Source organism: Falco peregrinus, chromosome 1, assembly GCF_023634155.1.
Source record: "Falco peregrinus isolate bFalPer1 chromosome 1, bFalPer1.pri, whole genome shotgun sequence".
Lineage (NCBI taxonomy): Eukaryota > Metazoa > Chordata > Aves > Falconiformes > Falconidae > Falco > Falco peregrinus.
Window position 1 is genome coordinate 48,183,492 of NC_073721.1, and position 63,318 is coordinate 48,246,809.

At 50.2% G+C, this 63,318-nt stretch overlaps 1 protein-coding gene across 2 annotated transcripts; it reads right to left on the reverse strand.

The window, feature by feature from the left end:
* Positions 1–24,105: 24,105 nt before the first annotated feature.
* Positions 24,106–59,303, reverse strand: OLFM1 (olfactomedin 1). Of its 2 annotated transcripts, none has more exons than XM_005231233.3 (6): positions 58,744–59,303; positions 44,893–45,042; positions 39,322–39,477; positions 36,608–36,827; positions 29,093–29,199; positions 24,106–25,868 (listed from the first exon to the last, which is right to left on the reverse strand). In XM_005231233.3, the coding sequence occupies exons 1-6, from the start codon at positions 58,807–58,809 to the stop codon at positions 25,194–25,196; spliced, it is 1,374 nt and encodes a 457-aa protein (XP_005231290.1). In that variant the 5' UTR covers positions 58,810–59,303; the 3' UTR covers positions 24,106–25,193. The 2 variants fall into 2 exon arrangements, with proteins under 2 accessions (XP_005231290.1, XP_055645820.1); XM_055789845.1 differs by lacking the exon at positions 58,744–59,303 and adding an exon at positions 47,003–47,495.
* Positions 59,304–63,318: the final 4,015 nt, after the last annotated feature.

The following is a 63,318-nucleotide window of genomic DNA, read 5'->3' on the forward strand; positions in this document are numbered from 1 at the left end:
GGGAGACCTAAAGGGCCAACATCTAGGGAAATAAGGTTTGTGTCAGTCTTGTCCTGCTCAAATGAAACAGCTGCCAGAAGGACTAACCTCACCTCCTGCTTGGAAACTTGAGGGTCATTTTTTTGAGGTGTCTGGGATACCACCCACTGAAATGCACGCAGCTTGCAAGGTGCTAAATCCTTGATGCACATCAGCACCATCCGTACCAGAGTTAATTTTGTGCGTGGGTGTCTTTCTCATTACATTAAATCCATCTTATGGAGGGAACTAGAACGTCCTTTTCCTTTGAAGCCATCACCGCTGTGATGCGGCTCTAAAATCCATGGTGCTGGGAACTTTGTGCCAGGACCAGAGTAGCAGTGCAAGTCTAATTAAGACATAGAAGAAGAAAGGCAGTTATCCCCCTGGTCAATTCAAGTAGACAGCACACCGATGGGTGGGCAGTGAGCTGGGGAGTTGGGCAGCCCAGGGGGATGGAGCATGAGCTCAAGACCTGTTTGTTGAGCGAGTTGATCACCCATCCAGCACCAAGCCAGAGCCAGGCACCCAGCAGACCCGGTTTCCCCCAGCTGCCTCACGCAGCCACCACTTCCCCAATGAGCATCTTACGGATGTTTTCCAGCTACTCAGTGGTAATGCAAAGAAAATGAGCACGCAAACAAAGCCTTTCTAGTTGGAGTAGGGGGGAAGAAAGGGCTGGGAGCCCTTCACCATGCCCACCTGAACCCCTGTACCACCTTCCCTCACCCCACCACTGCTCCACTGTTTGATTCTCAGGGCAGGTGCTCCACAGGGATGCTGGCTTATTTGGGAAAGGAAATATTTTAAGATTCTAAACCAGGTAGAGCTGATGTGGAAGGTGTGGTTTGTCTCTACTCCAAACCCCTCCCTGAGAAGCTCAGATAGAAAATGAAAACAATTAATTATGTAAAAACAACACCCCAACAAAATGTAATTATTTAAAAACTGTAAAAATATCAGAGAATAGAGCAGTGGCTGTAAAAGCTGGTCTCTACAGAACAACAAAAATTTGTCATTAAAAAAACCTGCAGGGTCAAATTTTTCACAAGTCCTAAGCCTTGAAGTACTTCTCCACCTAGCACAACAACATTACAACATGGAGAAAGAACATCCTTCTCCTTTCATTCTGGATGGCCGTGAAGCCCAGAGAAGATAACAATTCGCTTCAAAAGAGAAAGAATCTGCAGAAGAACCCAGAAGTCCCAGCTCAGTTTCTCTTTAGCTTTTCCACAGGTTCAGCTCTGTTTCTAAAGAGCTGCCATTTATGTGCCACCAGCTGCTTCTCCTTCGTGTTTTACTGTCCTTGAAAGTGGAGACTCCTTGCTTTGGTTTAAATTTATTATTGATAATAAAATAAATAAGCAATCATTGCAAAAAGCCCTAAAACACTTTCATGCTTAATTTAAATTCACCAGTACAACATTTGGAATAGTCTCATGAATAGATGCAGGAACTAAGATCACGTAAAATAACATCAACAAATTATCTAGTTTCCAATGCAACTTTCTGATAATAAAAGTCAGCTCAGGACAATTTACCATTGTTTAACCTAATTTATTTATCTGCACATAATCGTAGTACAGCCCTAGGGGAAAAACAGAGGGGGAAATAATTGCAGTTGATTTATTTGTATTTGTGTGCTGTAAATTGGAAGAAAAAATAAAAGTGGGCAATGTTTTACAGAAAATCATTCCAGAAAAATTAAATCTCTTTTGAGGGAGCCAGTTTTCAGCTGCAGGTTGCCCACCTGGCTGGTTCTTCTGCAGGCAGAATGCAAAGTGGACAGCAGCCATCCCAGTAGGCACCGGGAAGCTGTCGTTCCCATTCCCCCCAATGGAAAGATCCATTCTTTTCTTCAATAAATCCATTTTTGCTGCTGAGAATTATAATTTTTATGGAAAGGCTATTTTTCTGTTAAAATGCCAAACCGATGTGGAAATAACAGAGCAGGCCCTGCTAGTGAGGAGTTTGAAAAGGTTAAAGAAAGTGTAAAAGCTATTTGGGAACCACGTGGCCTCTTCTGTGGGAAAGAAAATGCATCATTTCAGAGGTGAAATGAGAACACCTGGACTCCACAGCCTGCCAGACTTGTTTTTGGAGGCAAGCAGAGAAAATGCATCCCTTCACCTGTGGCAGGCTCAACAGGAAAACAAAAGGTTTGGGGAGAAGAACGGGAAAGCTCGTAACATATCAAAGATTTGATGCATCCTAGACACCTGCCTGAAAGGGAGGCAGAGAAAAAGCACCTTTGATGTGGGAGCATTCAGCAAAGCCAGTGCAACACAGAGCTTTCCCAGGGAAGGAGAGGACTGTATGCAGGATTTGGCCTTGGTTTAAAGCTTTGTTGTCCCTCACTACCCCCAGATGTTTGCAGGGTGGAAGGTTCCAGATGCGGCAGCTGCCAGCACCAACTCAGCAAGTCACTCACTACAGAGATTCCTGGATCCTAGGAAGTTGCATTTGAACTTGCATTATGTCCTAGGAAGTTGCATTATGGCATTTGAACTGATTTTCTTGGGGAGAGTGCAAGAAAGGATACCCCAAACTGATCAGTTCAGGCTGTACTTGCTTCTAGACTCATACTAACTTTAGACAGAGAAAGGCTGGGACTGTGCAGGAGTCCCAGCAAAGCAGAAGGCAATGCTCCTAATTGCCCAGCTGAAAATGAGGTGACAAAATCAGAAGAATAAAATATGACTTGCAGTTTTGGATTATAACTTCTGCTGAGCTCCTTTCTGCAGAAACCTGCCATATGAAAATATTTCATTGCACCTGAGCTGGAAGAGATGCTGCCAAGACCATCACCAGAACCAACAGGAGGATCAGTGCAGGAGAGTGGCTGTCACCTCTCTGGGGACAATTGAGCTCTCCCAAGCCCTCATGGCTCCTGAATTTGATTCCACTGCCACAGTAAAAACTGCATGTGCATAACAAAATAGGACTTCAGGAGAAGCACTTTGCTTTCTACATAGAAATAAGCCATCCTATAAAAAAAATAAAATATTCACACTTGAAAACCTGATGATTTTGCTAAAGCCTTGCCTTACTGCTCCTGTGGAGAAGATTTAAACCCAGAAGCAAGTTTCCTTACTTAATTCGCATGTCACTGCCCATCTCTGCCCCCATCCCAGCAGAGTTGGCTGAGAACCAGAGGGGGTTTGCTCCAGGGGTCCCCACTGATTGCCCCATCCCCTCCCACAGCATGCAGCTTCACCGGAGCTTCACCGATGCTGCTCAGCCCTGCATTTAAGACCTCTGAGCTGCAAATGCTTTCAACGGTGTGTTTGTTGTTTTCCTGCCTTTGTTTGCCATTTAACATCTTTATACATCAAAGCAGCCTATTTATAGTTGCCTTCTCCTGGAGGATCTGAGCAGCCACTTTGGCTGTAGCAGGATCTCTTAGCCACAGGCCACATCAAGCAAACACACAAACTGAAAGAGATCTGCCTTTGTGTTGCAAACAGGCCTGCTCTTTGAACTCTGTCTACAGCTAAAGCTGAGCAGGAACAAGAGCCCAGTTCTCCCAGGGATTCTCCACCTCACATGTGTAAACTGAGAGTGCCTTGCATTTTGCTAGCGCTACACTCGGCTTTTAGTTCTTTCTTTGGTGAGAATGGGAGGAAACATCTCACTGCCAGGCTGCCAAAGCTGAGATTGCAATTAATGGCTTAATTTGTGTATGGCTTCTCAGATTGCTTGGGCCTAATTATTCCACTAGATGGACCCAATAGCATTCCGTGTCATGTGCCCTATGCATGGATGGCTGATGGAGCCTCCCCTGGGAAAGGTCTAGCTGAGCAGAAGGCACCAGTTACACAGCACAGCCCTGAGCAGTCCTGGCATGCAGGATTAGAGCATCCCAAAATGTAAAGCCTTGTTACAACATCGTCTTTCGTCCCACGCTAACATCCAATCTACAGGGAAACAGTTTCCTTTGGTTCTTTAATTGAACATGTGCAACATCAAACTATTTAAGTAAAGTTATAGCAAGAGAACAGAGTCCTGCTCCATGGCAGGCCGTGCCAGTATGCTGTCACGGTGGGATATTCCCAGGGCTGCCTCTCACTTGCACAGTATTGAATGTGGTAGTCACAACTACCAGGAAAAAAACGGGATGCAGATCTCTAGCAAACTCTGCCGTCTGTCATCCTGGGCATCAAATGTGTACTTTTCCTGGGAACATCTCCTGTGCTGTAGCGAGGGTGTCCATCCAAGCAGGACAGCAGTCTTTCCTGCTCTTGGCATGTAGGTAAGCTGCCCAGTTGGTATTTCTGTTCTCTGGTCCATCCGGGAGTTACAGATGGCATGCCTCTTCAATATTTTATTAACCTCTGCCACCATCTAAAATCCCCAAGCAGTTTAATTTCTGCTTTCCTAAATCTACTGAAATGGAAAGTTTACTCGGAGTGATTTTCAGCCAAGATGACTCAAGACAGAGTCCTCAACTGAACTCACTTCACTCTCCAATGGTAAAGCCACTCTGAGCTCTTTTTACTTGCAAGTAGAGATGAAACAGAAGGACTGCACTCTCAGACGGTTCAGCTGAGCACATTTGATCTCTACCAGCGGGGTGCCTGGCCCCAGCCACGGAGACTGCTGAAGCTTTGTCAAATATTACTACGTGCAAGCATACATCTGGGACTTGTGACATCCCATGGCCCAGCAGAAGAAACCAGTGGTCCAGGGAGGATGTGCAACCTCACTTGCAAGTAAACTTGAAACTGCTTTTGAGTCTTTTAGAGAATCACTGGAAAAATAACAACCTTCTCCCTGAGACGCTTGGAGAAAACAATCCACTCCAGCTAACACCTAATACTATATCCTGGGCAAGAGTTAAAATATTTATATCTAGCCACATTACAATTAAGAGCAGGTTTAACAGCCATGCTTAGCTGAATGCTGCCAAGGGAAGCTGGGTTGGTTTAACACAGGCTGTCACACGTGGGCTCGAAGTGTGGCACTGCCAGGCACAACCTTGCCTTGCTGCTCACATCGCTGGCACTGCTCAGCACCTGGTGGGTTCCTCCTCTAACCACACCAGCGACCATGGCACACCCAAACCCGAGAGAAACCAGCCCACTTTCTCCACTGAAGAGGTGACATTTACCTCTTCCCTTGTCACATTGTCACCAAAAGCAGATGGAAGGACAGGTGACAGAGGCAGCTTCAAAGAGGTCCAGTTTATTCCCTGCAACATCCTCCACAAGCAAACCCTGAACTCAGGCTCCAGAGAGCAGGCGCTGGCCAGGCTGGGCCCTTCAGCCAAGGGTCTCTCCTGTCTCTGAAGCGGGGGCTGCCCAGCCTCCTGCATGGGTGCTCAGAGCTGCTTCAGGGAAACTGAGGAAGGAAAGCAAAGCCACACAGCCAACGTCAGACAGACAGCAAAGATGCTCTGTACTCACTGGGATACAGGGCTCCTCTGGCTGGCTACCAGACAGCAAACACTGCCCTCAGCTTGGTCCCAGGCACAGCTCTAGCTCTCTGGTCAAGGTCAGGCTGTCACCCCAGGGAGCTGTGCTCCTTCAGCTTCGGGGGACTTCATGGCTGTGGGCAGCTGGAAGCTAATTAGCCTTCTTTCTCATGAAAATGAAAATTTCATTTTCACCTGTTCAGTTTGCTAATCCCTTGGCCATTCAGCCGGTTCAATTAGCACCCTCTCTGCAGTGGGCAAGAGGGGCAACCCTTGCCAGCAGAGACTTAACCCTTCCCAAGCCAGAAAAGATGGTGTGAGACTGCAGCGAGGGCAATGCTCTTCTCTCCCCATGTCCTCTAACAGTGGTTTTGGCACCAGGTGTACCTCCTTGCTCACGGTGATGGCTTCCTCAGCGACAGAGCGGTCTGAGTAGCTGCACTTTCCCAACTGGCATTTGCTGCTCAAGGCAACCTCATTTTCCTACAGATTCACTCCCCTGTTTAGCTGACAAGAACAATTACCTGCTTTGTCAGGTTTGTATTACAGCAAACAGAAGATTTGATCTAGAAGGAGCTGGGGAATTGCTCGATCACTCAGACCTTCCTGAGGTGACTGGGCAAAGAAAGGAATTGTTTTCTTTCATTTATTTTGTCCCAAACAGATGAAGATTCTGCATAGTGGCTGCTGCTAAGTGGTAATTCATTAAGCCCCCGTAACTCCTGCAACCATCTATCCGTATCTTGAGCACTGCTAACAGGATGAAAGGTTGTCTGTGCAACCATGGTGATTCACAGGAATGCTTTAGGGCACCCCGAACCATCTAATCTTTAGAAGTAATTTATATACACAATTATACATATACCTATAGATAGCATCTTTGTCTCTTCAGCTGGATGTTAAATTGGCATAAACAGAGCACCTAGAATGCAAAGCAGCAGAATTCCCTGGTTCCTCTTGACAGCTTTTGGGTATTGCTGTTTATTGGTATATCTGCAGTGACTCCTGTCTTCAAATTTCCACTGGTTCACAAACGGGTAGATCACAAGGCCACTAATTGGGATTCCCTGTGCAGCACAGCACAACACTCTGACAGGGTGTGCTGAGCCCTTGTGCAAGCACAGCACTCTGCATCAGTATTTCAGAGCAGCTCCACTCATCAAATTTTCCCTGGAATAATTATCTAGAATCTAGAACTGATCAATGAGTGGGTGACATGGCCCAAGAAATCTACACAGTTGGAAAAGTACCAGTATGTCTGATTTCTTCAACTCGCATTATAATCCTACATCTTACTTTATAATGACTACCCCTCCGGCTGTGTTTTCACTCCTGAAATATATTAACATCAGCTGCTTTGCCTGGTTCCAGGCATTAAAAGCACTGCTGGATTTGAACAGTAATCCTTGATGCAGAAGTGTAATCCAAGCAGGACTAGTACATGTGAGTATAACTGGCCAAACCACCAGATTAAAGGAGCAGCATCTGCCTCAAAACAAGCCTTTGGAATTCCTGTGCTGTTCAGTGCAAGGAAATGAAATGACTCACAGGTTTAATTTTCATTTCAAACTAACCCAAATCCCCATTTCTCTTCTTCTCCCTGAAGTTTGAAGGGAATTGCAGGGAACCTTTTGGACATGCTCTCTCTCCCCAGCACACAGATACCCCCACACCTGGGCTTGCTCTGCAGCAGTGGGGCAGGCAGGGTCCCACGCACCCCAGGGACACAAGTCCCCTTCCCCAGCCCTGCTCTCGTGGAGGGTGCCATGCAAGGCACCGAAAATGAGGGGCTGTTTGTTTGGCACTTCACCATTCCTCCCAGGTTTTGGGTTGGCAGGAGGAGGGATGCGTGAGAGGCGCCTGGAGTTTGGGGAGGCTGCAGGACCGAGTGGAACAGCTTTCAGTTATCACGAGCCTCAGACACGGTAATGAAAATAGCATCCTGCCGAGCTGCAGCCACTACCAGCAAGGACAGCTTCCTAATGCATGCAGCAGCCTGCGGTTTCTCTCCTCCATGGCTGTGTCCTGCCTACACCCAAGCCACATCGGGCTGCAAAAAAAACAGATCGGAAAGCCGATAAACTCCTTGAAGCAGAGGGAACGAGACTAATTTGCAGCCGTTGAGGGTCTGGCTGCTGGGTGTCGTCATGCTCTTGCTGGATCTGGACATTGGTGGCTGTTGCCTGGCCTTTTAGGACCAGATGCCACCCCACGCTGGAGGCATTCACACACAGCTTGGAAAGCTCGCCTCGGGAAGTGACAGGCGTTGCTGCTTCTGCTCCAGGTTTTACTTCTCCCAGCTTGGAGATGGTAAACAGGAGCTAAGCTGCTTGGATGTCTGAGCACACTGTCCCAAACACTGTTCCCTGCCAGAAGGTAGTGGGAGATGGACCCTTTTGCACATTCTTATCATAATCACTTGTCTTCTTGCCTACACTCCTCCCAGTACCCTCATTTGCAATTTTCTCATGTTTCTGCTCTGTCTCCCTGGACCATAAATCATATACCTGAGAAAGGCAAGCTGGGCTGACAGAAGACATCAGCAATAAACCAGACAAGACAAGAGATACCGTGGCAGCAGAAAACAGGGCAGTGTTTTAATAATAGCATCTATTTTATTTATCATGCCATCTAAAAGTTCTCACTGTCTGTGTCTCAATACTCTGTGCCAGGGGACAGAAGGGACAGCTGGAATGTAATAAGAGCTGACCTGAGTTGCTGTGAAGAGCTTAAACAAAAGCCAACTAGAAAAGAACCCGAACATTAAAAAATAGTCTCAATAATCTAGTTCTTCTGTTATTGCCTTGTATTTCTCAACTCTTTCATGGATGACAAACACTGATCCAACACCACTGCTGGATCTGTCTCCCCTTTTGGGATTAACACCTCGGATGGGGTTATGGGGGAGATGATGACCACCTGAAGTGCCATGTGATGACAACCAGACTCCTCAGGCTTATAAACCTTCCTGGAAGGACACACCTAAACGTACTCATCCGAAGTGTTGTCCTTCCTCAAGCTGCACTGCTGCCTAGCACACAGCAAAGTGGAACAGGACCTTCTAAATATAGAGGTTTTTTAATGGTTGCAAGAGGTGAAAATATCCTGGATCCATTTATCTTTGCAAGGGAGCACCATGGGGATTTCATAATTAAACTGTGCACATCCAGTTGCTATGGAGCTTTTACCAATCCCTGTATCCATCATCCAGAGGAAAATGGGTCAGTTGTAGTTTCTGCAGTCACCGGTTCCCAAATCTGGTTCCCCCTTGCAGACCAGCAGTTGTGCTGGTGGAGGTGGCCATGGTTTGCACCAGCAGCCAGGCTCGCTGCTGAGCAGGGACCTCACAGTGGGGATCAGCAGCATTTTCTGCCTCCTGGCCTCACATCTCCAACACAGCCAAGTCCATAGAATTCTCCACTGTGTCACAGCAACATGGTTGCTCTGAACTCAGGCCTTGCAAGGACCCATTAGAAAATCTGGCTTAAGTTTTCCTATTTTCAGCAGTGTTGGTCCCAACTTTCAAAAAAAAAAAAAGTAGAAGAAAACTCAGCCTTGCTGAAGACCACAGAGCAGGCTGGTTGTTGTTTCTTTCCTTTATTTTCTGGCCATAAAATTCTGATTCCAGTTTTAGAAAGGGATGTTTTTCCTGGAGGTAGCTTTTCTCTACTTATCTTAATTTTCTGTGAAAAGCAGTCAAGAGCCGGGCTGTCCTGTGAGTGATTCTTTGAGAGGGTTGGTATGACAAATAAAACACATCCCGGACACTTCCTTTGAACTGCTTTAGGAAGTGTATATGTGTTTCTTGATCACCTTTAACTAGGTTTACGTAAAAGGTCAGAGCAGCTGTGTCCTCCCTGGATCCAGAAAAGGAAAAGCCAAAATAGACAGCCGAGCAGCTGTCCTCAAGGTGGTTTTGACCTTATCAGATGTAGGCAACGTAGGAAAGCACATTAAAAAAATACTGCTGGTGCAATTAGGCAGATGCCTCTGAGACTGGGACAGTGAAAACTCCTGCACAGCCAGCATGGGCTGGTGACGTGGGCTGGAGCAGCATCACCTCCAAGAAGTGTCACGCAATGGAAAGCAGTGGGGTACACGCATAGATTATGGCTTTAATTACAATCTCCCAGCCCCCTGTTTGGAGCAGTCAGAGGGATATGTTATTATTACACACATTCAATGCAAGAACTTTCAGATCTTCCCTTTTTTAATCAGGCAAACCACTGGAGATAATAAATGCTTTCCGATCCCAAACCCATGGTTCTCGGCAGGGAAAGTCATCCCAGAAGCCAGCTGCACGAGCTTGCTGCCTCTAGCAAGGGACAGTTACCTCCTCCTGGGCACAGCCATGCACATCACAAAGACCAGCTTCTCCAGGGCACCAGGCTGGGAGTAATGTGGTCCCTCTGCAGGAGGGCAGGGGTGGGCAAGGACTCTTTCCATGATTTTACTGCTGGCTGGCATTAGCCTCCGGACACAGGTGGTACTGTAAAAGCCCTAATGAGCACTGTGTGCAGAGAGATGCCAAGGGATTTCTTTTCTCACAAACACCCAAAGCTCCTGCCCAAGGTGGTAATTTATCAACCTCGTTATGCCATCAAAACAAATTGGCTGGATGCTTCAGAGCACTAGAGCTCAACATGCAACAAAAACCTCTTTTGAGATGTTAACAGCAAGAGCTTGAAGAGGAAAAGGACCATAAAAGTAATGATCGATGGTTTTATGGTAAGGAGAGACTTCCACAGGGAAGAGGTGATGCTTGTGCACATCCAGCAACCAAGGAGACTCAACCCACTCTCAGCTGCCTGCTCAGGCTGGAAAAACAAGGTCAATAAACCGTGAGCGGTTTCAAAGCCTGGGAAGGTGCTAGGGAACAGGGCTGAGGGATGTGCATGGGGGAGCCCCCACAGCCCCATCCCAAAACTGGGGCATTTCAGAAAAAAGGCCAAATAATTCCCAACCCCAAATCTGGGCTCCCATTAGCACACTCCTCACTCCTGCTGCAGGACTATGCTGGGATCTGACCACTTTCTGAGCAAAATGTAAAGTCCACTTAATGAGGCTTAATTAAAACAGAGACTGGTGCCATGTCCTGCAGCTGTAGGCACATCAGCTTTACCATTAGTACCAGAGGGTGCTGGCAATTAAAGCAGCACTGGCAATTACTTGTTTACTGGTTTTGTTGGACTTGCTGTTGTTTTTCACTCTCTCTGAAGAGGGATGCAGACCCCACGCACCCTTTGATAGAGCTGGAAACTGGGCTCCGCTCCGACTTAGATTTGGAGGGTTATCAAAGACTTGGTGTATCTGAGACACAGCTGAACTGCAGGCAAAGAGAAAATTACCTAATTTTAATGTAAAAACTAATACTGCAAGAGAAAAGGAAAAAAAAAATCCCATTCTTTGATATTTTCTAAACAAAGGGGTAGTCCCAGAGGTGAGCTCCAGCCCTGCCAGAGAGGAGGAAAAGCATATTGTGCATTTCTGAGATTTTTCCAATGCTGTTCTGTGCTGCTGAGGTTATACCTTGTACATTTATTTATACTCGAGTGACTTAATTAGATGTTCTTTTGTCTCAAGTGGCAGCAAGATGAATCAGCACTCTGTACATGTGCAAGGTCTCTGCTCAGGAGTGGCTCCCCAGCACCTCACATCCCCATCCTTCCAAAATGCCATGGCAGGGGAAGATGGGGCTGCACTCGCCCTGGTCCAGGACCGTGACCCAAAGCCTCCAGTGCTGCATTTTCTTAATATGCCTTTGACAGCACTGCCACAAGCAGTTGAAAGCAAGGGCATCCCCATGCTATCAGTTGCGCCTCAGGCTGAAGAAGCCCAAGCCCCAACGTGTGTCTTTGGGCATGATGGGCTCATTCAGTGGCAGAGGGTGGGGGTACGTGTGGAGCTGGTCCTGCCTCTCCCTCCCCTCTCATCTGAGGGACTCACCATAGATCAGCTGGAGCTTATATTGCTACAACTTGTCAGGCAAAAAAGCTAGAGAAAGCAAATGAAAAGGCTTCTTGTGATTAATTTTTTTTTTTTTTTTTTTTTTTTACTCCTTTCTTTCTCCTGCCTTTGCTGGTTATCCCAGAAGAGTGCAGTCCCCCTGGTCCTTCATGCTACCCCAACTCCTGATCCCTCCAGGACCTAGGAGATTGCTCTCACCCTTCAGCACAAGCAACATGTCTTCTGAGGCAGCTGCAGAGAATTCACTCTTTGCAGAGCTGAAGTAATTTATCCCATACCCTTAACAAACCCAGACAAGCACCTGCAGATGCAGTGGGATGGTGGAGAGTATCAACACCTTGCTCAGCCCAGCCCAACCCAACCCTACCCTAGCCTCTCCTACCCTACCCAACCCAACCCAACCCAACCTGGCAGGTCACAGCCTGCAAAGCCACCCTAAGGACCTAGGTGACATGGGGACAGGGGACATTTGGGCCCTCAGAGGTGCTGAAGTGCTTTAGGAGCATGGGTGGATGCCCCGTCTCCTCCAGCAGGACGCCAAGGGTGGCTCATCACCCTGTGGTGGGTGGGCGGAGCCCCCCAGCATGTGTTGGTGCAGCTGCTGCAAAGGGACCCTGACCTCTACACTGATTTTTGCTAAACGGATTTTTTTCCAGCAGAAGAACTGGTCTCTTGCTGTTTTATAAGGTGAACCCACATGGTCATGTTCAAAGCCATGCAAGTCTGAATTACAAAGTTTTACACATTTCCCCCAGTATCTGGCTTTGTTTTTCATCAATGTTTTCATATAACATTGCCAATATCATATTATAAAGAAAATGCATGACTCTGCCAGCCAGATGTCTGCACTCCAGCATGTTCATTTGCAACCAGCAGTCCCTCCTGGCTCAGGAGAGACGCTGCCCACCCAATTCCTGCGCTGAGGATGCGATGGGTGTGAAACAAGAAGCAGGTACCAATGCCCAGGATACATTGCAGGATGCAGCGATTCTTCCCAGCTCTCTCTTGCTTTCACTTGGGCAGGATTTTTCACTAGCAGATGGGAGTGGGTTGCAGCATTATTTGATTGCTATCTATTTATGGCAGTCTCACAATATTCTGTTCCACCAGGGCAAGAAGCCATTTGCAGGGGGTTGGACATGTGAGTGGGAAGTCGTTATGAGTCGCTTTTCTTCAGCCCAGTGATTATGCAAGAGAAGATGGGAGTGTCCAACCTGCAGCATTTGGCTGGAGCTCTGTCCTGCAGAGACAGGTCTGTTAGAGGGGCAGGGAGAGCTGTGCCATCCCCCAGCAGTGTCTGGTGGGACGTGGGGTCCTGCCCGAGGACGGAGGCGACAAACCACCCTGCTCCCAGCCAGGTGCCTACATTGCTCCGCGCTTCATGGGAGCTGTAGTCCACTCCCGTCTCCTTGTCAAGCTCAGCTTGCTGTCGGATTTAGCTCCTCCAAATGCAAGTTGGGATTAGGGCTTGGAGAAAGCCTTTTTGCATCTGTATTTTCAGTGAGAAATTGTGTTTTAGCAAGTAAAACCATAGAGGAAGAAAAGCCTGGCTAACCTTGCATTGCACGTGCTGCCTGCTGAATTCCCCTTACAAACCAGCCTTCCTCAAGCAAACCACCCCATTACAAAGAGTTAAATCACTCCCCAGGGTAAAACCTCTTAAAATAATAAGAGTTCCCACTCTGGCACAAGAGTGGGAACGGGGCTTCCTGTGGCTTCGCATGGCTCTGGATGTCCCCTGCATGCCCAGCCCAGGGACTGAGCCCCACTGCCCACGAGAGCAGCTGCAGCCCTGCCTGGAGGCAGGTGGAAGGATCTAGCAGGGACTCGCCTGGCTCACAGCCACGACGCCTCGGGAGCGGGTGTCAGAGCAAACGTCTCCTTGTACCTGGGGTTGCTGGCATTATTACTTCCACGGCAGACACAATATGATTTATTGGAGCTTTTTTTATTTCCCAGTGGTTCATCCAGTGCTGTATGTGTAAGGAAGATAAACTGTCTCATTATTGCCCTGATCTCTAATCATGTCACATTTTCAGTGGCTCTGCGGTGATGGTGACATGTTGACGTTTTGGTCTGCTCTGATGCAAAGATAAAAACAAAAAGAAGAGAAAGAGGAAGGGGAACAAATGCAAGTGTGATGCTAACGCCAAAATAACATTGTCCTGGCCTTTCCTTCGAGACCAACACACACATACAGATTCTGCTCAGGTCTGCAGTGTCACTGGAGGCAACGTGATGCAGTGTGTGATGTTATCTGCATACATGTAGGAAATATGGGTGTTTCCAAATGGCACAGGCACCCTCCCAGCTCTGCCTGCCAGGGGCTGTGTGCCCAGAGCCAAGGGAGATTGCTTACACACAACAGAGACCACCTTCTCTCACCCCAGGAGGTCCTGAGCAGGGGCAGTGCAGGCTTGTAAAGGCTCTAGGAATCCCATTTTTCCAGTTTGCAGAGGAAAAATGGGATTTTTTTTTATCCCCCTGCGCAGCAAGGTGACATACAGAAACCAGGGAAACCCCCCTGAAACCAGCTGTCCACCTTGAAGCTAGAAGGGTGCTTGCAGAGAGCTCTTTTATCTGTTCCAGCAATGAATTCCCGCATCTCTCTGTGCACTAACGGCATGCTGCCGTAACACCTCTGTACCTCCCAGCCCCGGCAGGATTCTCCCTTCTGACAGCAGCATCTCCTGCTTGGGCTGGACGCGCTGCGGGGTGCAGCGAGGGGTGCGAGACAGACCACATGCAGCCCCCCACCTCGTGCACAGCCCCAGCGTGCAGGGGCACGGGCGGAGCACCGCTGCAGGCTGCCAGCCTCTGGTTACAGGGCCTCTTCCTTACCTGCCTACAAGATGCCATTCGATATGTAGGGCAAAAGCTCCACAGAAAACGCCTGCATTTTTTTATGTCGTCATTAAGCAAAGGAATAATATGACCAGATGCTCTGAAAGAGACTGCTGGATTCGTCAGTGAACAACAGAGAAGCCGTAATGATTAAACATATTAGATAGTGAAAGACAACAGAGGATTAATTTCAGCACTTAATTAGAGTACCTCTAATCTTCCCCTTCATCGCTGTTTTCCTGCTCTTCCCTTCCCTAGTTTGTCCACATGTGCTTCCAGAGAGCATCCTTCAGGGAAGAGGGAGGTGTGAGATATGCCAATGTTTATTTTAACAGCTCCTTTTTTAGGGCTTTGCTGTGAACATGCTCCTCCTGTTGAATGGGCTTGTTGCTATGGGATAAAGTGATCCAAGTTCCTTGGTTTTGTACTTTTTCTCCCCTCTGCTCACACAGAGCTCTCCTTCCTCACTGAAGGACACCCTTGGGTGCTCCCCAGGCACTGGTGGCCCAGCTGCAGGGGTCCCATGGAGTGTCCCTACCCTGCTGCTCCGTTCCCTTCATTAATGGTTCCAGGGAATTAATTACCTGCCACCAGTTTTACGTCCTCATGGAGTCTGAGCTACAACTGGGCTGAAACCAAAACCAGCCAAACCCACCGGGACGTCTGGGCTTCTGCAGCAGGCAGGCAGAGCCTCGGCAGTTTCTGCGGTGCTTGAGGGCTCCTGCGATGGTTGGGGCAGGTGCTTGACCTGAGTCCTTTCTATGCTGATTTAACCCATGGGAATTACAATATTAATACTGCAAATTTTGCGTTAGAATGCAAAAGGTATTAGAGTATCACCGTGGACCATAGCAGCTCTGGTAGCCTGTTCCCAGAGCAGCAGCAGCTCCTGCAGCACGCTTTCAGCGGAGAGCATTACAACTCCTAACACAGTCCATTAGACAGCATCACCCCTAGGACAAATTTCTTCCTGACCCTTAGCTGACAACCATCGTGTGCCCTGGTGCATGAGGGCTGATTGCCCTTCCGCAGGTTTTATCCCATCTGGTTTAACTGCAGAGGCTATTTTTATGCCAAAGGCTGGAACATTTTACAGCTCTTTATCCCAGCTTTGTGCGCGCCCGGGGCAGCAGGGCTGGGGTTCCTTGCCCTGGCTCCCAGCCGGGGATGGGCAGCACCGTGCTCAGCACTGGCTGCTGTCACGAGCGGGAGGGTGAACATCTGGCAGTCGCAGAGCAGCCTCTATTCACTCGCATTATGATAACACAGTAACGATGGCTGGTAATTAAAAGTCTGACAGTTTTTCCTGTGCAAAACACCGGTTTATTGAGTTTTTGAAAGGAAGTGTTATGGTTAAAATCTGGGCACCGAGCCCTGTTCATTTACAACAGCTTACCCTCCTCTGTCTTTACTGCAGCAAAGGCTGCACTCCAAGCACCTGCACTTGAGCAGCGCATGTGTCAGTAATGTGTTAGGTACTTCGGGATGCTCAGCAGAAATTTGGGATCTCCTTCTGCAGAATGCCCTGTGTTTCCGCAGGCTGGTTTCCTTCCCAGAGATGAGTGAGGTTTTGATCCTAAAATCTGCAAAGGAGAGCCAGTGCCCAGCTCGGAGTTCAGCAAGGAGACAGGCAGGCAGACCTGGCTTGGTATCATCATCATCCTCATCACTGCTGTCACCACAACTGTAGTAGAGGATCACAGCCCTGTTTTGCTCCATTCACTGCAAGTCTTGAATGCCTCTGGCCATGGCTGCATCGCTGATTTGTGCTGATTCTTCCTGCTCTTTTAGGGGAAATGACAAGAAAGAAGAAATGTAGAGGTCTGGATACATTTCTCAGCTCCTGCCTGAGCTCTTCAATGTGCCGTGCAGCCTGTGCATCTGCAGCTGAAGGCTGCCAGCTCTCAAGCAGTGTTTGCGAGAGGAAATCTTGCTTGAGAGCACAGATACTTCTGCTCAACGACAGTGGGCCTAACCTAACGCCTTTTCTTCAGGCAAACTCCTCCTGGATTGCAGGACTTGCCTCATTTCTCAAAGTGCTGTCTGAACTCCAGCTCCCAGAGCCACCCCACGTCCCTCAGATGGTCCCTCTCGATGTGGCATGCCAGAGATGCAAAGCCAGATCTGTCCTCTCATCCTTCCATGACATTTGCACCCAGGTGGTCCCACGTTCATGCTTGCCCATGCTGCCAGTCCTGCAAAGCAAAGCCAAGTGCATCGTGCCACCAGTGTATCCTCCCCGGACCTCGCTCCTGCAGCGGAGCACAACTGGCTGCCTAGTGCTCACAGCCAGGATCACTGGCAAATTTGGACTCAGCTGCTAATTTCAAATCCCAGCACAGCTATTGAGACTCACCCTTGCGGCTTCACATTGCAGAATAGCAGTAAAACTTTAATTGAATGCCTCCTTCAAAAGGGGACCTCCCTGAGTTAATGTCAGCCCCCCTGAGTGACCCTCTGCAGCCACAGCGTGTCTATTCTATTATGGCACACTATGGCCAACTTGATGGGAAAAGGAGACTGCTCAGGCCACAGAGAGGAAACGCTTTAACATTCATTCAAAGTGACAGTGCCCTAGTGCAATATGACTGGTAAATGCTAAATTGCCACAGATGGCAGATTTGTATTTCCTTTCCGCAGGGTCCCTTGCCTGTGTTGCTGGGGGCTCGCTGTGCGTGTCTGAGGAAGGACGCACATTGCTGCTGCAGGTGCTGATCTGCCTGTAGACACCTTTTTTTTCGGGTAGCTGGGTGCTCAGAAAGTGCCAAAATAGGAAAGTATGCACAGAAGGGCATGAAAAATTTATCCTGCAAGTGTTGAGGTCTTTAACAGCCAGATCAAAAAGTCAGAAGGAGGGCGAGAAAGAGCTCAGCCCTTGTCTGTCGAGAGGAAGCCGATTCCCTGTGAAGCAGCCCCAGAGCTTGGAGGATGTGGAGGGCCGGGAGGGAAGCAGCAGCCTATGGACAAGCGCAGTAGCACAGCGGCTGGCGATGGCCCTGAGCCCCTGTCTGGATGCCAGCCAGTGGTCTGGGATGCTGCTCTCTGTTCCAGACCCAAAGCTCTTTCCCAGGGTGATTTCCACCTCCTCTTGGAGGACAGCAAAGCCACGAAGCCAACAGTGCCCGGAGTGGCCATGGCTGCCCGTGCAGCCAATTCCTTATGTAATCCCTCCTTTGCGTTCCTCTTTTCATTCTTTTTTTTGTTTTATTTGACAGATTTGCTGAAAAAACAGCGTGGGAATACAAATGACACGTTCAATACAGATCAGCTCGTGGCTTTACAACACCCCAAAGAACAGAAGTACCATATTATCACAAGTCCACGGCACAGGCTCAGAACAAAAGCCCAGCACACATCGCTTCGGCACGGTGCTGTTTGTCATGGCTTGCACAGGTCCCTCCTCACAGCTCTGCCACACACCAAAGCCGCTTCCCTCAGTCGGCTCCCCTCGGTGATACGTGTCCTCCTACCACGGTCACGCAACAGACTCTTAATGGCCATGAACATATTCAGCCTGGCAGACCTGGGGACTATTTTACAGGAGGAATAAGCTCTTTGAGGTTAGTTAAAGCTCTGTGGGCTGATGCCTGTTCTGCTGCAGACAAGCTGCATCCCTCCTTTATATGCATCAGACGCGATGTGAAGATGGCCATCCCTTCCGAACGGCTTGGGAACCGTTCTGAAGAGGTTTTAAGCAAAACACTTAATCCCTCTTCCAGGTCAGCGGAGCCATTGCTGCTCCCCTTGCTTTGTGTTGGCTCTGCAGATTTCAGGAAGGGCTCAGCCCTGGGCTTGTCAATTGGCCACCCACCTCCTCATTTTTTTGGCCACCACAGTAGATCAGTCCGTAGACTCAGATATCTGAGAAACCCAGGCGAAGCCTGTGCAACTCTGCTTGGTCAGAGAGACCCATTTTTCTTCTGTGTTCGGATCTGGTAGCTGCACTCCTCCAGCTGACAGCTTGTGCAATACAGTGAGTATAATCCATGCTCATCTGGCTTTTATTTATTCATGACGGGCCTGCTCCTGCAATGTGCTGTCGGGAGGAGCTCAGCCTTCCTAACTCCTTTTTCACCTCTGCAGAAATGGAGGGTCTCAGCACCTACTGTCATCTGGTGGGAACATATTCAGGGTAAATGAATATAAAGAGGGATGTGTATATTTGTTTTTACAGTGCTGTAAAACGAGTTATTAGGAAAGCAGCCTATAATTGCCCTCTTAATGACTCTTACACTTCTGCACTCATTCAGAGGGAGTCATGTCTATTGTATCAGGTACAAAAAAGCAGCTTCATTGACATGGTTTATGACTTTATTAGGACCAAGGATTTCATATTAATAACTATCAGCTCCTCAGCTGTATTTCCCCAGTGAAGGAAATGTGTGCATTGGTGTAGGTCCAAGGCAATTTGTAAACACAAAGTATTAAAAGGCTCAACAATTCTAAAAAGTTTTAATTGGAAACTCAACAAATTGCTTTGCAATGTCTTAATGCTTCAATATGGAGCTCTCAGATAATGAGGAGCTAATTAAGGGGCCAGGATTCATTTTTTTATGATAACTGTCTCCATATGGGCTCTGCATTTGGTGCTTGCAGAACTAATGAAGGTCAGAGAAGTAACAGCAAAGGAAGAAAGGAAAATTTTTAGCTCTCTGTTGTGAGGATGCTAAGCAACAGTCAGTTGCTTGGGTTTTAGGCCAGGTGCTGAGCGAGCTTCATTTAGTTCGATGGGACAGCCTGTGTAAGCGCTGTCACAGCTCTAAGCTGCATTTCACGGCCCACTGCTGCTCCCCGTGGGCTCTGCCACTGGTGGGGGAAGGATGAGCTTCAGTTTCCGCATGTCAGCCCCCCAGGCAGGCTCTCCCCTGCACACAAAACCGGTTACTGCCATTGCTAGACGTGGCCTGGAGAATGACAGAGGTATCACGGTGATGAGGTGCAGGGAGCTGCTTTGCCTGTGGTCTGAGCTGGCCAGACACAGAGCCGAGCTGGTGGGAGGCACGTCGCTGCATTCACAGTCACACAGAATCACAGCATGGTCAGGGTTGGAAGGCACCTCTGGAGACCATCTAGTCCAACCCTCTGCTAAAGCAGGTTCTCCTAGAGCAGGTTGCACAGGATCATGCCCAGGCAGGTTTTGAATGTCTCCAGAGGAGACTTCACAACCTCTCCAGGCAGCCGGTTCCCATGCTCTGCCACCCTCAAAGTAAGAAGTTCTTTCTCATATTCAAATGGAACTTCTTGTGCTGCAGTTTGTGACAGTTGTCCTGTCTCTGGGCACCACTGAAAAGAGCCCGGCCCCATCCTCTTGGCACTCGCCTTTAAGATATTTATAGACATTAGTAAGATGCCCTCTCAGTATTTGTGTCCTGCTGTGCCCAAAATCTGGGCAGGCATCCTCTGGGATGGGCATGAGGGCTCCAGGGTAGGGGGTTGTCTCAGAGCAAAGGTTAGAAAAGCACCATGGCTTAGTGAACAGCAAGAATGAGAGCATACCCCCTCAGATATCCCATTCATCCCAAGGCACATATGAACCAGATGGAGAGCGTTGGTTCATCTGCCTCAGAGGATGAAGGACAGCAATGTTGTGACATGCCAAATCACATCTGTCCAGTTACTTGCTCAGCTATGGAGCTGGGACTTGGCATGGCTGATGGAGTTGGGAGCAGAACCCGAGTTCTGCATCAAACTGAAACCCTCACAGGTATCTAGTATAGTGCTTTCAAATTAATCCCTTGTAAAATTTTAACAACACATAAACACACATACAAAAGTATGGTCAGATGTTTCTCTCAAGTAACTCACTGACTCCCGTGACTAAATTTGGACCAGCAAGCCTCGTGCACCAAATAATTAAGTCATAGGCTATAGAAAGCAATCCTCTGGGACATACTTGTCTTTGGCTCATCCACTTGAAAAGTAATACATACCATTAAGTATATGACCATATGGCATCCATTTATAGAATATTGCACTACAGGCAAATAGGACAAAGGTACACCCCTTAAAGCACTCTCCTCATCTCATTAACTTTGGGTACATGTTACAGAAAAGCTTGTCTGTCTTTGTTGCATTCAAGGACATTTTGTGCTGTTGAGTCTTGTCTTAAACAAATTGCACTAGGAAAATGAGAATCTAAATGTAGCTGTGCCCTAAAGCAAACAGCATTATTTTGCCTTTCTGTAATTCAATTTATTTTTGTAGATCAATGTTTTGAAGCAAACACGTTCTTTTGTTCTCAATTCTTGCCTAATGACAAAGCTGACTTTGGGTAACTTGGCAGTGCTTCGGTGTGGCAGTGTGCCTGGCCAGGTTGCTGGCAGATTCGGGTGGCACTCTGGTCTGCCTGAAACTTCTCCCCAGAACTGGACAGATTGGCTGGGAAGATCTCCATGAACACCTACTGGGGTCTTAGGAACTGTCTGGTGCTCAGGGTGGTTAGCACAGCTCTGTGGTGTGCAGGCGGCTAGGCAACAGAATCTGCAAAGCCCGGCTGCTGGGATGATAATCTGCACCGAAAAGCAATTCAGCCTGTAGTACAGCTGACAACAGCCATGATTCCAACTACAGCAAGGCTGGGCGAGAGGGTCACCCCAGCAGTTCCGGCTGGCTGCAAAAGCCCAGCCCCTCTTGTAGGCATCGGCATCTGTCCCATTGATTGCAGCCGTCGCTGGATGCAGCTCTAAAGCTTACAAAACCCAGAGCTCTCCCCTTAAATGAGTTTGCACTGAAGAAATACATTAATTAAATAGAAATGACTGCAGGTTCCTTAAAGCTTTTTGGTGTACAGATTTCTCTTGTGTATTGAAGATCAATACTGCTGTCAATTACACCTCGAGTCTCTAGCCCCCTTTTTTAGCTTCTTGGAGGGAAAACCACTGCTAAATATCAAAGATCTCCACAAACCTGGCAGTCCAGAGCACTGGAAATATGGTGTGTAGCACAGAGACGAGTCCTCAGAGAGCTGTCCCCATTCTGGATACAGCCAACCTTCCGGCAAGAGGAGTAGTGCTGACGCAGGGCAGTATCTCAAACTGGTGTAACTGGCTCAAACAGCCACATGTGGCGGATCGTTCTTCACTTGTGGTTTAATCCAACTCTGGGAAACCACACTACACCATTTTTTCCTTCCCCCCTCCTCCTGCTGAAGAGCCCAGCAGGGACCTTCTGCTAAGGCCATGTCATGGGTTAAACCCAGCCAGCAACTGAGCCATACGCAGCTGCTCGGGAGAGAATTGGAAGCGTCTAAGTGAGAAAGCTCGTGGGTTGAGATGAAGACACTTTAATAGGTAAAGCAAAAGGCAGGCATGCAAGCAAAGCAAAATCAGGAATTCATTCACCACTTAGCATCAGCAGGCAGGCATTCAGTCACCCCCACCTTGGTAGGATGGGAAGGAGAACTGGGAAAAGGTAAAACCTGTAGATTGAGATAAGAACAGTTTAATAATTGAAATAAATTAACATATAATAATAACACTAATGGAACTACTACTATTAATAATAATTGTTATGAAAAGGGAGATAACAAGGAGAGAGAGGAATAAAACCCCAGAAAAAAACCAAGTGATGCACAATACAATTGCTCACCCCCCACTGACCGATGCCCAGCCAGTCCCCCAGCAGGACCGGCCCCTCCCAGCCAGTTCCCCCCAGTTTATATACTGAGCATGACGTTTTATGGTATGGAATAGCCCTTTGGCTAGTTCAGGTCAGCTGTCCTGGCTCTGCTCCCTCCCAGGTTCTTCTCCTCCCTGGCAGAGCACGGGAAACTGAAACATCCCTGACTTAGGGTAGGCACTACTGAGCAACAACTAAACCAGCAGCGTGTTATCAACTTTGTTCTCATACTAACCCCAAACCACAGCACTGTACCAGCTACTGGGAAGAAAATTAACACAATCCCTGCCAAAGTCAGGACAGGCTACGAGGCTGAGAACCTCATCCACCTTCTGCAGCAATCCCCAGTTGCTTACTGCCAGTTTTCTGACCTCAGTGATCCACACTCCTTCCGAGGGCTGTAATGCATGTGTCTGTAGAAGAATTATAGAGGAATGAAGGCTGGTTAATTAACATTGATAATATACAGCTATAGGCTGGCTTCAGAGGTGGTGGGTTGGCTGATGGGGATAATGTGCAGCTGTGGCTGGTTCCTGCTAAGGAGTTAAATAGCTCTAAGGGGTATGAAAGAGGAGCTCTGGGTGAGAGAGACCCAGAAGAAGCAGAGGGAGGAAAGCAAGCACCCTGGATGTAGGAGAGACCCCAGGAGAAGCAGGGGGACCAGGTGATGAGAGGCTGGCTGGAAGAGGAGCTGGGAGAAAGAAGAATCCAGATGCAGCAGAGGCAAGAAGCAAGGTGGGCTGGCCTGAAAAGGCTGAAGAAACAGCATGGACAGTAGATGAACTTTTGAAACCTAGTGGGGGATTGATGGATGTGCTGGGGCAAGGTGTGGGAGCTGCTTATGGAAGTTAACCTGGGATGGTAAAACCCTTGTTGCAGCTGGCTAGTTTGGATAGTGCTGTGACCTCCATCTGTGGAGTTCAAAGGCTGAACCTCATCAGTGAATATAGCTGTTCACGTACTGCTTGGCTGAAAAACTGCGATGCCTGGTGGTACTAAACACAGCCACTTGCTTACTCTGTGTGGAAAAGAAGCAACAATGGGCTGATGACACCGGAGTGAGTGCTCTGCAGCTTGCAGAGGTACCAGGCACCCCAACTGCCCATGAGACCCAGCTCAGTGAGCTCCTTGGTCAGGCAATGAAGGCAGGACAGGTCCTGTGCCTCTGTCTGGAGCTGGCTGTGGTGTGGGGATTGCCAAAGAGTGCTCTCCTTGGGGTGGGGGGAACAGATGGGACCCCAAGTCTCACACCAGACAGTAGCGGCAGAATGAAGCTGCTGGTGGTGCTGGGCTCCCAATTAAATGAGCCTTGCCATGAGGAGAGTATATGGCAGAAGTGTGTAAAGGGAGAGTGGGAAAGCGCAGGATTTATTAAAGGTGGTTGAGAAGAGCATGTTAGCATCCAGTATCTTAAGCCCCAAAATATCAGGAGCTTTAGAAGTGTTCAGCTGGAAAAGTGCCTTGGATCATTTCAAGGTGTGTGCTTCTGTACCACAGTGTTCTGTAACACCGTGGTCCCTGCTTTGGCAAAAGCAAGAGGAATGATTGTGTTGAATGCTCAGGTCCCAACAGTAACAGTGGCTCATTACAATAAGCATTGCAGTGCTAGCTGCATTAAATGCAAGGTGATTTTTGCTGGCCTAAGACCACAGCAAATTCAGGATGAGAAGTACTCTAAGCATCTCAGAAAGAAAATGATCCAATTGCACCTGGCTCTCTGAGGCACCAAGTCTCCAAATCTAATGAATGTGACAGATGACACAATTTCCCCCTGTTGTAGCCCTGATATCAAACACAGTCACCCCCTGACCTGGCGCTGCTGTCAGCTGTGGGATGAGGAGGATGCTGAGCACAGCGCTGCGGGCAGCCAGAGCCCCTGCCCTCATCAACACAGCCTTGCTGCAGCTGCCTTTACTTCTCCTTGCAGTGGAGGGCAGCTGTAGGAGCAGAGGCAGAACTTTATCTCCTCAAAGCAGGATCTGCTCCAAAGACAAACAGGAAGGTAATCCCACTGCATGAGCCCTACAGAGAGCCAAAGCCTCCCTCCCGTCAGCCCCTAGCTCCTTGCTGCCAGCCCCTCTGGCTCACAGAGGCAGCTGTACACCAGGTAAGGATGCATGATTTTCCAGACGTAAGGAAAGTCAGGATGGTTACTCAACAATGACCCCCAAACCCCCCATAATAATTCCTGTTATTCCTCCCCTGCACCTGGCCACTCATACAGAGAAGACCACAAACAAAGTGGGGAAGTCTCCTAATATTTTTATTGTTCCTTAGATAACTGTGGATAGTACAAAGTTTTCCTCTTAAAAAAAAATTAATTACCTTCACACTTCCATAAACAGGGCTTCCCAGGGGAATCTGACGCCACAGAATTTCCACAGAAGCCACTTCCATCCACCATAATGCTATGTAGATAGTATAACAGTAAGAGAATATTCTTGTAATTATCAACATGAAATTGGTTACCTGTGTATAAGGGTGAACACTGATCTTTTTTTTTCTTTTTAGAAACAAAGCCATCATTTATTAATCCAAACTACATCATTGCATTTACAACATTCATTGCATAAACTGGACATACAAAGTTTTGCCACCTCTGGTAAATAACAGACATACATTATACAATATATTTGCTGAATACATAAGTTCAAACAATATGGGTACAACAACTTGTTCATAATACATACTTAAACCATCGTGTTTAATAGTTACTAAGACACAGATCCATGAGCTACTTCGGGTCTCAGCACAGTTAATCTAAGTGACAAGAACACAGTTGAGAGACAGTAGCTGCAATGGAAGGCGAGGAAAACTAACCTGTGATAGGTCTTGTTCAGACAGCGAGAGCTCCTCACGGGTCAGCTTTTTCTGCTTAGAAATACAAATCACACATCCATCACAGCTGACCGTGATGTCGGAAAAATGTCCATGCAACCCACACACAGAAGAGAGCGAGTCTCCCAAGGATAAACTTTCAACAGTCATTGCCTTACTTCTTTAGTATGTACTATAGGTTTGCTATCGGAACAGAAACAAAACAAAACCCCAAACTCAAGTGGTTCTTGAAGTGCAGTTCCAGCTGCAAGCACATGGTTATTCGTGAGTCTATAACACAGGGCCAGACTTCTAGAAATGTAGAGGTAATGCTGATCTGTCAGGTTTATGCTGAATAGTCCTCCATGATGTTGGTCTTAATTTTGGCAGCTGTTAATATATTTACTTATTTAAAGTGTGTTTCCTTGATATTAGTTGGCTGTTTTTTTTAAATTTGTTTCTCCCTTTTTTCCTTTTTTTTTTTTCCCCCCTAAATCAGTTTCTAAACAAGGATGGACTACAACTCATCAGACCTGATGACATGGAAGAGGGTGACATTGTAAAGTATTTGGTGCCCGTTGTTCCAGGCATAGAGGGCCCGATCCTTGGGGTTGTAGTCCAACATGGAAATGTGCGAGTACTTGTTTTGGAAGGGGATGTCGATGTACTCGTAGGTGGAGGCATTGGTCTGGTAGGCGTAGTGCACCTTGGTACCTCCCGAGTAGCCGTTGGTGACATAGAGCGTGCCGCAGATGATGAAGGCTTCCCCGGCACTGCGTTTCGGGTAGCTGGTGTTCCAGGTCTGGAGGCTCTGCAAGGTGTTGGGGTCCAACTTGCTGATGACGATGTTGCCCGCGTTCTGGTTGGTGGCATAGACAGCCCACAGCCCGTTCTCGTCCACCATGAGGTCAATGTCCGAGTGGCCACCCCAGGCGTAGTGGTACATGTTGTTGTAGCCGGCATAATCCAGGCTGCGAGTCTTGAGAATGGTCTCTGTTTTCAAGTCAAACCTGATAATTATGTGGCTTTGGTATTTATTGAAATAGATAGAGCCATTGTAGACCACTTGACCGGTGCCCGACCATGGGTGAGGGAGACGGTGGGAGGTAAAATTGTCGGTATTCATGAAATCTGCCATGGATTTATATTCACGGACAAAGCGATTGTTGTGGTAGCTGTCCATGTACCAGACCTGGGTGAGCAACAGAAACACGAGGGGTTAGAAAACAGCAGAGACCTGGCTGTGAGCCCTTTGCACATCACCCTAGAAATAGGTGTTTTTTAATTCCCAACCTAGAGCTGGGAATAAAATCCAGAGCAAGGAATCTGACCCGCTGGGAAATGATGTGTCCAACACATGCCACCCACACCCACAAATAAACTCAATTTTTGGAACCCGAAGTCAGCCAAGGAATCAGCTGAACAGCAAAGCTTTCCCCGGAGGTAACATGGTATCTCCCCAGAAACACGGGATCTGAAGTGGTTCCCTGGGAGTGCAGCATGACTGGCATTACCCTTCCAGAGGGCAATTAACATCTTTTCTCTGGCATATTAAGTTGATGCCGCTTTTGCTTCCCGTAAGCCCCATCATGGTAGCACTCAGTAAATTATACCAGCTGTTGTGCAAAACTCCATTAATTTGGCACGCGGAAGCGACCCATGCAATCGCTCATTGTCAAGGAAATCCAGGCAAAGCCCGTATTGGTTTAAAAATCACACACTTCTGCATCAAAAGCTTAAACCAAGGCCACTAAAATCTAAGAGACAAAGACATCAAAATCTTGCTGTTGGTAGATGGAGGAGAGATTTTAGACCATCATTTAAGTGCCAGTTCCCTAGGGGCAATGTCTAGACTCCTTTAAAAAACCAAGCTTTTGTCATATGAAACCAATTCGGAGGCAAATGACCAAGCTGTGCAGTTAATATCAAGATGGAATATCCAGCCAGTGAGTGACATTCTGTATGCAGTTGCTGCCTAAAAATAGGATAGCTGCTTTCTGTAAAAACTGTTTAGGAAGGAGGAGAGGTAAATTAAATAGCAAGAGGAAAGCCCTTAAGGATGCGGATTTGGGTAATGCTGTAGCACAAACCTCTTTTGCAACCCCCTTGCAAAATCTGCTAGGGTTTTCTCCGCAATGTGGCTGTCTCTGGGGTCCCTTAGAGGAGCAGCCAAACATTTACACACTGTGTGTGAACGTAAACTGCTTTTGGCTGCTGTGTTTGAAAGGCCAAGTGGGGTCTGCAAAAACTTTGTAGGGAACTTCAGCCCTCCACCGTTACCTCCCTGGAAACACTGCAGAGGTGGGGAATGAACATATGGCAGCTGGCTCTGATCTTCACACCTCCACTGTGGGCTTGAGGAGGGCTGCAAAAGCACCAGAGAAAACCCATGCAAGTCCCTGAGCCCACAGCAGAGAGATGCCTGCAGCCTGGGAGAGCTTCTGCTGTCAGATGTGGTGCTGGAGAACATTCCTCACTTAATGAAATGCCTGCGTTCAACTAAACCAGCTTGGGAAATTAAAAAAAACCCCACAAAACAGAAAACTGATTGTCTCCCTGCTGTTCTCGTTTCATTATTTGGTATTAAAAAAAAATCACACACGCAAATGCATTGTGCTCTGTTTTTAGAGAGGCAAAAAGAAGCCCAGAAGAGCAGAACCCCACGTCATCACGCTGGGGCTGCAAGGCGGCAGGACCCAGCAGCATTTCATGCTTTGGAGAAGCAGGGATTGATGGAGAGCAATATCCCACCGCACCGGCTGGCTTTGAGCAACCTTCTCCTGCCAATACACATCAATCCCGGCACTCAGCATCCACCTGCTGCCTCGCTGCTGGGCTGCTCCTCTGGGACTCGCAATTTTCCCCAGTTGCGTTCAATGATTTCATGACACAAACAGATGACCATACGAGCCACCAAATACCTCCTGGGGCTTGGTGACATAAGATGGATATGATAAACTGCCTATCTCTTCCCAGCCCCGGTTTCCCACTCAGCCAGGCAGCCAATGACGTTCACCTAATTGTGTGTTTCTAATAAAATTCCCAGCAGATTTGTACATTATATACACACACACGCTCCTGAAGCTTGAGCTACAGTTCAGAGAAAACAGCTTGTCTACTCTCACAACAAAAACACGCTGCAAGAAAAGGCACGGGTAAAAAAATATTAAAAAATAGCGGTTTGAGACAAAACTCTCTGAAGACATGGAAAGATTTTTAGCATTTGATCAACCAGCTTCAGCTGCCACAAGCCTGGCTCTCCCTTCACAGATGTATAAATCACGCTAGTGCCGAGGGATGCAGCAAACACAACCCTGAAGGGGACAAGTCTGTCCCCTCTCTTGAGCAAAACAAGATGCGGTGTGGGTAGAGCCTTCCCATCCCACTTCTAATCAGGATCTTATTGGCGCTAAAGCTGAAGTTCTGTTTGATAACTGTAAAATATGGAGGTGTTGTATTAGGGAACCAGTGCCAACCAGTTGGCTGCTGGAGGGAAAGAGCCCGACATCTCAAGTCACTGCTGCTTCATGGCTGCACATCCACAGGCAAATGGAACCGCCCCAGGGGTGGCTTGTCCAGAGCATCCCTCATCCTCTCTTAGCTACAGAAAGTCGATCACAGGGCAGAGCTCTCAAAATAGCTGCCCTGATACAGCCCTTGCCGGTGCCTTCATCCTTTGATGAAGGATGCTGCACGCAGGAGGGAATTACCATGCAGCCAAGCTCTGTGGTTTTTGTTTTGTTTTGCTGCCTGCAAATCCTCAGCAAACACTCGAGATATTTTCCATTCCATCAGTCATGTGAAGCCTGGATTGATTTTCAGCCAGTTATTGGCCTCCTACCTCCCTGGGATCAAAATTGAATGGTCTGAATGGAAAAAAAAAAGACCAAAACAAAGCAAAACAAATCTCCTTCTGGCTGCAGTCAGTTAATTCCTCACAACAATGAAGGTGGAGGATGGAGGACAAATGCAGCCAGACGACATTATCAGAGGCGCTGGCAGCAGATGAACAGCAGCAACCAGAACTACAGGTCCCTCTGCTCGGCCCTAGCTCCCTCCCGGCTGCCAAACCCAGATAAGAAACCCAATATTTGACTTTTCCCTCCCATGGCAGGCACAGACCTCGTGGTGACACTTCTGAGACCATGCACTCTCATCAATGCAGTGAGTTTCACCTGCCCTGGGAAAAGACCACTGCATGGGGCTGCTCAGCCACCTCCTCATCCTCCCTCCCTGTGGGATCCTCAGCCCCCTCCCGCTGCAGAGGCCAGCAGAGCCCTGTGGGATAAATTAGGACCTTGCACAGGTTTCACAGGGGGCAACCTGGGTTTCACTGCTTGGATGTGATGAGTTTTCAATGACCTCAGCCGCATCAGTAGAGGTGGGAACACAGAGGTGAAGCTGTCACAGTCTTACCTTGTTCTCTCCCTCGGGAGCAAGAGGGTCCGTCATCCATGATCCAAACCTGGACCCCGAAGTTTTAATTGTGATTGGGTCACTTATTCCCGTCAGCTTGCCACAAGCTGAAAAAGAGTGCAAGGCTGGTGAGCACCGTGTCAGATCACCACCACGGCTCGTCTGGCTGTGGGTCTTTGCCAGCCAGCCCCAGTGAGGGGCACCAGACCCAGCCACTTCCCCCCCCCCCCCCCCCCCCCCCCCCCCGGACAGGCAGCTCTGTATTTAATTAGAGGTAATTAGGCCGAGAACAACTGTTGGATGCTTTTGTTTGTTTCATGCCTCTTGATGACAATTGTTATCACACTGTCCCATGAAAACAAGCTTTCCTGAACCAGCCATGCTGCTAATGTTGCAGAATAGAAAATAGAGAAGAGTTAGCCTGGGTTGAGCAGCCAGGTGGAGAAATTAGTTGAATAACTCTGCTCATTTCTGCTATAATCAAGTGGGTGCAGCCAAGATAAAAAGACAGACGTGTCTATTACAGCCCTGCTGGAAACATGCGTTTGTTACAAGTTATGCAAAGGAGAAAAAAAAAAAAGGAAATTATAGGCAATACAAATATCTTCCCTGCAAAGACCATTTACCGGCTTCTACCAGCCATTCTTTCTGTTCCTATCATGTCTGCACACTTAGGAGCCACTAAGGAATTCACCAGCCTCCTCCCGTCTCCTCTGCCAGCCTGGGCTTTGCCAGCTCTGGGAGAGGAACCCAGACGAAGCAGGATGGAAGGCAGGAGGTGGGGTCCCTCGGGAGCTGCCCAGGAATCCTGCCCTGACTCAGCATCACCATAACAGGGACATGCACCAGCACAGTGCTACGAACCAGGGTTTGAAGCATTCTCAGGTGCTCCACACCGCTGATATTGTGCCATGGAATTCAGTGGGCACGTCAGCACATTTGTAAGCCCAGCTAAGTGCGTGGCTGTGTTTTTAAGCCCTAAGTACCAGCTGAAGCAGCAGCACCTCTCCTCCAGCTTGCCATGCTGGCTGCCTGGGGCAGGTTGTTTCTCTTCTGTGGCTCTGTCCCCTGACACTGAACCCCGTACCCCTCCAGGGATGCCCATGAATAGATGCCTGCCACACTACAGCCTCAGCATCGAAGGTGCAGCCATATGCTGAGCTCCTGTTTCCAATGATATCCCCAAGTTTCAGCAAAGCTGCCATTCTGGTCTCCTGCAACATCAGCATTTTAGCATAAGTGCACCAAGGAACGCCAGGTGAAGAGAGGAAGATGCTGTCGCAGGGACTGGGGACTGGTCTCTTGCTACAGGAGCACTTATTTAAAACCTGGCTGCATTCAGGGCAGAGCTGGTCCTGCAGCAGCATCTCCTGAGCCAGACAAGCTAAGGTCAGCAGCACCAGGGGGACAGCCACACGCCAAAGTTCAGAAGGCGTTTCCCTGACATCTTTTTGCTGTGGAAGCCTCGGGGCAGGCTGGGGAAGGGGGAGGTGGTGGTGCTGGGATGCAGCGGCTGCTCTGGGTGCTGCGGTCACAGGCTGAGCTGCAGCTGCACTGTAGTACAGGTGGCCCTGTGGCTCAGCACGGGGCACCCAGTGCTGGGGCTGCAGGTGTGAAGTTGTGGAGGTACTGCTGAAACATGGGTAGAGCTCTGCCAGCTCAGGACAAGGTCCTTGTGCTCAAAATTACCAAGCAGAATCATAGAATCACAGAATGGGTTGGGTTAGAAAGGAACCATTAAAGGCCATCTAGTCCAACCTCCCTGCAATGAGCTGGGTCATCTACAACTCGACCAGGTTGCTCAAAGCCCCATCCAACCTGACCTTGAATGTTTCCAGTATGTACACTCTTGGCTGCCTCTCTCCTTAGCCTGTTCTCATCTGCCCCTTTATACTCCTGATCACAGTCACATCCACCTGCCTCAGCTCTGAGCTACAGGCGAAGGGGTCACCTTAGCCCAGGGCATAAAACAGATGAAGATATTTTTGATACACACCAACATAACATGGCCAAAGGGACCATCAGTCTTCCCACAGCCTTCAGACACCAGGCAGATAAAGAGAGATTCCACCAAACAGCAGCGAGCTTTCCTGGACTCACTGAGACATGATATATGGGAATTTTCCCTCCTGTCTAATGCATTCAAAACCTCTCAGCTCAGGAGGAGAGCAAAGTATTGACAAAGGGATGCAATGGGTTAAAATAATAAATGCTTACTGTCTTGCAAATTCCCCTTGCAGAGGACCAGCCTTCCTCTAATCACAGATCTGCTCAACGCTGCTTTCCATTATCACAGCCCTACACTGCTGTCACTTTATCTCTTTCCTTCCATTTCCCTGGAGAGAAAGGTTGTATAAAAGCTCATTGATTTTTTTAAAAAAAAAAGGTACAAAAAAAAGAAGAAAAAAAAGAAAAAAAAAAAGAAAAAGCAGCCGCAGCTGATAAGAGTAAACTAGCAGTGTTTGCAGGTAGCGAGGCTACATCTCATACACATTTAGCTGGAGGCACATTTGCAACAGTTCTTCAGCAATGCAAGAGGGTTGCTCTTACACAGGGTGAAGAGTTTTATTTCTTGGTGTAAATCTATCATAGGCACTCAGATACTAGGGGAAAAGTTTAAAATTAATCCTTCCAGGCCCCTAGTTAGCCAGGTCCCTGCAGCTCTCATGGGCTTACCACCCAGGGATGGGCAACTCCAGCCTTTGTGATCCCCACTCACCCACCTGTGCCTGACGAGATCCACACCACGCTCTGAACACCATCAGCCTTCACCCCCACCCCCTTCTATGGGTCTAACAAGCATGAAAAGCAGGAAAATTACTTTACTGGGGACAGAGGAGATGCTGTCTTCTACTGCTTCCCTTGGACATGTCGCAGCTTGAATCGGAGCAGTAGCTCACAAGACAGGATTCTTGCATCTTCCCATGCTCTGGCACGAAGCAGCAGCCTGCACAGCCCTGAAGCACCCAGCAGCAGCACCTGCCAGTCTCAGCAGTGCTCTCCTCTGGGGGTGAGGGGCTGATGACAGGGTGCTGGGTTGGGAGCAGAGCTGGGGTGAGATGCCCAGCATCCAAGTCCTTCCTCTATCACACTCCCACAGGAGAGTTTTTAAGCCCTGGCTGGGATTGCCCTGAAGTTGCTGCTTGACTGCCCGGCATGGCCCTGCCCTGGGCAGCCCAGCACCCATGGGTGCTGAGTCTTTTGTAGCAAACCTGCTGTCCTGTTGGGATGGCAAAAGCATGGGATGCTACAGGTGTTTCCAGTCACTCAGGGATGAATGTGCGACAGGAATGCATGACCTGGTGCTCATCCATGAGTTCAGGACACAGGGGAAGCCTGTGAGCAGCAGCTTTCGGGCATGCAGAACGGATCTGTTTTCACTCCAGATTCCCCAGCACTATTCCAGTCCCAGGACCTGTGGTCCATGGGGTCCTGCATGTCCCCGTTCCTGCAAAACAGCACAAACTAACCTGTTCCCGAGTGACCCTCCAGACTGATCCAGCCGACTGCCTCCGACCTGCCCTCCTGCAGCTCAGCAACGACCACCACCTCCACGCACACAGCCCCTTCCTCTAGCTGCACCAGGAATTTTCCAGCAGTAGAAAATCCGCCTTCCTCCAGCCTGTTAAAATGAACACTACCATCCTCCCAGGATACTTAACACCTCCGCTCCATATTTCTCTGAAGATCCAGCCCACAAGCAATGTTTAGCAGCTCAGCAGCAATTTATCTGCCAATGCAGCCACCGTGCCGACACCAGCACTGTCTCCTTCTGGGCTCCACAGTTCTGCTTGGGCTGCTGCTCCTACAGCTGAGCACCTTCCCTGCTGGGGCTTCCCATGCAGCCGAGGTCTGACCCCCCCTCCACCCCGGCTTCAGCCCTCTGCAGCAGGGATGGGGCTGCAGCAGTTGGGTCGTGCCCTGCCCTCGCCTCTGTTGCCGGGCTGGGAGCTCCCCCATCCCCAAAAAATGTCTGGGACAGGCTGGCAGGGCTCTGTTCTCATCCCTGCACCAGGATTGTGGGCTGGGATTTTTTGCAAGAGTCAGGGAAAGTTTGTGCTATCAGGCAAATGTGAGCCTGCAGAGCACGGCTGAGCTAAATTCCCCCTTGAATCAAGCAGTCACAACCTCTCCAGTCCTGCAAGGCTCCTCTTAGGAACATTAATGGAAACGTTAAAATCCCTGTATAAATAGTGATCTTTAAGAGTGTAAACAGAATAACAGATTGAACGTGCCAGTATTGATTTTTTTTTTCCCTTCACACACCTGCCAGGGTCAGGAAGTGTTTTCACTATTGATCCATCAATAATACTTAGGAAACCCAAAATGCAAACTAGGACCTTGTCTAAGGAAAATGCTGCTGCACCGTAGAGCATCAGTGCTTCCCAGAGGATGGGGACAGGTGAGCCAGATGGGAACACGGCACATCCCCTCCCCTGCCCCGTGCTTATTGCAGCAGCTCCCTGAACCTGTTCTGGGCACTCCAAGCTGTACCCTGAGCTCTAGGAGGTGAACGTGCACCAGGTGAGCAGCACTCCTGGCCCATGCAGGAGCAAATCTAAGTTAAACCATGCTACTTGAAATGTCAGTGAATCCTTCTGAGCAGGTAATTTGCAGGAAACAGCAATCCTCAACAAACAGGGCCACAGCGTGTGGCAGCAAAGTGTCTGTAAGGTTGTTATCTGAATTTAACTCAATTAACTACCATTTTTACTAGTTTACACTCTGCAGCGATAAACAACATTGGAAATTCAATCTGTGCTGTTTATTGTTAAGTTACCAAATAAATTATGCTCCTGGGTAAGCAACAAACCCTCACGGGTGACCGCTTGCGAGACTCAGCATCGCTCTCCGCAAGCACCCAGGGGTGCTGCAACGCCCCAAGGCAGAAAAGCTGCCTGGACCCCATGGTTACAGATTGAGCAAGTGAAAGAAAGGGCACAACCAAAAAGCCCAAATAAAGCATCAAAAAGACTATAAACGCACCCCTCCCCCGCCCCCCAGTTACTAGAAAAAGTTGCCTGCAAGACTTCTCCATCCTCGTTGCCTCAGCCAGCCTTAGCTGGGCTGCTGCCCTGCGGGGATGTCCCAGCTGGAGGACCTAAGTGTGAGGAGATGTAATGAGCCAGGACACGGCCCAGAGCAGAAGGGGCTAGCGGTCCAAGAGTAAACTCTATTTTTTTGGGAGCCCTGAATGGATTGGGAGCTACTTAAAGCCTGCCTGGGGTCTGTGGGAGGATCATCACAGCTTCCCTGGCTCTGGCAGGGTCAGCCCGGGCTGGGCAGCTCCACTGAGGCTGACTGGAGAGGGGCTGTGGGGTCCAGGATGGTTTTGTTTAAAGAACTGTCCCTGGGAAAGTACTTCTACAGCCCAGACTCAAATCCTTGGTCCTGCTGCTGTTCCCTCTCCCGATCACCCACAGCTCCTCCTCATCTTCAGGAGATGGGCTGAAGGCTATGGATGCAAGTGGATCCCTCCTCGGGCACCATCCCCTCTCATCACACCCAGCTCTGCCTTCGGCAGGAGGAATGAGAAGAGCTGTTTCCAGGGCAGAGCTGCCCTGTGCTGGTGGCGTGGGGCTGCCCGGGGGTTTGCTCCGTGACCTTGGTCACCCAGACACTCCTGGGCCTGCCCTCCATCCTTCATCTCACCTACTGCGGGGCTGTCGTTCCCGAGATGTTTGTGTGGTCTCCACCTGATAAAGCTTCGGGTGTTAGGTACTGCTAACACAGAAAGCGCCAAGTCATTGCCACAAGGGGTAATGGTTTTAAACTAAAAGAGGGCAGATTTGGATTAGATAGTAGGAAGAAATTCTTTTTTCTGCCCAGAGCAGCTGGGAAGCGTTCAAAGCCAGGCTGGACGGGGCTGGGAGCAACCTGGTCTAGTGGCAGGTGACCCTGCCCATGGCAGGGGGGTGGAACTGGGTGATCTTTAAGGTCTCTTCTGACCCAAACCTTTCTAGGATTTCTGTCCCCATTAAGCTTTCAAGGTGAAATTCAAGTGGGCGAGGACATGGTCAGGACTTCCCTGCCACGGGGCCATCCTCGCCATCACGGGTTGAGGAAAAGGACCACAGATGTGGTGCAGAAAGCGACAGAATGGCTCGCCTCTGCCTGTTCTGCCCCCAAACCAGACCTGGGCATATCAGCTCTCCTTAACAAATGAGAACTCAGGCTCTGCCCTCTCACTTAGCCAGGGGGCTATAGCTGCCTGCCGGGCAGCTCCCAGGGGCTATCTCGGCGCATGGCAGGCTGCTTGCTCACAGTTCAAATACCTCCGAGCATCCAGGCTCACGCAGAAATTCGCTTTCCTCTCCGAGATTTCAGGTAAAAGCTAGCTTCCAAGGGATGTACAAGGTATCAGAGGACAGGATGGAAATGCAGGGGGAAATACAGGGGAGATGGCTGCTGACAGAAGTGTGAAGGCATCCAGAAACAAGCAAAAGCAATCCCACCAGCAGAGACAAGAGAGAAACAAAGCGTTACCTTGCAAGGATATAAAGTGTTTGGAAGAGATCTGATCTTCCATGAAGTTACCTGAGAGTGTAATTTCATATGTGCTACCAAAATAGACTGCAGAGCAGTTAATGTGTTTAGATTATCTAAATTGCTTAACAAGAAAGTCAATAATGTAAGTAGAAATTAAATCAAGTCAGACCTAGGCCAACAAACGGTGGGGAGATTTCTTGCAGCTGCAGAAGGCAGCGCCCTTCTCCCCCCACCTTCTCCACCCCCTGTCTGGGGTCAGACACTGGGTTTAGCTATAGCTCTGTCTCCCCACAACAGACCCACAGGCTTCCGTCAATTAATGCTCTCTCAATGAGATTGCAGCTGAATCTCTCACGTTTTAGCATTGCTGGTTACTTGGCCTGATGGAAGGGGCTCCCTGCTCCCTCAGGGAACGGGAGAGATGGGGGCGGGGGATTTATATCCTGCGCAGTGGCACAGTCCGGACCAAGCGGCAAACCCACACCAGCAACACCATGCTCTTCTCAACAGGGATTTGCAAGATGCAAAAGGGAAAAGGGAAACCGAGTCACAGCCTGCACACACACACATACACACACGCACTACTTAAAGCGGTGCGCAGAGACCTTTGCTGATGTGCCAGGTCCAGGTAGCAAAAAAGATCGGACATGGATGCATAAGCAAAATGAGTGCATGTGTCTGCTTTGCATAAGCGTTATTTGCAATAGGCCACGCATTTACCGCATTTCACCGTCCACTTATGCAAATGCTGCAAGATGTCACATGCCTAGTCAAGGGCCCGATCCTGAAGCACTTACACCATGAGCAACATTGCTCGTGCAAGTAATCCTCAGCAGGACTACTCCCAAGATTAATGTTACTTATAGCATAAATATTTACAGGATCAAACCTGGCTGTGCGAGCTCATCCCTTACAGCCAGGCCAGGCACAAGGAGATGTCCAGTCTAGCATCTCCGCCTCCAGACGGGATGCGTGCTTTAACATCGATGGTGTTTAGCCAGTACCACCATGTCGTTCTGAGCCTACCTAATTTTTGCATGCATGCACGAAGCCTTTCTTCAAGATTTGACACTCTGTTCTGAAGCTCTTCGTAGTCATAGGCGCCAATCTCTTCCTGGAGTTCGTTTAGAACTGACGTCAGATTCTGGACCTCCTCTTTAAACTGCAATACCAATTTTGCATCGGCTTTGTACTCTTCCAACACTGGTATCAAAGGCCTAAGTTCCTCCATTTTCGCTTTTATTGCCTGCAAGGTTAAAATAAGCTTGGTTCAGTGCTATGCGTGCAAAAATCTGCAACACTCTGCCTTGACCTGGTTGCTTCCTACGTGAGTGCAATGTTCATATCCCACAACTATTATCATTAAAATTATTTTAATTATTATTTTGGTCCAAATGATGTATTGGAAAGAACATATTAAACAGGCTGCAGAACACCAAAATATTTGGGAAAGGCCTTTATTTGTCATTTTTAGAATGCAACATCTTAGGGTTACATGCTTCAGATCACATACACAAAGAGGTTGTTTTTTTTTTCTTTCCAAAAAATAAAATGAAATAATATATATATGCATTGACAAGGGTTTCAAACTATTCATGAAATGCATCTACAATTGCATGCAAAGGAAGATCTTGGTTGTGTGGTTCAAGGTTCCTTAGTGAGATATGGTGCTAATTTGGAAAATAATCAAAAAAATAAATGCATGGTGCAAAATGCTCTGTGGCCCTCTTTTCATGGTTACATGGGAGTGAACTGCTTCTTCAGTCACTGCAGCATTGAAAAAACTTGCTTTTAAGTTAGCCCTGTAAGCAAGAAAATGAAATACTGTTGAGGATCTAGCTCACTAACCTGCCTTATATAGATAGCCATTCATAGACAAATACTCTTACGGAACTAAAGAGAAAAAAAAACCAAAAACACAAGAGCTCCAAACCACTCACATTTTAATGCTGGCATTAGCAGAAACAAAATGCTGTGCCTGTTATTTAAAATGGTGCTTTGGCAGCAAATTAGACAAAAAATTCCTTACTGTTTTTAGACATGCTATAAAGAACATAAAAATCAAAGTCATTATCAAATTTATTTCGCAGAAACGAAGACTTTTTTTTTTAAAAAATGTTAAATGAAGGCCTCGTTTAAAGGCACGGTATGCAGCATTTTGTTGAAGATGCTTTGCTCCAGCAGCTAATGAGTAGACATAAATATGCATGCACCTGCCCGTTAATGAAGCATGTTAGTATACACAGTATACCTGGTGCTGCTTAAGCTGCTGCACAGTGGCCAAGTTCACAGCGCTCAGGGCTGTGACATCTGGCAGTCTGCTGAAGCAGCTCGTGGGTGAACGGGATCAGAAATTGGTCCTCAGCCTAATTTCTTCCCTTCCCAACCCCTCCTATTTAAGTCACGAGGCTCTCCCTCCTGCCGTTTGCATGTGGGGAATATATTTATTTTCTTCCCTACCTGCACTTCCCAGTGCAAGCTCCCTGGCAGGCAATGGGGAGGACTGAACTCATCCGAATGGAGGGGATTGAACTCATCAGAATGGAGGGGACAAAAAAATAAAAAACCAAGCCACAAAACCAAAACCAAAACTCATGCTTAAATCAGAAAGATGCTCCTCACATCCAGACTGCAGAGCTAAATTTAGGGTGCTGTGGTAACTGGAGATGGGGAGTGGAGGAGGAGGAGTTGGTGAAAAGTTTTAAAAACCATCTTCCAAGCTTTTTATGATGTAATCTTGGTATTTCAGTATTTAACATATGATTTTAAAAATTCAGCTTTAAAACACCAGCCAGCTGGGTAGCTACCTGAAAATGAGGATGGGAATCTGCTGGGTGGCTGATCAGAAACCCCCAAATTTCACTAGAAGTCTTCTCAGTTTGTTTTTAATATCTATTAATCTAAAGCACTACTAAAATTTAAGATTCCAAATATTGCTGACAGCCTCTTTTTGGGCAATTTCATTTCTTCTAAATCAAGTTCTCGAAAGTTCAACCATTGCTCGCAATGACAGCTTCATTTAAAAGGCTAATATCTTTACTTCTCGTTTGTACGACACCAGGACACAACACGTATAATCCATCAGAATGTGCTGGCTCTGCTGCCAATATCATTACTTCCAAATTGGACATTCGTGCATCCTTCCAATGTGCCGTTTGCCAGCCCAAGGGCAGCTGCAATTGTTGCACTTTTGGGGTGTTTTTTGGGGGGGGAGGGTTGATTTGTTTGATCGATTGCCCCATCGCTACAACCACCCCAAGGAGGGAAGCAATTTGCTGACACGCGTTGTGGTTTGCCATGTGCTGCAGAAATGGAAATGGAGCCCCAGCTCCTGGCTTTTCCCAAGAAAAGGGACCCAGGCATGGCACGGGGAAGGGCTGCCTGGCCATGGAGGGGAACCCACTGTGCCCTGACCTCAGCCGCCCCAGGGTCTCCCTGCAGACCCTGCTCTCATAGAGCAATCCTCCGCTGCCTTATTTATGGCACCCAGGTGGTTTGTTGGTATGGGAATGCGGAGTTTTATGCTTTTAACCCATTAAAAAAATGTATTGCGGCTGAGGATGCGATGCCGCAGCCTGGATCTGGCCGTGCTTTGGACAGGAGGGAGCTGCATGGGTGGGCGGCCACCAGCGCCACGTGTGACCAGACCAATGGCTGATGGGGACCAGGACCACAGTCCCGCACGCACCCCACTAAATCCCTGGCCACAGCTTTGTTAGCGGTTTGGAAAACAAACATACCTTAAACTGCCTTGCCAGGTGCTGCTTGTGGCTTTCTTCCACTTGCTTAAATTTTGATTCCAGTCCCCTCATCTGGTTTTCCATCTTCTCAACGTACTGTAGGTCTCTTTGAGTCCGCCTGTCCAACACCTCTATCGACTGGGACATGTTTTGCACCTGTCAGAGGAGAAGGGATTCATTAAGAAGGTGCTTCCTCAGCAGCGCGGCAGCTCCACTTGCATCCCAACCCCAAACACTGACCTTTCCCTACACAGTCACCAAAGCTAAAGGGTAATCAGCCTATGCATTATTTACTAGTTAATCAGCAGCATCTCAATAGTATTATGACCCCACGCTCTAAACCAGAGCAAATTGGTTCCACAAGCATTTATTCTGCTGCGCTGTGGAGAGTAATTTACCAATCACACATGCAAACAAGGGCTGTATTCAAGGCTAAAATGCATCACTCGCGACAGCCACTTTGAGAGGCTGGAGCAGCACCCATCATCACGTGAGGAGAGGCTCTTTCTCCTACCACGAGAAATGCTTCTGCCGAGGTGCACATTACCATTTCTCCGTGTACGTAAGCGATGCTGATTGCTTAAGTGCAAACTTTACTCCCAGCTAGTAAAACTTCATTATCCAAACAGCCCTGCTGTTTATACAGCATCTGCCACAACAAATGCAGCTGCAGGTGAGGGCACCCTGAAGCTGGGAAGTACCGCGGGAGCTCCCGCTCCGGTTGGCCCCACTGGTGCCTGCCCACTCGGGTGGTTGTGCTGCGTCGGCATCTTTTCTAGCCGACCGATGCCGCATCCCCGCAGCTCCCCGCGCAGCGCCCATCTGGCCCTGCCGAAGGAATGATGCAAGAAGGTTGGCCAGGCTCATCGTGAGAAAAAGAGCTGAAGGTGTAAGGAGGGGAGGGAAATGATAGCTAGGCTGACCTGATTTTGAAGGCTGGCTGCCATCTGATTTATTAAGATATTCCCTTCGCTCAGTTTTTCAGGCTAGGTGAGGGTAAATGAGGTTCTGACTTAGGCAGGCACCTAAGCACCTATTTAGCATTAAGCAACGAGTGTAATTTAAGGTCTCTGCATCAGGGATGGTTGTGTCTGCACCACGGTTTGTACATTATGGGACTCAGCCCACGACTGGTGCTCCTGCCACTGCCGTGATACCAGGAATACGACTGTCGGCATCGGTAGCAATGACGCTTGTGCTTCAAATGAATCAGGCATCTGAGCACGCTGCTGCGTCAGGGCCCTCACATTAAAGGCATCCTGATTCAAGTCTCTTTATCTGTGGGCGTCTGAGCAAAACCCAAATGTGAGGCAGTACGGTCCCTGCGGAATCTGCTCCGAGACACCTCCCGGAGCCCCGGCTGCCACATCCACTCCCGCCTCTGTCCTCACCAAAGCCGAGTGCAGACAGGCTGGGATGGGGAAAGAACGGTGCAAGTGCAAGATTTCCTCCAGCAAATCACACTGGGCTGCTGCGACTTACCTCAAGTGACAGAGCAAGGGGACGGCAGGACATTCGCACGCAGCCAGGTCTTGGAGACTACTTGCTGAAACCAGCATAGGTCAAATGCCAACTTTGGCGTCTGCATCTCTGAAGCGATCAAAATGCCCATTGCTCATGCACGATGACAAGAAAACTAGTACAGGGAATTATTAAAAATGTATGGACAACCTGTATTTCAAAGGCCAACAGTGAGGAAACATTTTGTACAACCAGTACAACTGCTCCAGGGGTCTAACAAGTCTTCCTCAGCAAACATCAAGCTATTCTCAGTCTCTGAGTCCCAACGCATCACCCAGAGATGAACCAGCACCCATCCTGACTGTCACAAGGACTTGCTGAGAGAGGCATGAGGAGCAGGGAAGAGCAGAACAAAACCCTCGTGGTTTGAAGAGCAAAACTGAGCTGAGTCCAAACCCATGTAGCTCCTGTTCAGCTCCCTGCCCCAGGGAGTGTGAGCTCCCCGTGGACACAACTGGATGCTGATTTTTCTGGGCTGGATGTGGAGGAGTTTGGAGATCTCTCTCTACTCTGAGGCAGGAGAAGGGAAGCCTTAGACAAGCACGACTGGTCTGCAAATATTTTTATTCTGGTAATCCAGTCTATCCTTCTTTGAGTCGAGCTGTATCTACATAGCCGAATTCTTCCAGTGGGTTGGAATAGGAATGACTGCATAGGGATCATACAAAATTATCTCATTTATTCCACTAATGCCTAACCCCAATGAAAGGCCAAGCTGCAAGTAATCAGAACAGAGCATTTCTGTAATGATACACTGGTACCTGACCCTGCAGGGGCTGAGCAAGGCTATGGGGGGGCTCCTGACACTGCCTCTTGGATGGTGGGGAGGGAGAGACAGACCCTGCTAGGAAATGAATCAGAGCATCTCACTCAGGGTTCTGCGCTAAATCACCTCTGGAGGAGTCTGCCTTTCCCCTGACTGCAGAGGAAATCAGCCTCCTCACACATCTCTAAACTGAGAGACCTAAAATTAGCTGCTGTGCTATTTTGGGGATGCGTCTTACAAGTCCAGACTCTTGCCTTGTTGCCCATATTGTTTTCAACCAGGCAAGATTCTGGGCAGACTTGTAGAAAGTCAGTCTCCATCATTCCTGATCTTTGACAGTAACGTGTGCTTCATCAGCTGAAGATCTACTTGTTTTCCTTCATTAGCATATTACGCCCTTGATCCTGCAAAGTACTTTGGCACAGGATTAGATTTCAATGAGACTGTTCATTGCTTAAATTTAAGCTTGTACGTAAGTGCTCTAATGAACAGAGACCCAAGGATACTTTCTCTCAAATTTCCTCAGCTTCATCCATTAACTGCTATCTTCAAGCATCGGATAAAATGCTTTTTGCCTCCGTTGGTGGAGCACGCAGTCTCAACCTGAAACCTCATTTTCCATCAAGCTAATGTGAGAGAGAGACCCGCGATGGCCTTGGGGAAAAGAGTTAATTTTAACATTTGAAATAGAAAATTGATACAAATGGAACTTCCAGTTGTGTTCTTGTCATCTTGTTTGACATCGAGTTGTTTCAGAATGAAACCAGGATAATGGAGAGTCAATACTGGCCTGATGACCCTACTGAGATGTGTATGGTCAAAGCCATGGTTTAGCCCTGCTCAAGCTTCCCTGCAGTTCAGCCTTTTGTGCCAGCTCAGAAAGGGCTGTTCTAAGCCCATCTTCGGGTTTGAACTGGGATGAATTTTTAGTTTTGCGTAGCTGGACAAACCGGTGGAGCAATAGCATGAGGCATCTTGAGGGAGATTTTCATGGTCTACAGGAAGAATGAGCAGAGAGATGGACTCAGCCGATGGACCAGGACACGAAAAGTTCACCTTACAAGGTCTGCAGAAGGCCAAGGGAAGGCTGAGAAGAGGTGTCATTATCCTCCCTAGATACATGTCGGAGTAAATATCAAAGGAACAAAAAGAACTGTTTAATCTGGAAATCAGTGCTGGCAAAGAATAAGAATTGGCAGGGAACCAAAAATGGTTTAACCATCAGAGGAGGAAGTTCTCCCAGATAACAGGGCCAAAAAACCCAAATAAAAATCCGCTTGAAGTTAAAACATAATCTGTTTATGAACAGGATTTAGGTGATGTCTTGGTTTGGATGCAGTCCAAGAACTGGACTCAGCACCTGACACATATAAGGCTGGAAGAACTCCGTGTACTCCAGCCAGGGATGAGCTCAGCCACCTCGATGTCAAAACAGGGGCTGAACAGTTTGTGCGGTGGCGAGCAGACCTGGCTCACCTCACCTCGCTTAACACCTGCTCTGGACACTGACAGGGTGCCCAGGATTCACTCACAGTTGCTCAGCATATGCCTGTGCCCATGAGTTGAGTGTAGACGGGGTCTCGGCACCTTTGAACCTCAAAGCACACTCAGCTGCGGAAGCCTCCGTGTGCAGATTTTCACTGAAGATGCTATAATTGGTTTGTTACACACACACACACACAAATGCAGCTCATTTCTTGCCTGTAAAAGCAACACCTTATGATTTCCATAAGTGACTGCCAGGTCTCCTCCTTTGAAAATCCAAACACAATTACCTTTTTGACACATTACGCTTCTTCATCTGCTAGCAGAGAGAAATCAGGAGATGCGGGTTTTCCCATCGCAAAGCTAGAGTTAAAATGTCAAATGAGGGAAGGAGTTTTCAGGTTTGAAATCCTTCCTGGGAAGCTGGAAGCTCTTCTCTGCGGTTGCATTTTCCTATAGGGATTATCATTTCAGCCTTCATCAAGCTCAGATGTCTGGCACTAAGAGCCTATTCTTTATTTGGGGGTTTTCATATAGGTTAGCGTAGGAGTGAGATGCAGACAGATTAGCAGGCAGGTAACATATCCCCAGAACACATGCCATGAAATACTGCTCCTCCCTCACTTTATCCATTGGCAGGCAGGGAGCTGAAGGGAAAAATCACAGAGCACTTACACCCTCCGCACAGCAACCGACATTATCCCAGGCCTCGTACGCCCAACTCGTCTGTCCATTAGCAGAGGGCACTGGGTCAAATCGTGCTGGTTTAATGCCTATGAGCAGTTCTGGGAACACGATGGCTCTCGGATCTATGTCGGCTGCTAATATAACGCCTGCTGCCTCTTAGACAAATGTGCTGTTGGACCGATTGCCGTTATTGCTTAGAGAAATAAAAGCTTGAGTGGGATTATTTTTAGATGCCTCTGACATATCAACAAAGCATTTTAGGGCTAAATGTTTCCTGCCTCACTTTATTGTCCTTATCACATAGGAAAAACAGTTAAGTGTAGGTTTAATATTGTTATGAGTGACTAATACATCAACTTCCCGAAAGCAGCAGGATAAAAATCATTTCATCACGCTCAAAACACGCCAACAGAGCATTAGTGCATGAGGGATAATTACATATCCAGCACAGGAGTCCACTTGTATTGTAAAGAGGAGCACCATTTCACATGAAACAGCATTTCTTCAGTGAAATCTATTATCTGGAAATTTTTTTGTTATCAGGAATGTTTCCCTAATGAGATTCTTTGATCTCCTTGGACAGCAGACTATTAAAAACTAATCAAGTGGATGTCAACATTAGAAAGAAAACCACTAACTGTCATTTCTGTGCTATTTGACGTCGACAGCTTGTACTGTTTTATTCGACCTTCTTAATATCAGCTTGGCTAGGAATGCATGGGCTTTGGATTTTTAATTCTATCTTCTCTCATCTTTTTGAGGCTCAACCTTTGAAACTGCTTGTGTTAATGTAATGAAAAAAATCAGTAAATTACATCTTTTTTTATTAGTAGTATTTTAAGTGATACGGTCCAATATCATTGCTTTTATCTCAGCAGTTTTAACCTAACCTCAGGCCAGGGTCCTTTTTCCTCTGTGCTTCAGAAACACTTAAGAGATTTATATTCCCAACTGCGGCTTATTATTTCCCACCACACGCATGGGGACAACTACGGCATGCGAGGGCTGGGTCCATCTTCCCTGGAAACCAAGGAGCACCCCAGCTCGCTCGGGTTTTTACCCCCAATGTCATGCCAAACCAACCACCCTTCCCAGAAGCGGTCAACCGTTACCTTTTCTAATAGTTGTCTCAGCTGCTTTGTCCTGGCATCACGCGAGCACATCGTCTGTTGAGGTGCCACCACTGTGCATATACAACGTCCCTCGCTATCTTGGGCAGAGCTGTAGACCTGCCAGCTTTCCTCTGGGTTGGTAGGCAACACCTAATTAACACAGGGAAAGATGGGTTAAGTAAATGGGGGGAGGCCTGGCAGGGGCACGGGAGGTGAAGGGAGCTGAGCGGCAGCAGGATGGATGTGGCAGATACCGGAGCTGTGCTGGAAGCCGAGGGAGGCTCCTCTGAGGGCCCCAGCTGGCAAAATTCACTTGTAATGCAAAAATATGGATTGGGGACAAATAAAAGAAGGGTCTGAAAAGGAGAGCGAGATCCGAAGCAAGAAGGCAACGCAAGTGGGAAAGCATGAACATAGGGAAAGCCACGATGCTGCAAGGGTTGTAGCATGCTGTACGACACAGAGCGTACTGGGGGGGGGGAACCCACTGCCTGGCTGTCGTTATGAGGCACTTGACTTCTCCTTGACACCGTGAGAAGGATGTGCCTGAGCTACCAGTGAGGTTATGGTGTCCTGGCTGAGGGCTGAGCAGTGATCAATGTGCCCCTGCAGAGCTCTCCTGGATCCGGCAGCAGGAAAATCAGCCTTCCTGGGTAAACGGACCTCGAGAGTTACATTTCCCCCCTCCTCTGCCAGACTCTCCTGGGGATGCGGAGGTTCACCAGACAGCCATCCCCTCCCGATGTTCTGTGGGTCCCAGGCAGGGAAAGCCCGGCACCGTTCCTGCGAAGCACGCCAGCAAAGAAGGGATGCGGTCCAGAGGGTACGACTGTCGGAGCTTCCAGGACACAGCGCAGACAGGGAGCCCAGCCACAACCACTACATTCCCAACCCTCCGCATGCCCCCCATGCTCTCCAGACCCCTCTGATCTCAATTTTCCTTTGATCTCGCAGCACTTTGCAAAATAGAGTATTTAATCACAATTCAGGCTCTGAGCGCTTTGAAGGTACCACCAATGTGTTGCCCACCAGGGAAATATTCTTTCTGCTATTTCAATACATTGCAAATCACCTTGCGAATACCCATCTTGACAGACACGCACCGAGAGAGCCAGCTAAGGCAGACAGACAGCCGATTTGATTCTCTAGCTAAAACAATCAGGGGAAACAAAATAATAAATGGGTATCGTCATCCCTGGTAAGATGGGGGAAAAAAAATCCCAGCTTCATTCACAACCAGCTGAACCACTACACGAAATACTTGTCTGGAGAGAGCGGAACTGTAATACCTTTGCTCGTTTGGAAGGCACAAGCATGCAGCCTGGAGGCGAAAGGTGCCCATTTTATCCTGGGAAGGGAAGGCAGCCAGAAGGATTTTTTTTCCTTAGCCATTTCCAAAGTGGCAGGACCAGGCACTGTCCCAGCCCTCCGGCAAAACAGGGACAGGAACCATACGGCGCGACCAAATTACACCGCAAGTTCTCCGCTGCATTTCCCATTGCATTAACGACTATTGATTAAAGGCAGGGAAGCCACCGGGCTTCGCACCTGCCGTCCCAGCCTGCTTCGCCCCGCCACTACCAAGAGGCGAGGAGGGAAACTTTGCAACCCTTTGGCTGACGGCACGGCGGGTGTTGGGGGGCACCCGGGGCGCCCCCAGCCCAGGGCTAGGGATGGCTAAACTCGAGAGCTGGAGGAGGGATGTTCCCTGCATCGCGACCCCAGTCCTGCCAGCACCCACCCGCCCCGCACCACCCCGACACTGCCCTCCGTGCCTGCACAGCCTCGGGGGGCACTTTGCAAGCGATGCCCCCGTATCACCCCGAGGGGCGGCAGCCCTGCCTCTCCCCGGGGAGCTGCTCTCTGCAGCCGGGGGGGTCCCGCCGGGGCTGCCGCCGGGAGTGGGGGCGGCAGCGACGGAGTCAGACCGCCGGGGATGCCCCGTGGGTACGGGGCGGGGACGACACCCGGGCAAGGAGGGATTTAGGCAGCCCGGGGGACACCCAGGCGAGGGGGCACCGGGAGGCAGGGATGCTCCGGGCAGCCCCCCCACCCCGCCCCGCGGCTTCACCGTCCCCTGCCCGTCCCCCCGTCCCCGCCCCGCACTTACTCCCGTGCTGCGATCCAAGGTGCCGCCCGTGGCCGCCGTGAGTTTGGTGGTGTTGAGCCCCACGAGGGAGGGCAGCGTCTGCGACATCCAGTTGGTGATCATGGCCATGGTGCTGAGGACGACTCCAATCTTGAGTAAAGGCACAGACATGTCTGCGGGGGGGGGGCGCCAGGCACCCTTCATTCTGCACCGGCGCCGGGCTCCATGCCGCTGGGGACGGGCTGCGCCAGCCGCCCGGCCGCCGCCGCCGCTCGCCGCCGGCCCATCGTCCGCCGCCGCCCCCGCCGCGGCCCTGCCCGGCGCTGGCGATGGTGCTGCCCGTGCCGGTGTAGCCGGTGTGGCCCGTGCCGGTGTGGCCGGTGCCGGAGCGGCGTTACCTCCCTGCGCCCGCCGCCTCCGGGCGCGCCCCAGCCGGAGCGGAGCGAGGGGCTGCAGGAGGCGGGTCCGGGGCGGGACGGGACCGGGGCGGGGGGGAGGGAGGGGCGAGGGGGGTGCCCAGCCAGCCGGAGCGACTGCGGGTGGGCGGGCGGGGGAGAAGGAGGGGAGAAGGGATTTGGGGTGGGGGGAGCGGAGGGGAGGAGATTTGGGAAGGGGAAAAAATCGGGGGGGGGGGGGGGGGGGGAGAGGTTTAGGAGAGGGGGAGAGGAGGGAAGAAAAGATTTGGGGAGAGAGAAAAGACTTGGGGAGAGGGAAAGATAATTGGGGGGGGCGGCGAGGTATTTGAGAAAGGGGGAGAGAAGGAGGGGGGAAAAGATTTTGGGAGAGGGGATAAAATTTGGGGCAAAGGATATTTGGGGAAGGGGGAGCGGAGGGAAGGAGGGGAGAAAAGATTTGGGGAGAGGGGAAAGACTTGGGGAGAGATTTGGGGAGGGAAAGGGAATTTTTTGGAGGCTGGGGAGGTTTGGGGAAGGGGGAGCGGAGGGAAGGAGAGGAGAAAAGATTGGGGGAGAAGAGATTTGAGGAGAGGCTGAAAGGCTTGGGGAAGGGAGAGAAAGATTTGGGGAGAGTGGAAAAGATTTGGGAAGGGAGGGGAAAAAATTGGGGACAGGGAAAAAGATTTGAGGAGACGGGCAGATCTGGTGGGGTGGGGAAAGGAGTCGGGGGAGGCGGCCAAGCCGCGGTGCTGGGGGGGGCGGTGCGGACCGGGGCCGGGGGCGGCTCCCCCGCTGCGGCGCGGCACTGCGGCGCCCCCTGGCGGCGGCGGCGGGCGCGGCGCGGTGCGGGTCGGGGGGCACACGGCCGCGGGGCAGCGCCGTGCGGGGGGCGCAGCTTCTCCCGGGGACAAAGGGGAGCTGCTGCCAGGCAGGGCAGCCGGGCGCAGCGTTCCCTGCTGGGGGGCACGCAGGGGCTGCACCGCTCCCGCGCAAATCCACGAGGTGTTGGGACCGTGGTGGAGCACCGGGTGGTCCCAGGACCTGTGGGCTTCCCGGGCTGTGGGTGGTCAGAGCATCCCCCACAACCCCGCTGGCCCCCTCGCCACGCTCTGCAACCACAGCCCTCCATCAGCGCCAGGGACCCCCATACGCCTGAGTGCAACCAAAATGCCCTGGCAACTCTGCCTGCCTGCAAGCTGGCAGCCCCCCCATTCCTGCCCCATTCCTGCCCCTGCCCCATTCCTGCCCCAGCCCTGCTCCTGCCTCATTCCCAGCGGGCAGGGCTGCATGGACAGGAGAGATGGGACAGTGTCAGGTGCTGCCTGAATGTCCCACCCCAGAGTTCGAAGAAGACCCTGGGCTTTCTGTGGCTGCTGTGGCTCTGAAGCAAACCCCGCTGAGGAGCCCTGTGGGCTGTTACACTGCAAACGGCATACAGCCCGTCTGTACGGCCTGGCACATAGTCTGCAGCGAGATGGAGCTTGTTCACAGCTCAGGTTTCCTGAAGGCATTTGCAGAACTGTCCTGATGGCTTCAGAACCAAAGTCTCTGACCAACAGAGGTCTGTAGTTCCTTGCCTGTCCCTTCCTCAGTGAACCTTTAAACACCCTGTGCAAAGCAGATTATGAAATGAATCCCCTGGCCCTCTCCAGAGGATATAAGTGACACCCCTCGCTCTGCTGGCACAACACCAGCCTCAGCACGTTGCAGCAGCCACCACAGCCCTGCTCCAGGAGACCCTGTACTGTTTGGTGGCCCCACCACACCCAGCCTGGCCAGTCCATGGGAGTCACCACATTCCCACTGTAGTCTGACCAGTCCAGCCCCAAACCTGCCCCCTCCAGAGTTGCTCTTCCGATGGCATGGCTCCCTGGGGTCGTGGGTCTCACTGCCCCCCGCTCCCCAGAAGCTGGGTGGGCTACAGCTGAGAGGGCGCTGAGGGGTGCCTCAAGGTCTTGACCCACCAGTACTTCCTTGCCATACAGCATCCAGGCTGGTGTTTGGAGCGAGTCCCAACTGGGGAAGCAGGGACCTGTGCCCTGAAATGCAATTGCTGCCAAGCTGGCCTGCCCCACCTTAATGGGACCTTACCCCTAGCTGGGGACCTGGCCCTTGGTGTGGGATCATCCCAGTGCCCCCCAGCACTGCTGCTCTGGGCAAAGGGAGCGGGGACCAGCAACAGCCAAGTGGAGCTGTTTCTGCAGAGAGCGCTGGGGAGTTTCTGCAAAGCACTGAAATGAAAGCACATTTAGCAAGTCCACCAGGTGGAGAAAAAGAGATGAGTTAGAGTAGGAGCGCTGATGCCAGGTTGGATCATGTCCCTCCAACAAGGCGACGGCAGAACCAGGCACTGGCAGCTGGGAGGCAGCGGCTGGTGCATGTTACAGGCTGCAGCAGCTGAAATGCCATTCCCTTCCCTTGCTTGCCAGCACCCTCAGATCGTGTCACCCCTGCTCTTTCCCCCTGCTCAGGACAGATCAGCTCGAATCCGGGTAGATCAGCCAGCTGAAGGTCCATCTCCTGCAAAATCAGTCAGCAAACACTCCTGCCCTCTGAATCAGATGCTCTCCTGCCAAGGGCTCCCAAAGTAGATATACTTTTTCCACCCCATGAAATTGGCTTCACCCAGCCCAGGCACCAAGCTCCTTTCCGTGGCAAAACGGCTGTCAGGTTGTGCCTGAGAAGCTCAGCATCAAGGAGGTGTTTCAGGCTGTGGCTGTAGGAACAGGTTCGTTAGGAAAAAGCCTGGGATGGTTTCCATTTTTTAGAATAAATCAGAGCTCCCCGTTCTGTTCCTGTTCCGCCTGTTCTGCTCTAACAGGTGCTTCTGCTGTGCCCAGCACTGGAGCAGCCGAGACCCCGATTGCTTGTCTGATTTCATATCGTATAAAACACTTGATTGCAACACTTAAATCATCTTCATGTGCATCTTGAAACTGCATTTGTAAGTAAAGTTTCTCTCTTGTATTTGCCTACTTCAAACACATACAAAGGCAATTAGATCTACGGATACTTTATTATTTAAAATGGTATTCAGTGGGGTAAGGAGCTCCTTTGCCTTGCTCTGATTCCACCTGGACTAAAGAAAGACTAATTTCCTACCAGTGCACACAGGTAATTTCATTTGTATGCCCTTCAAATGCCTTGCAATGATTAAAGGTTCTTCAGATGGGGACAGCAAGGCACAGAGAGAGGAGCACCAGCCACAAGTCCCAGCTAAGGAGGGGGCCCATTCCCGGGAATCTTTGCAGGGAGGGTCTGTAGGCAGGGGGAGGCTGGGCTCTGGCCACAGCAGTCAGTGGAGCTGCTCCGCTTCCCCGGAGCAAACCCGTTTGTGCCAGCTGAATGAAGGGCTGTGCGTGTAATAACAGAGGAGAAAAAAATCCAGACTATTTTCTTTCTGTCTCTTGCTTCCAGTGTTTGTGAAATAGCCAAAAGCAGCAGTTTTGGGGGAGTCTTTGCTGGTAAGGTAAAGGGAGTTATGACAGGGATATCAAGGGATCGGCTGCTCTTCCAGACATTTTCAGAAAGTTCAGTGACTTGATACATTAATGACCTGTGCCAGGAGCAGGATGGCCCTGAGCCTGCGGGGTAAAGCCCATGCTGGCAGAGGGCCATGTCCATGTCCCCGTCAGCTGGTCCAAAGCAGAGACCTGACAAAGAAGAGGCTCCCAGAAATGCTGCTGTTCCTCTTTTTTAGGGGCGAAGGGAAGAGGCAGTGGCTGCTGCTGTGCAATGAGATGCTGCTGGTCACCCTGTGCTGTGCTGTCATGGGCATCAAGCAAGAAAATTACTTTTGTCATCTCGGTGTCTGAAGCAGGTGGTGTGCAATCATGGAAACCTCTTCCCTACCCTAATGATCTCTCTGGTTTTAGAAGGCCAGCACAGCAATGAAAGAAAACATAGCAAAAAACCAGTAAGGACGTGAACTTGATGTGGGAGACCTGAAATTGCCTTTACCCATGCTAGAGCATATCAGAAGAAATGCCAGTGAAAGCAAGGAGAAGACTCAGATGACTCTTTTTGACCCGATGGCATTCACTGATGGGCCTTTCCAGCACCAAGCAGGATCTCGCTCTTGAAGAGCAACTTTCCAGCATAACGTCTGCAGAAGTCTCTTCAGTACCAGTTTTGCTGAACTGGCTGAGTTCATCTGTCTCCTGACCACTTTGGGTTTTTTTTTTGCACAAGGCATTGCCTTGAAAAAAACCCCTCATGATGGCATTGAGTTTTTCTTGTCCTGATGTGCTTGCTACAGCCACCCTCCCCACAAGAGCAGAGGCTGCAGAGACCTCTCGATGCCTCTCCCACTGTAAGCAGAGAGTAAACAGCAGGGAAAGATGTCCAGTGAGAGAACAAAAGATCCTCTTTGCATGCATATATTCTGAGCAGAGAAAGAGGAGGAATGCTAGATAAAAGCAAAGAACAGGGTCTTCCGAAATAGCTACTTAGTGGAAAATTCCGCTGCTGGGAAGTGGTAATGCAAAATGTGACTGTCTGCCTAAAAGAGATCTGCAAGGGTCAAGGTTTGCAAATAGGGCCAATTCCTCTGTACGTGTGAGTGAGTGTGTAAGCGTGTGAGTGTGCAGGACATGACGGTCATTGTCTCCCTCTCCTGGCTGGTTCAGAGAAGAGGTGCTGAAGTTTCTGGTGCTCGCAAGTTTTCGTGGGGATGGTGCCCATGGACTCCAGTCAGACGGGACTCGTATTGGCTGCATGGTGAGAGGAAGCGAGCTGCTTTAATATACATACACCCGTATTTTAACAGCCTCAACTCTTGCTGGTGCTCCAAGCTGGCTCAGTAAATGCTGGAGGCATCTCAGCTAACACCCGACATCTACAGTGAGGAGGATGTGTCTGTCCAGCTGAGCTGCCTGCCCAATGGACTGTCCCAGGCACCTTCCCAGGGCTGGCAGCTCCTGTTCTGGGAGCACAGGACTCAGTAATTTGGCAGAGCTCTCAGGCGTGCCCTAGGATGACTCTCTGGTGCCTGGGACAGCCCTTACTCCAGCTCTTTCCAGCTCCTTCTCTCTGCACTGGAGACCCATGAGATGTGCTGTGCCCTCTGGCCAGGGGCTGCAGGAAAAGTCTGCCCTTTCCAGAAGGACCTTACTATGTAACTCCAGGGATCCTCCTTAGATGCTTGGACTAAGTGACTTTTCTCCAGATCTCCCTCCTGTAGTTGATGGAGGGGCTCTGAACCTCTTGGAGGACTCTCTGCCTCCACTGACCCTTTCGCATCCCTCCCGGAGCCCTGGCTGATGCTGGGCTGCCAGAGTCCCTATTGCTGCCCTGCTGCCAGGTGCTGCTGCGCTTGCAAAGGAGCATGGACTGCACGGAGGCAAGCTGCAGGGTGGGAAGGACCACCTCTGTCACGCACAGATGGGACAGCACCCCAGGAACAAGGGTGAGGGGCTGCCCTCCCTGCCACTGCACAGCACATCTGGCAGCCGAAGGCCATGGGGATGCCGAGCAGCTCTGCGTGGGGGTCCCTGCAGCGGGGCTCAAGGCTGAGGGTAAGGAGCTGCCAGTACAGCCCAGCCCTGCCTGCACAGCAGGCTCAGACCAGGGCTTCCAGCCCACCCCAGCACCGCATGGGTGGTCACTGCGCCCCTCAGCTCTCTGCCCAGCACCGCAGACATAGGGAGGGAGAGCCCTGGACTCTGCTTTTAAGAGAAGGACGACATTCCTCATCCCTCTCTCAACTCAGTAGATGTTCCCCCTCTTCCCTCGCATTCCTCGTTACCTGGGCTTGTGGCAGGAGGTATCCGAAATCCCTTTGCACCAGTCTGTGGGCAGCAGGAGGGCTGTGAACAGCGCCAGGCAGGAGAGGCACCCCACCTACCCTGGTACCCACCTACCCTGGCATCCCACCTACCCTGACAGGCAGTGTGGGCAACTTCATCCTCATTAAGGAACATACACTTTGTACCCTCATCACCTTTGGAGCGTGGGACAATCTTCTGTTGCATTTGCCGTGGGGCATCTGTCCCTCAGCAGGTCACAACTGCCACAGCAATACCAGGTTTCCCTGATTTTTTGCTCTAACTTCCAAATGTCCTTGCTTTTTTCCCTGTTCTTTGTCACTATCTGTGCAACCATCACTCACACAAGCCTCAGTCCTGGAGCTGGACCCTATCACCTCAGCACTGTACCAATGCAAAGCAAACACTTCCCCTGCCACCATGGGGAGGGTATGGATGGACAGACAGGGAAAGTGAAGGAGGGAAAGAAAATGGGAATTAAAGACCCCAAAGTGCTTTGCAAAGAGTGACCACGATGCTGCAGGTCACTGCCAGCTCCCGGTGGGACTTTGTGTGAAACTCCCTGTGCCTGGTGCTGCACTTGGCTCCAGGAGTGGCCGCGTTTTGGGATCAGACAGCCCAACATGCTCCGGCAAATTAACCCCCAGCTACAGACACTGGCACTGCTCGTCCGCACGCCAAACGCTTTGCAACCTTTCCTTTCGTTATCCTCACGGAGAGCAGAAACACCCTGTAGCAGAAAGAACACACTTCTTATGTTACACTGGAACAGAATAACCCCCCTTGCAGGTCTTCACTAAATCTGTGTTTAGCTATAGCTGCTCTTGACATTAAACCCATGCTCCAACAGCCAGTGCCAATACATGTCAGAGCCTCTGGGCTAGAGCAGAGCCCATTAAAGTCGGCGCAGGTTTCGCGGGTGCGTCAGTGGGTTCCTGTTACTCGGATGTTTTGGTTAGGGATGATGATTTTTTTTTGGCATTTTTCCCTGGGTCTGTTGCCCACCTCCAGCCAGAAAGTACCTTTGCACTGAACACTTGTTCTGCATGTTGCTTGCTAGAAAACACAGCGGTGCTCCAGGGTCGCTCACTGCTGCGCACTCCTGGACCGAGGGCTGACGCATGCTATTGCCCCATTATCTTTCCAGGAGGTATTTTGCATTTTGGTTGCTTTGAATGCTGCCTTCTGGCATCCCCACGGGATGGGGACTGAGAACCAGGACCTGGGTCCTGAACAAGGAGAAAGCTTCCCAGGGCCAAAACCCAGGACAAAGCCAGTACAGAGGCTGGGACCAGGGCTCCTGTGCTCAGCTCCGGCAGGGCAGTAGCAAGCAATAGCTACAGTCTACAAAGGAAGGAAAATGAGGATTTTTAGGTGTTCTTCCTCTACAACCAGGATTTGCTGATGCTAAGACATCTCAGGCTTTGTGCCTCAGTTTCCCCAAGTGCATCTTCCCCTTTCTGGAGGAATGCTTGACTGACTCAACCCTTCAGGTATCCATCCCCCTGCCCATCCCAATGTCCCAAAGAGCCTGGCTGAGGCACCTGCAGGCAACAAATCCCAGAGGTACACTCCTTGAGTGTCCCTGTCCCTGCCTTGTTCCCTTTTGTTCACAGTTTAATCACAGCAGAGCAAAATCAATACTTATCACTCATAACTCAAGAATTAGCTTCTTCCACTGACAACGCAGTCTACAGCCTTCATCTATCTAATTCACTCGGATAGTAATTAGTTTTGTATTACTTTACGTAGTGATGCTAATACTGATTACAAGGCCTGATAACTTGAGTAATAAATATGACCCAGGGCTGAAAATTACCTTTCTTTTTTATTGGTTAAAGCTGAAGTTAGTGAAATGAGACACAAATTGGTTTATGAGATGAGGCAGCTGCTGCCTGTTACGGGCTGCAGATTCGCAGCTTAATCCTACTAGTTTCCATGTGTCTCCCTGACAGGGGAGGGAAGAGCTCAGGCACCAAACTGGGCACTGGTAAGTCCCCCATGGATGGAAGGGAACCAGAACTGGGCTGGGTGCTGCTGGGTGCTGGGGTAGTGGGGCACAGGCAGTGTGCATCCCTGGTAGCTCTCTCCCTTCCCTGAAAATAGCCCCAAAAGGGACCTGACATGCTTTTAGGAAAATCAATGGTGAAATTGGTTTTGTTTCTTTTTTTCCCCTCCCCTTGTAGAAGCCCTAAATGTTTAACAACTGCCTGCTCCAGGAAGGTATTCCTTCCTCTGTGGTTTCAATGATTACCGGGTAAGTGGATGTCAGAGCACTGAGCTGCCCCACTCTGCAATTGCAAAACTTTGAGGAATGCAAAGAGGTTTTCACTGGTAATACCCCAGCAGCTCGCCAGCAAGCACAAGGCATGACAAAGAGATGGGTTGGACAGACAGACAGACAAGCAGGCAGCATCCTAGACCCTTTCTGCCGATACCCCTGGCTTTACTACAGTGTCCCAAATCCTCTGCCCTTCTGGCAGTTCTACCTTTCTGCACATGACAAGCAGATCCTTAGAGAGCGTAAGTTGGCTCTGAGCCTTCATGGCCACCACGAGAGCTGCCCTGAGTTTCACCGAGCAGATGACAAGGAGAGAAAGCCCCGTGCTTTGCCCAGGAACCCCTCTGCCCAGAGCTGCACGCGCAGCCAGAGCCAGGGTGCTGTACCCCAGGGTGCCCGGAGCAGCAGCTCTGCCCCTCCCCCCCCCCGATCCCACACCCAGCCGCTCAACCCAGCCAAAATAACGTCGTTTCAGGTTTTGATCACTGACCTGTGCAGAGCCAAGGCAAGGCACAAAACAAATCAGGAGACCTTTGGCAGCTAGAAGAAATGCCAAAGCATTGTGCAGGTCTTGCTCTGCGGCCAGGGCTCCTGTCACCCCCCTTGGCCCTCCCTGCCTGGGGCACACAGGAACTGAGGGGCGGGCAGGGGCTTCTGCAAAGGACTGGGATGTGGGGGGCGCCTGGGGGCAGCTCTCACCTTGTCTCACACACAGAAAACTACCATCCACCTGAGACAGGTCTCAAAGCCCCTACGAAATCAGCCCGCAGTGTGTGCATCACCCGTGTGCTCCTGCTGGGCATGGGCATCCTGCCTCCCACACGGGGGGACTTCAGAGGATGCTGCAGTACCAGTACCTTGAAGACAACTGCCTTCCCTCCATGAGAAGAGCTTTCCCAGCACCCAGGTGGAAGGACAGCCACGTGCTCGCCCCCTCCAGCCCCATTTAACAGCCATCCGTCTCCCCATTTCTTCCTTTCTTGTGTGCTGGCGTGCCAGTGCCACTGCAGAGAGGGAGAGCAGGGGATGGCTGTAGCTTCTGCATTATCAGGGAAAGCTGCCTAAATCAGCAGCCTCTCTCCCCTGAACCTCGATCCCTCCGCCCCCAGCATGGGATCTCTGTAGGGGATGGGAGAGCTTCCACACATGTGATGGAGATATGGATCCGGCACTGAATTAAACGTGGAAGACACTGAGATGGGCGGTGCCTGGGCTGAAAGGCGTATTTGGGGATTGCATCTGGCAGCTGTGCTACAGAAATGAGATGCTAAAACTCCGAAAGGGCTCTGCAGTGCCAAGCAAGTCAGCAGGCACGCTGGCGGGAGAGCTCGGTATGGCCAGTGCGCGGGGCCTGGCAGGACTCAGCTACCTGCAGGCAGCAAAGCCCAGGTAGATGCTGCAAACCAGAACCCAGCCCCGGCGAGGCAGCTCAGCAAAGCCAGGGCTTCAGCAGGGGCTTCTAGCCTCCCACCAGTGGACAGGGATGGGCTGGGAGGAAACTCTGCCAAAGTCAGCCCACAGCGCTCAGCCCCGCAGTCCAGAGCAGATTTGATTCCCCATCCCCACCCCGATTTAAAGTTGGTCAAAAAGTTGGAATGCTGCATTTAACAAGAAAAAAAAAAAAAAAAGAAAGCAAGCAAGGGAAAAAGTAGCCAGGCACAGCAGCATCCTTGGCACAAGAGGTGATAACTCTGTGTCCTTGAAAAACCCCACCAGTGCAGAGCGATGGGGGCTGACGAGGCTGAAAGGGGATGGTGGCAGCCCCTGGGGAGGGGGGTACCACACTGGTCCCCAGGCTGTGGGTGCACTCCCCGGGGCTGGGCAGGAGGGGAGGCTGGAAGGGCGGCAGGGCAAGGCAGCCCTGCCACACTGCTTGGCCACCATGCTGCCATGGCCCTGGCTGGCCGGGCCGGGTGCGGAGCCAGGAGCCCCTTTTTGCTGATTCCTGAGCAATGCTGGCTGCTTTGTCCAGCGCGGCGCATGCGCGCTGCCCGAGCATCCTCTCGCACACAATGGGCTTCTCCTGGGCGCTCACTTGCAGCTCTGGTTCCTTCCCACCCTTCCTCATCCACACGGCTCCTGGATTTCTTTGCTTTCCCCCCCCCCCCCCCTCAAATTACCACCTTCTCATCCTTTCTCTGGAGGGCTCTGTGCAGTTAAGGCAGCTCTTGACTTTAGCAGTTTCTTCCTGGGGGCAGCAGAAATACTCTGAGGTGCAAAGCCAAAAGGCTTCAGCTGCTGAAACTTCAGCAATAGGGCAGTGACAGGAGAGAGCATTGTCAGCAGGAGAAAGGAAAAAATAATCTACATAAAGCATCCAGGATGAGAGCCCAGCTGCTAATTGCTCCTACACTAAGAAGCCTCCATTCCCCTCCTATTTATAGCTTCTTTTTCTTTCTTTTTTTGCTCCCAGGCAGCATCACAATTAACCCCACAATCTAGAGCATCCTCTTGCAATTACTTTTCTTCCTTTCCTCAGTGACTGGGAGAAAAAAAAACAACCAAAAGACAACCTTCCTGCCAGTCTCTCACCAATTATCTTAAAGAACTCAAATGGAGTTTTATTTCCACTTGAAAGAGATGGTTTTTGTGTGCCTCCTTTCCTCCCCCCAGCCCCACTACTCACTCAGACCAGGGGCCGGGACAGCAAAGGCAAGCATTAAAATCCAGTAGGGAAAAAAAAAAAAAAAAGGCGGAGGGGGGAGAGGGAGATAAATAAGATGCTCCTCTCTCCCACAAGCCTGTCACAGATGGAACCATCAAGGGACGTTTAAATGTCACCTAAAATCAGCAAAGCTACCCCCACATGAGGAGCTGGTGTGTGTGGGGGGGGGTGACAGGAGGGACCACCACCCTGCACTCACATCTCGTCCCTGCGGGGACCCGGGACAGGCGGCCCCGAAGTTCGCGGAGCCCGAACCCTGCAGTGCCAGCTCAGCCCGGGGTGGGGGTCCCGCTGCCCGCCCCCCCCCCCCCCCCCCCCGCCCTGCCCGGCAACTTTCCCCGGCCCCCCTCCCCCCCCCCCCCAACTCTCGGGGGTGACCACGCCGGGGCAGCCCCTTCTCTCCCCAGCTGTGGGGTCCGCTCTCAAGCCCCCCAACCTCCCCCCACCCCCCACCTCCCCCCAAGCCCGGAGGGTCCCCCTGCACCGCGGGCTGAGCAAAAGGGGGATGCCCAGGGATGGAGGGGGGGGCGCGAAGGTGCAGCTTCCAACCCCAGTTTTCTTTTGTGCTCTCGAGGTTTAATAGAAAATGGCGTTGGGGAGAAAGGGAGAGAAGGGGGGCGGGGGGGGTGGGGGGGGGAAGCAAGAGAGAAACCTACTTGGGTGAGTTCTGTGCCCATCAGGATGAGGAAGCAGAGGGTCAGGAGCTTGCTTGCCGGTTGCATGTCTCGCACCCCGTTCTAGGCACCTTGCATACAGATCACCTCCCGGGCGAGCCTCCCGAGCCGGTCACCGAGCGCCTCGCTGCCTCCTCGGTCCTTTAGTCTTATTATGATTTTAATTTAAAAAATAAATAAATAAATACCACCCAGGAAAAAAAAAAAAAGACAACCAAATGCACTTAAAAAAAAAAATATCAGAATGATTTTCCGGGCGGTTCTCAGCACCCCCAGGAAGCAATGCAAGAAATCTGCTCAGCAGAGCCTTCACTTTGCATATTTATTGGGATCCCAGTGTCTCTCCTCTGCTCCCGGTGCGGGCTCTCTGGTAATCTTTTTTTTTTTTTTTTTTTTTTTTTTAATGGCTCCCCTGCTCGAAAGACATTTGCGAGGAGAAATTCAACGGAGCACGAAACGATTATCTCTGCTATTGCCAAAAGTTTGCCTTGAAAAGGGGGGTTGATGGGGAGAGGACAGGGATTTAAAAAAAAAAAAAAAAAAAAAAAGGAATTGGTAGGGCTGGCTACTAGCAGGGGATGGCTGTGGAACAGGATGTGACATCAACTAAGGCGGGGGAAATTTAACTAAACACGGCTAAAGGGAGAGGGGGAAAAGCAGCCTCGGGAGCGGAGCTGGGGGCGAGCCGGGGGTTAACCCCCTCCCCGCCGCTGGGGAGCCGGCCGAGCTGCCCCCATCCCCGGGGGCGTCTGGGATGGGGGGGTGCGGAGGGATGTCACACCCTCTCCCCCCCCCCCCCCCCCCCCCCCCCGCAAAGTACCACCCCCCACAGATGCCTTCCCAAACCATCCCTCCTGGAGAGCTCTGAGCCACAGCCCCCCCCCCCCCCCAGGCTGAGACCCAAACTAATTCCAGGCAGCAGGAGCATACACGCAGCAAGGTGCCGACCCTCTTGCTTTGCAGGGCATCCTGCCTTGCACCCACTGCCAGCACCCTGCTGGGGTCCTGCAGGTGCAGGGCGCTTGGCTGGGGGGGCTGCAGGCAGTGCCCACCCCCCCGTTTTCCCTGTGCCCTTCCCAAGTTCCGTGGGGACTGTTGACCCCTCACTTCTCTCTCCCTGAATGTTTTCCAAACCGCAGTTTTCCCAGCACCTTATAAATACTGTGTAGTCTCCGAGTAGATGGCAATGCATCCTCCTCCTTTTCCAGTGGTGAGAAATGTAATGCAGAACTTCTTAATGATTATTGAATGATTTAATAGAAATATTTGCTACGGGCTTACAATTACCAGAGGCCCCACAACAGGGTTTTCCCCCCTGATTGCTCATTGCAAAGAGTTTCTTCTTCTGCAGTCGTCTGGAACTGGTTATTACTGGAGCGGGCGATGGGACCTCTGTAGTGATGAGCTGACACAGGGCCTTTTCCAAGTCCAGGGATCACAGAGCACAGCATTCAGCAGAAACCAGGAAATCTGCAGCACGGTGAGGCTCAGTGGGGACAAACAGCTGAGAATAAACTGGGAAAAAAAGGCTTCCCATCAGCAAATGTCTGAGGGAAGGCTGCCCTGGACCTCCTAAGAGCTGGTTTCAGCATCAGCCTGCAGCTCCAGGCAGCCCTTCTCCGGGAGGGGAATCAACATGTTCGTTTAAAGAGAGCTTAGGAAAAGGCAGTCCAGAGAGCAGCTGTGGGAAAGCTTCCATGTCTGACTATCCCACATAGATCTATTGCTAATATACTTCCCTCAGCACCTCCCTTTAAGGTCAATGCTTTATAGCCCATAAAAGCTGAGGACCTTTAAAAAGCATTAAGCTCCCCTTGACTTTATCAAGAGCAGTGCAACGAGGCCAAAAGCATCAGTGGTACAACAGGGTTTGAACACATCCTCCCCTCGTGCCTTAGAAGGTTGTTTCTTCTACCATGGGCATCGGCTTCTCCCTGGCAGGGATTATAGTGGGACAAAAAATATTCCCCAAAACTAGGGAAAGGAGGGAGGACTAGCGAGTTACACGTGGCTGTGTTTCTTTGCTGGGTGCATTGTTTAAAGTACCGTCAAAACCCACCTGAGCAGCTTTCTATTAACCCTGTGACACCAGGCAGCAGGTGGCTGATACAGGCCAAGATGCTCCGTGTGAGGGCACAGGTGCAGCTGGAGCTCACAGGGCTTAAAATAGATTTGAGAAGTGCAGAAGACTAGCAATAGGAGTTTTGTTCACACAAAAATGTTCAGTGATGAGATCAGGTCACCTTAGGTTGCTGGGCCCATGGAGGGTGCCTTCACTTTGGGTGTCTTAGACCTCAGAACAGAAGAACCCCACCTTGTGTTCCACAGTGGTACCAGATGAGGCTCTGAAACCGCATCTTTTCCAAGTCAGTAACAACATGTTGCCAAAGGGGAATCTCTTCTCTCCCCATCCTTTGCTTTTATACACACCTACCTTCATTGACCTTCATGGTAATAGTCACAGCTTGCACCTGGGTAAACGACAAAAGCATCAGCTCTGCAATTTCTTTTTATTCCTCTTTTGAAGTCTTCCTTAATTAATATCAAGAATCTTGTTATTGAACTTGAACTTCAGGCTCCAGACCGTAAGGCCCTGTACAGTACTTCCTCCAGGAAAGAGCCCTGTCCCATGGAGGTCCACTCCCAGGATGTAAATCACAGAAACCAAGAGAAACAAAAGGGAAAAATTGCCCAGTGTGACACAGCAGAGGAACCTGGGAACACAACCTGGATCTTCTGATTCCCACAGTGTCTTACCCAGACTTCGAAAAATACCTTCAGAAATTTGGAAGGGGTTCAAGGTCTGGAGAACCTGCCCATGGAGCATGACTAAAGAGGCTCCAGCTCCTTCACCAGCAAAAGGGAGGGCTGAGAGCAGGCTGCCCAGGGGAAGGTTTCTGTACATGAAGGCTCTTTCATCTGATAAAAAAAAAAGTCAGAGCAAGAGTCCTGTAGAAATAGGACCTGTTTTGTTTTTTGGTTTTTTTTTTTCCTCAGGGGAAGATAATCAGACTGTGAAATAACTCAGCTGGAGACACGGTGCCCTCTCCACTGCTTGACATAGTTAAATCAGAGCCAAGAGCCTTTCTGAAAGATGCATCTCGGCTCCTCCAGCAATTACAGGCAAGATGCCTTCGATGAAACTCCGCTCTGTGATGCAGGAGAGGAAATCAAAACACCTCTGATTTGTCGTCTTGATTTATAAGATGTGATTTGGGCCAGCACTCTGGGCTCTAGAGCACGCTGCCCTCCAGAGCAGCCCACTGCTGGGATGCCAACTTGCTTTCAGTGCAAAAGCACTACATGGGCAGGGGACGGTGAGGATGGCAGGGAATAGCAGGGGATGGGCAAAGGAAGGCAAGGGACAGCAGGGGGTGGCAGGCAGCCCCTTCCTCTGTGCTGGGAACCAGAGGATCTGCAGAGCCATGACACAGGCACCTGGGTGCTGCTGTGCATTGGGGAAACAGGCGTGTGGGTCCCTCTTTGGCTCTTGACTGAGGATGCTGATGCTCCCCTCAAAGTCAGTGAGCTCTGCCTGACCCTGCCTCTCTCTCTGGGCTGGGTTTCAGCTGATTTCATCCCTTCACAGAGGACCTTGCAGAGCCCCATCCACTGCTTTCCCTGCTTAGGAGCAGATGGTGGCCCTTAATTCACACAGCCTAGTTCTAGGATCTAGATTTAAAGAACAAACCCTCTATTTTCTCCTCAAAGGGCAGGGTGATGGTGTCCCTCATTGGCAGCTTTTAGGCTCTGCAATCTCCTCTCACCTGCCGCCTCTCTGAAAACCTCTCACAGAGCCAGCCTCTTGCTCTCTGGGGTCCTGCTCTCTTTCTCCCTGCTGAGATGAAGGCTATTCCAGGCATGGTGAAAATAGCTTTGCAGTGCTTTATTACCTACAGAAAGGCACATTTCAGGTGCAATTATTTTCAGAAGACCTATTTTCACACTCAATTGTCCTGCCTTTTGTATAAATTCAGTGAAAACACCTTCCTTCCTGTCTTTTTTTGCACCCTTTCTCCTGAAATTTTGGTGTCAGGTGTACCAGATGAACCTTTACTTGAAGACGTGGATGTTGAAATGCTCCTTAAGCCCGGCCCTGCTGTTTGCTGCTCCCTGCATGGGCGTCTCCTGCAGAAAACCATAAGAAAGTTAATTTCTTCCTGGGAAGCGGGTTCCCTGCCTGGTTGCTGCAAGCAGCGTGTGATCGTATCGTTACTGCACGATTTCTCTTTGCTGGGACGCCCAGGGATGCCCCACACTGAGGAGGGAGTCTGCCAGGGCTGCCAGTCTCGTGTGCTTCAGCTGATTCACAGGAGCCACAGCGGCTGTCAAGAAGAGCTGGGAGGTGAAAGTCAGCTCTGGCAACACCGATACAACCAGAGAGCAAAAGAAAGTGAACTCAGTGGAAGTGAGAGACTTCCAGCAGCCCCAGGCTGGTTATGATGACAGCAACAGTCCTTCAGCCCTTGGATTTAGCCTCATCCCCTGCTTGTGACACCAAAGAGGGCTGAAGAGGAATCTGTACCTCCAAGAACAACCACAAATAATTTGCACCAT

Excerpts from the sequence above, each read along its gene's own strand:
- OLFM1 (XM_055789845.1), bottom strand. The coding sequence starts at position 47,185 with ATGAAGGGTGCCTGGCGCCCCCCCCCCGCAGACATGTCTGTGCCTTTA. Across the intron at positions 36,828-39,321 it reads ACCTGGCAAGGCAGTTTAAG|GCAATAAAAGCGAAAATGGA; the intron begins GTATGTTTGTTT and ends TTAACCTTGCAG. Across the intron at positions 29,200-36,607 it reads TGCATGCATGCAAAAATTAG|CTTGTGGCAAGCTGACGGGA; the intron begins GTAGGCTCAGAA and ends ACTCTTTTTCAG.